The sequence below is a fragment of the Rosa chinensis genome, chromosome 1 (genome assembly GCF_002994745.2).
Source record: "Rosa chinensis cultivar Old Blush chromosome 1, RchiOBHm-V2, whole genome shotgun sequence".
Classification (NCBI taxonomy): Eukaryota; Viridiplantae; Streptophyta; class Magnoliopsida; order Rosales; family Rosaceae; genus Rosa; species Rosa chinensis.
This window is the reverse complement of record NC_037088.1, coordinates 39227723-39299811: the sequence shown is the minus strand read 5'-3', so window position 1 is coordinate 39299811 and position 72089 is coordinate 39227723. Positions and strand designations below refer to the sequence as shown.

The window sequence follows — 72089 nt, the reverse complement described above, 5'->3', positions numbered from 1 at the left end:
ACATCAATCCCCAGTGACATGCAATAGTCATCGAACGTTTTTGATGTAAACTCCGCAGCATTATCAAGTCAAATTGACTTAATAGGATGGTCAGGGTAGTGAGCCCGTAGATGGATAATCTGGGCGAGGAGTTTAGCATATGCAGCATTTCGAGTGGACAACAGCGCGACATGTGACTAGCGTGTCGACGCATCAACCAATACCATAAAGTATTTAAAAGGTCCGCATGATGGTTGAATTGGTCCACAGATATCCCCTTGGATTCTCTATAAGAACGGAATGACTATTTTAGGATCCTTTGCATAGGACGGTCTCGGTCCTAGTTTCCCGAAAGAACAGGCTTTGCAAAATGAGCGAGGGGCCTTAGAAGCAACCAATGAGGATTTTGATTGGGCCTGAGCGTTCGCAACGCTATTAGAAGCAAAATGTGTGACTACATCTCCCATTATGGCGTTAGAGCCATGGAAATTGGTGTGTGTGGCCTCATGGCCACTAGGAGGTACAACCATGGCGTCATGCTCATGGTTGGAGTCAATGGTGGCGTCACCACATGGGACTTGGGCGGCCCTATAGCCCCCCAAGACGGCTGCAGCGTCGAATGCTGCAATTGTTGCGGTCTTGCTAAGTCCAGGGATCAATTTTCAATCCTTGCTTCTTCTCACTCTGAAGAATGGATGTCCGTGTGAAATCTTTAGTATACGGAGCATCATATCATGACCAGGATGTCCTGGTCGATCATGCCAAAGCCAATATGTGTCAGAATCCAAGAGATTTTCTCTTATTGTATTAATGGATTCAATAGGTCGAATTGTAGTGACATAGAGTCCACTAGATTGACACATAAGGTTCTCTAAGATGTGCTTTCTTCCGCAATCATTAGAGGTAATGCAAAGGAACTCTCTTCCGTTCTCATTATGCATTTCCGCATGGAATCCGTTGGCTCTTATATCTTTAAAACTCAATAAGGTTCGATTTGTCTTAGGAGTGTAGAGAGCTTCAGTGACTTTAATCAAGGTGCCATTAGGCAATAGGAATTGGGCCATTCCATGTCCTTGAACTAAACCTGATGGCCCAGCCATCGTAGTCACAGAGGAATACGTAGGCAACATCTCTAAGAATAATTGCCTATGTCATAGAATGGTGTGCGTAGTCGCACTATCTGCAAGACATTGAAGTTCATCCATTCCTAAAAGAAAAGCTCGTAATTAAAAAAAAAGGAGTCATAAAGAAAAGAACTCAACTTTTATTAATAAGCCAAACAGAATTACATCATCGTTTCTTTAACCAAAGGAAATCTAATCCAATGAACTAGCTAATGCAAAACAATGGTAGTCGTCTAACTCCTTTTGGTAATTCCAATGCAAATGTGACCAGGTGAGTAGAGAGATGTCGGTGGAGCAAAGCTCACTTAAGTACCACTTATCTCAAAACCTTCCTAGACATCACACTTACATTGAGTACACCTACTTTGAAGAAAGACTAATATCATTGGCATCTACTATAAAAATAATATGGCAATTGCCTACATCTCTTGGAAAATAAAAAGACTTAATCAAAATCGCCAGTTTCTGGGTCTTGATTCTTGAAGTCTTCCACCTTTAGATCGAGATCTCCATCTTGATCTTCTTGTTCCATGTAATTTGCCTCCCTTGCTTCACGATACATCTTGTATGCGTTTGCAACATTCTGGGATGCTCTACATGCCTTTGCCCAATGTCCAGTTGATCCACATCTGAGACAAGCATCATTATGGTCAGGTTCCCTTGATCGAGGCGCTTTGGAAGCGCGTTGAGGACGGTTGATACCCTTGGTGGCGTCACCACCATAACCGGAGGCTTGGCCTCTCTCTCTCTTCACACGCTTACCTCCACGGTTCCGTGCACGCCTATCTTGGCGATTTCCTTCCTCTTTAGGGCGAGAATATGGACCAGAACGTCTAGAATTATCCCTAATCTTAGGGTTTCGCTCCTTGCGTCCTCCCTTGGAGGCGCGACTATAATTAGACTCCGGATTTGATTTGGTTCCCACGGGTCTCGAGTTATAGTTCTTCACAAGTATGTTGTCATACTTTTCAGCTACGTTCATGGCTCCAATTAACTCATAAAATCTTGTGATGCGTCCAACATTAACATCAATCTGATAGTTTTTGGCTATCATTAATGCAGAGACGGGGAAGGTGGAGAGAGTCTTCTCGATCAACATCGTATCAGTGATTTTCTGTCCACAGAATTCCATCAAAGACATGATACAAAGTGCTTCTGAATTGTAGTCAAGTACAGACTTGAAATCACAGAAGCAGAGGCTATGCCATCTCACTTCTAAGTCTGGAAGCAGGGAATCACGGACGTTGCCAAAACGCTGCTCGAGTTCTATCCATAGTTTTCTTGGGTCTTCCTTATTGAGGTACTCATTCTGGAGCACGTCATTCATGTGCCTTGTCATGAGAATGATGGCTTTTGCTTCATTAGCCTCTCTCGTAGCTCTATTTGCTTCAAAAGCAGCAGCTTGTTGAGGAGTAAGCACGTCCTGACTTGGCTCATGGATCGTACTCAGGATCCCATCAGCCTTAAGATGTTGGCGCACATCACGGACCCACTTGTGGTATCCTGCGCCTGTTGTCTCTAGTTGAGCGAAGCTCAACTTGTTCAGGTTACTCATCCTGAAAAACAACAAGAAAGTAAGGTTAGTTTCGGAGCGAAAAAGGCTACCACGAAAAACTAACAAATTTCTGAGTGTAGTCGCTTCTAAGAAATTAGGGATTTTCTGAGCGTAGTCGCTTCCAAGGAAATCAGATTCCAAGAGGGGTTTGGATTAGATCGAAACAATGATGTATGTGGTCGATCGTTTTTCTTCTCAACAAACTCTAAGTTTGGAGGACTCTACCAGCTCCAAGTTTGGAGTGAGCACGAACCCCCACAGTTCGGCTTTTGGTCTCCCCTATGAAGAAGAAAAGGGGGGTGGAAGAAGGGATGTTAGAAGTCCCCGAGAAAAGAAGAAGAAATTGAAAAACTTCAAAAACGGGAACTTTTAGAAAAGTTTACCTTGAAAATTGGCCGGAAAATTTGACCGGAAAAGTTACTGTAGATGGCCAGAAAAGTGGTGGCCGGAGCTAGGCAGAACGGTGCAGGGCAGTTGCGGAGGCTTGCGGGGGCTACTGCAAGGCTGCTGCAGGGGTGCTCGGCAGGTGTGGGCGAGTGCTTGCAGGGGCTGTGCATAGGTGTCGACAGGTGTGCGGAAGGCTGTCGGCAGGTGTGCGGAAGGCTGTCGACAGGTGCGCAGGGCTCTCGGCAGATGTGCAGAAGGCTGTCGGCCGGTGCGCAGGGCTCTCGACAGGTGCACGCAGGGCTTTCGGCAGCTTCTCGGCAGGTGTCGCAGATGCTTCGGCAGACGCTCGGCAGCTGCTCGATAGATCTCGGCAGGAGCTCGGCAGATCTGCGGAGGGCAGGCACAGGGCTCGGCAGGGGCAGTGGCCGGTTCAGGTCGATTTTGGCCGGTTTCGGTGGATCCGCCACCGGTTCTGGGCTCCTTGGGATTAGGGCTTCGATGTGTGGGGTGGTGGTTGTCGGATTTTGAGATTTACGAAATGAGGGTTTTTAGGGTTAGAGTCTCGTGCTGATAACGTGTTTTAGGGAATCAAAAACTGAGAGAAATTCGCTGTGTATTCTCATTGATAATAGAGGCCTCTTTATATAGAGGATTACAATGCATAGAATCTCAATCATACAAGGAAAGTAATCGTACATTAATTAGGAATCTAGATCCTTCTAATTGAACCCTATTACCACTAGGTCAAGTAACCTAGAGTTTGGGCTAAACACAAATTAGGTTTTCCTTGAACACAATTAAGATATTAACAATATATCCTTGATTTTAATTTTGATATATTTTAAATTTCTAATATTTTTCTAAAATTTCTGAGTGCCCATTTGAGATCAACTTCTAGCTTCGCCACTGCATATTTTTATAAGTGCTCTAGGGATATGAGGTACGAGTGATTTAGGTACCACCTTTAGGCATCAACAAAATTTGTAATATTCATTGAAAATAATAAATTGAGGGTGTGGCTATTGCCATAGACTTCAAATTTATTTCGTTCTCTAGGGAAAATCCGGTATGGTGGCTCCGATAATATGTGGGTGCTACGGTGATTTTCTAGAAGACATCAATGGGGGATTTGTAATCTTAAATTAGGAACATATAAATGAGTGATTTTGCTACGAACTCTTTTGACAGACGGTGACTGTTTTCATCCCCTGTGCTTCACTACAGAGGGTGGAGGTTAAATGGATACTGAGAGTTTGCTTCAGAATATGATTAGAGCAGTAGTGCGACGTGGTCATGGCTGTGTTTGGCCGCAAATGGATTGCCTATTACCGCTAAAACTTTGTTGAGGTTAGGCGATTATGTGATGTGGATGGCGGTGACAAAGACTCCGGGAAGAGATTGGCTGAAGATTTAGCCTATGCTTAGTGCTTCCTAAATGGACTCTCACCAATTGCTTACTATTTTTTTTTTTTTTTAAATTACATAGTTTCCTATGAAGTAACCAAACATGGATTAGTAATGTACTTAATCGTTTAAGAATAAGTAAAGTTCAGTATCTTCCCAAATAAAATACGTAGATATTTAAACGCATCACCTATGTTATTCATCTTCTCTCCCTATTAGAAATGTTTTCTCTCTTATATAACGCACAACACATGAATCATTCCATTAATCTTATCCATAGGCGCCCCCTCATTCGTAAGGTCTTTGAAAAAGTTAAATATGTTCATTGGGCTTAGCTATTACTAATTTACAAATAATTGTTTATGTGATCATAGTGCCTATTTACCGTGGGCTGGCCTTGGGCCAAAGTCGACGACTTTATGAGGGTTTTTTCGGTCATTTTCTCTCATTCTTAATGGTTACAGATGAGGTTGGTAGAATTATGGTCCCTCAAATTTTCCTATAAAACTAAGGATAGATAGCATTTCCAATTTAACAAAAATTCATATTAATAAGAAATAAGAATCCAATGAATTCACATCGGTAAACTTTATAAAAAAATCATGTTACAGCTTTGGTTTTGTTAATAGAGTCTTACCAGCCACACATTGCATGTTATCTTATCAATTACTCTTTTATAATTACCATTATTGTGAAATTCTCATTTATTCACAAGAAATTGGACAACAAAGTTTCCATTAAAGATTGGATATGTTTTAATTGATAACCCCCTCACCAACTTGCCTATCTTGGCTTTAACCCTTTGTATATATACCAGGTGGTGTCAAGGAAAGTAAATCATCATAGATTCATTCTTTTCATTTTATTTGGTGAGGTCTATCCATGGCCAGAAAGAAAGTGAGAATGGCCTACATCACCAACAATTCAGCCAAGAAAACTACATTCAAGAAAAGGAAAAAGGGTATGATGAAGAAGTTGAGCGAATTGAGCACTCTCTGTGGAGTGATGCATGTGCTGTTATTTACAGCCCATTTGATTCTCAACCTAAGGTTTGGCCTTCTCCATCTAGAGTAAAAAATGTTCTTGAGAAATTCAAGAACATGCCTATGATAGAGAAGAGCCAAAAGATGTTGAACCAAGAAAGCTTTCTGAAGGGGATGATATCTAAAACGAATGAGCAATTGAAGAAAGCAAGAAAGCAAAATCATGAGAAGGAATTGAGACATACCATGTTCCAAAGTCTCACTACAGGAATTCCCCAATTTCAGAATCTGAATCTGATGGATATGGGTGATCTTGAGCAGCTTATCAACCAAAAATTAAATGAGATTGATGGCAGAATAGAGAATCTCGGTGAGGAGGTGATCGAAAATGAATCTAAAATGTCCAAGTTGCACAATAATGCATGCGAAGGAATCCATGGTATGTGAACATGGTGAACCCAAACCACACCATAATATGGGATGTGATGCAGATGAAGTTCTCCCATTTGAGGATCCTCATCATAATGATGTTGTCCCCTAAGAAATTAAAGTGGTGTTAGTTTCCTCCTTGGCGATTTCTCTTCAAATCACAGTGTCATTTCTAGCTCTTACTTGAGTTTATGTAATAAATCATTAATAAAAGTATTAAATAGAACATTGGAAATTTCTTCATCTTCAATGTTATGATTGATATTCAAATAAAAAATTTCCTTTAAATATTGTAGGATTCAAAACACACACACACACACACAATATGGATTAAATTTTTAGGTCACCACCCTAAACTTTACACCAAAAATCATGTCAATCCCTAATATTTGAATTTCATCAGCAACACCCATATGCTTATAAATTTGATCACTCTAGTCAATTCCTTCAATTTTGACCATTAAGTGTTGAAGTGGCTCAAATATAACCCACATTTTTTAAGACGTTGTGATGACTTGAAATGACAATTTGGATCAAGTTGACAAACGAGGTGGTTTGGCCTGGCTTTATTTTGAGCTCTAGTTGTCATTATTCAACCCCGAGTCATCATGTCATAAAAACAGGTGACTCCTAATCGAGCCACTCAGTATTTAACGCTCAAAATTGATGAATTGGACTAGACTGATCAAATTGATAAGCATAAGGGTGTCACTGATGAAATTAAAACATTAGGGATTGACACGATTTTCTGTATAAAGTTCAAGGTTAAAAATTTAATTTGGTCATTTTAAGGAATCGCTTATTAGACCAACTTTTCAGTCACATATTGAGATCTTAACTGTTCAGTTTTAGGTACCTATGAGTAGATCATTTCTACAAATTTTCAGTCAAATTGATGATCGTTAAGGTACCAAACTAGATCAAATCAATAGACAAGCTAAATCTGTCAAACCTGAATCGTTCATGTTCCTAATTGTAAATCACGATTATGAACTGTAATACCCAAGATTTTCGAGTTATTTTTTTTAGTATTCTATGTGCTAGTGCATGTGCCCACTTCAGAATAAGGAAAACACTTACTCCATTAGTCCTCCTCATAATTTTCTCCTCAGTGGAGAAAAAAAAAATATCAGCTTTATAGCAGACTATGGAAGCTTAAGCTTTACTAAGTGCTGAACCTTCAAAAAAAAAAAAAAAAAAAAAAAAAAAAACGTTTCTTTTCTTAGACCTTAGAATCCTTTGAGCTACTGTTATTAATGTGTGTTTTTACTACTCATGGTTTTTGAAGGGACTAACAGTTCCCGCGTTCATCCTTCAGTATTCGAGGTAATGTTTCTAGTATAGCGGCATCTTTTGCATGTCGATTCAAAAATTTGGAACTCAAATATTTTAGTATTTGAGTTCTATTGCTTCTCTAATTAGTTTTTTTTTTTTTTTTTTTTTCTTTCTTAGACTTTGGTGGGGCTGCTATTATAGCAAGAATCTCACCATGCATTTTAGTTTTTAAACTCTACATACAAACTGTATGATAAAAAGTTCCCAACTAGCTTAAGCTCAATATTAGGGAGTTTCTTAGGATTTGTCTTTGGTTTATTGAGACTTAATGAGTTATCTTTGTTTTAGATAAGCAAAAGGAGGGGATCAATTTGGAGCAAGCTACTGAGCCCCGTGATACTACAAAAACCATCTAATAAACTTGAGGTAGCAGGTGAAAATTGGTTTCAAGCTACTGGTTTTTTGTTTCACTTAAAAAGGAAATTTGATAAAATGGTTTGTTAAACTCAACCAACAGCCTTCTTTGTTTTGAATGCATTGATTACTCAATTGATATTACATGTTTTATCTGTTTTGATACCGAGGAAAGAGAGGCTGTTTTGTTTAAGATCCTTGATGGCAGTGCTTACCTTGCTTTTCTGTCCAATGAAATTTCTGCATGCTATGTTTTCTGATTTCAAACTTACATGCAATAGCTTCATTGCTTCTTTGAACTTGAAAATCGAAAGCTAGTAAAATTTGATTTAAGAAAATGGAAGTGGTGAGTATGTAGCTTGGATGATGATTGTGAAAGCTTTGGCACAATGACCCCTGAGCTTTGAATTGTTATGGGCATAATGACCCAAATTCCTTGGGGAAGCCCATTGTGAGGGTGTAAATGCGATGAGTTATTATTTTATGATAAGGTATGCTACACACCTTTTCAATTGTTGACTTTTACAATATGACTTTTCTTTTGATTTGAAAAGTAAGAGAGCTGTTTCTAAATAAAGGCTTGTTTCTGCTATTGTCTAAGAAACTCTTTCATACCTTACGACAATGTTTTATAGTTTTCGGCTATTTAATGTATATGTGGTTTGAGAGTTTGCTGACCCTTTTTCATATTCAAACTGAGCTGCTGTTGAGACCGTTTCAAGAATGCTATGACAGATATCTTAGACGAATGAAGTTTCACATTTCTTTTTAAAGAAGGGGCATCATTTATGCTCATCCCTTCTCCCCTCAAATTTCAGGTGGTCGTTAGTTGTTTTGTTTGAAGTTGGAATTGCTTTACTTACCATTAGACTTTTGTTGAAAGATCAAGACATTTTGGTGAGTTGTAGGCTAATTTATAAAAGATGATTAGTTGTATTTTGCAGTAGATAACTTAACATGTTAGTCATTTTGAAGTATGCATCTAACCAGATTGCAGCTCATTTAGTTTAGCTACTTACTTGGGATTGTTTGAACCTATATTTGGCAAGGCCCACGTAGCAGATAGGTAGGCCAGGCCTGCAAGGCCTAATGAAGGACAGCAACCAATTAGCCGCGGCAAATTAAATATTTATGGGCTAATTACTGTTTAGTACCCTGTGGTTTTAGTCCAACATCAATTCAGTCCCTCGACTTTCAATTTCATCAAAAACACCCCTGCAATATCATTTTCTCGTCCAATAGGTCCCTCCGTCGGGATTCCGTCAATTTCAGCCGTTAACTGCTGACGTGGCAGTCCAACTCAGCAAAAGTGGGACCCACATGAAAGTCAAATACCGAAAATGACCCTAGCCAATCAGATATGGAAAAATCCAAAATAAACCCCAAATTTTGAGATTAGGGAGATTCGAACCCAGATCACAATGCATGCAAAGCGAAGTCCCAACCACCATGCCACTTACACAACATTGATATATGTCAAACAACATAATATATATATCTATATACCCAACCAGATATGGAAATATCCAAAATAAACCCCAAATTTTGGGGTTAGGGAGATTCGAACCCAGACCACCATGCATGCAAAGCCAAGCCCCAACCACCATGCCACTTGCATGACTTTAATATATATCAAACAACATAATATATATATATATATATATATATATCTGTATACCCAACAAAATCTGGGAAAATCAAAATAAATCCCAAATTTTGGGGTTAGTGAGATTCGAACCCAGACCACTATGCATGCAAAGCAAAGCCTCAACCACCAGGCCACTTACACGACATTACATAATTAATATATATATATATATATATTATGTTGACATATACAGATATATATATTATGTTGTTTAACATATATCAATGTCGTGTAAGTGGCATGGTGGTTGGGGCTTTGCTATGCATGCATTGTGGTCTGGGTTTGATTCTCACTAACCCAAAAATTTGGGGTTTATTTTGATTTTCCCAAATTTTGTTGGGTGTATGTGTGTATATATATATATTATGTTGTTTGACATATATCAATGTCGTGCAAGTGGCATGGTGGTTGAGGCTTTGCTTTGCATGCATAGTGGTCTGGGTTCAAATCTCACTAACCCCAAAATTTGGGGTTTATTTTGATTTTCCCAGATTTTGTTGGGTATATATATATATTATATTGTTCGATATTTATTAATGTCGTGCAAGTGGCATGGTGGTTGGGGTTTTGCTTTGCATGCATTGTGGTGTGGGTTTGAATCTCTCTAACCTCAAAATTTGGGGTTTATTTTGGATTTTTGCATATCTGATTGGCCAGGGTCATTTTCGGTATTTGACTTTCATGTGGGTCCCACTTTTGCTGAGTTGGACTGCCACGTCAGCAGTTAACGGCTGAAATTGACGGAATCCCGACGGAGGGACCTATTGGACGAGAAAATGATATTGCAGGGGTGTTTTTGATGAAATTGAAAGTCGAGGGACTGAATTGATGTTGGACTAAAACCATAGGGTACTAAACAGTAATTAGCCCAATATTTATTGTCAGATTGATGACCAAAAATAACGTGTGCAGAGAGCCGTTATTAAATCGCAAGAGATCAAATCAATCACAAGGCTTGATGAATGACCGCAGACCCACACATCATAATGAATGACCGCGGCTAAGGTTGATTGTCAGGAGAAACGTTACCGAAGTTTGGGGCAATTAACTTGAATGAGCATCAGGAGGTGTTATTACCAATCATCAGTTACAAGACCTAATTGATTGCTCATGATAGAATCAGGAGGTGTTATTACCAATCATCAGTTACAAGACCTAATTGATTGCTCATGATAGAATCAATAATTGATAATGATATCACAAACATGAATACTGTTCTATTTGTAATCAATGTGATCTTAGCTGTAAAGGTTGAGATTGTTTCTTTTCCTTTTTCCAGTAGTTTAGCTTCACTATAAAAAGGACCATAGGATTCATTGTTAGAGGTCCTCGACCAAATGCTCTACGCGATTACTCAAATTTTATCTCAATACATTTCAATATTTCTACAACACTTATCAATCTCTACGTGTTTATCTTATCGCTTTCTTTACTGGTATTTATCTTTCATGCACTTTACTTTGTAGCTCTTTACATTCAAATAGTTTATCTTCCTGCACTTTATTTGCTGCACCTTTACGTTCCTGCACTTTCTTTACCTGCACTTTCGTTTATGCTATTTATTTGTTGTTATTTACTTTACGTCATTTACTTTATACAAAATCACAAAAAGAATTATTATCACTTCACTTTCACCTTAATCACCGAGTTACACAGCACGAAGACTGCGGCTAGTTAAGGCCGATCCGTGCTAAAGTCCTTGCATTCAAGGCAGAGAGAACTTTGCGGCCGAGATTGATCATTCCTCGGCCCACAATCAACTAATAAGAAGTCAGATCAGCACGAGATCTACAATCTATAACAAAATCTCGCTTGGCCTACCGGCAGCGAGTTGGCACGCCCGCTCACACTTTACCACTCCAAAAGGACACGTGTAAGCCAAAGAATCCCTCGGCCCAGTGACACGTGGCCGAGACAATTTTTGAGCGAACATCTTTTGGCACGCCCAGTGGGACCACACTCGGTGAATGTTACCTGATCCCTACGCCAAGTCTCGTGGGAATCGTTGTTACAGGTGTAGGCAACAAGGCCACACCTCTTCTTTTTGTCCAAACAGATCAGCTACTTCTAGAGATCTTATTGTGCCCATGTCAAGTATCCCAATGACATTAGTTCAACCATCGGCTTCGACATCAAGTGGGATCTCTACGAGTGGAGTCATGGCACATCCTGCATCATCAGTCGCTACGATCGCCACGGTAGTGTCAGCCTCTACTACAGTGAGTCATCCATCTTTCAGTCAACAGCCGCAGTCACATATCGTCCAAACCTCAGGGACAACAAATTGAGTTGATTTTACAACTACAACTGGTACTTGACCGTATGATCCTGTAACTTATCCATGGGGCCTGCCACCTGGGTATACCCCTCCTTATGAGTCAGTAGGTGTACCAGCAGCTACAGCCAGTACCGGATCGTTCCCTTGGGGCTTCTCTCCTGGCTATAATCCGTTATATGAGCCGCTTAATGAGTCTGCAAGTGTTGGTACAGGACAGACTCTGTGGCCATCAGGATTTAATCCATTGTATGAACTGGCACTTACAAGTGCACTAGCAACCACTGCGGCAGATGTATCTTGTCAGAGCCTTAACAATGATCTTGACAACGTTGAAGATGGCATTGGTCGGCTGGGTCGAAGTTTTGAAAATTGTTTCACTCGGCTCGACCGCAATCTTGAAAATAGTTTTGGGCAACTCAACCGCAGCATGGGAGTCCAGTCTGATATGATGAATGCGTGGCTACGTTGGTTTCAGACTGGAATTGGAACACAAGTGCCGCATAGCAATTAGAATGAAGGCAATAGAAATTGGTCTTTTGAGCAAGGTCAAATCAGTCAAACACAACAAATACCACATCCAACTGGACAGGCTGCACCATTGCCGATGAGACCAGCCGCGACTGTTCATTCTCTAAGTCAACAACAACATTCTTTCTTAGAGCCGCGACAGCAGTCAGTTCATCAAGTGTCAACTCAACAAGTTTTTCCTAATGGACACTTAGGGCAAAATACAAGCAACCAGAATCATGTACACCAGATTCCACGGCCTCAGAACCACCTGGCTCATCAAACCCTGAACCAAAATAATGTTGTGAGACATGTTCATCAGCATGTATATGCGCAACAACAAACTACTAGTCTGCAGCCCTGGCTGAACCAAGCGGCAAATCAAGCATATGGCCAACAAGTTCCCCTGCATCATAATCCACATGGAGCATGGAATACAATGGCAGCCTATCCAAAACCAGCAACAACCAATGCAGCCATGGCATGGTGATCATAATAGACCCGTTCTCTTTAATGAAGTTCAGAATCTGGTGGAGGGCATTGTCACACCCCTGATTTTTAACACGATAAAAATCGATATATAATCCCATACTTATATATGCGCGATCGTTCAGCCATCAATATAAAATACTTGGAAACTTTTTCCTTTTTAACCCAAATACACATTGATGCCCTGAACCCACAATAATAACATATACTCGCCCTCCACAGAGTTATGTAATACAACAGCTTATGAATTAAATTGCCACAACAAAATAAAACGTAAATGCTCCTCAGAACTCACTACAACGGAAGTCTTTATAACGGTAAAGTCACATAAATGGCTTCCTACCGTTAAGCTGCAAGCACGCTACCTCAGCATCAGCCACGATTATCCTAACCTGCAGAAATAACCCCTACACCGTTTGAATGGTGTACCGGTGCCACACAACAAACCCGGTAAGCTTTTGTAAGCCCATATGAGTAACTCAAAACAACTCACACCAAATCACGGGATAAAAGCCCGCACAACTCACGCCAAACACGAGGAAAACCTTTCGACTCGAGAATAAGGAAAACACACCCTGTTTTCCCAAAACAACACATTCTTTTCCCAAAAGAAAACAATTCAAATCACCCCGTGACGGAATCATATTAATTGAAACTCTGACAATTAAATATGATACACAAGTCCTTCCCGGACATTTAAAAGAAAGAATCCCCGAAACTCCCTTTTAAAAACATGTACTCATGAGCATCAGATAGCTCTCCGCTACCCCTCATGATGTACCAACAACAACTCAGTCCAACCTGGACAAAACAACACATCAGTCCAACTTGGACAAACAACACATCGGTCCAACCTGGACAACAACACATCAACACACACCTCAATCATATCTATCGTTAACCTAACAAATAGAATATGATTCACAAGTCCTCCCAGGACATTTAAAAGAAAGAATCCCCGAAACTCTCTTTTAAAACACGTACTCATGAGCATCAGATAGCTCCCCGCTACCCCCCATGATATACCAACAACAAATCAGAGCGCTAACTGATCGTATCCACTCACCCGGTCAAAGGCGTGAAGTCCCGATTGTCAGACAGATCATCACTCAGATCACCACACGGATCACTCCCAGCAACCCCGAATCCTCAGACCTTCCCAGGTCGTCAGATCAAAACATTAAACAACCCACACAGGTCTTGACACTTCCCAAACCATAGGAATTCCCAATTCCTAACACATTGTCTCCCGAAAGTTAAGCCTCAAGTAATGGAATCAAACCCATCAATCCCTATTACATAAATCACCCATCAACCCACAAGGATATACATAACAATCATCACAAAGATTCACCACGAAGCCACTAATACATGAATATATATGTATATATATATACCCCATAATATATATATACACACAGTCATCCACTCAGAAATGCCACTAATACATGAATATATATATGTATATATATATACCCCATAATATATATATATATACACACATAGTCATCCACTCAGAAATGCCACTAATACCAACTATAGTCATAGTTAATCCCATAACTCCAAGACAATATGGTAATTTGGCTCATAACAAATATCGTGAGATTTACTCACCAAACAATAAAGGAAATCCGTTCATAAATGAACCTCGTGATATTAGTCACCTCGAAACTCCCGCTGCGTCTTCAATACAGAATAAGGCATCCACGCCACAAAACAACCGTCCAAGGATACCTCGTCAAGTACCTAATCACATACGGTTTCAACTTAGCAACACAAACGATTTAAGTCCAAAACCCCTGTTTTGAACTAAAATCCCCAAAGTGGCACCAATCGAGGCAAAACCACATCCGAGACCTCCCAAAGTCTCCGGAATACGTCCACGATCGATATGACCAAACCACAAGTCGATCGGACGCTCGAATCCTCACGGATTGAATAAATCCACCGGTAAGAAACCGTAAAAATCATAACAAATCCATTCGAACTCCAAAATTTGCATATTATATATCGAAACGCTCGTATCAACGAGTAGAACATATATAATACCAAAAACAGTTCCCTACATGGCCGGAAAGTCACCAGAACGCTGCCACAGGCGGTGGCGCACCGCCGCCGGCCAAAACTCAATATTTCACAAAACTCCCAACATCAAAGTTCTTCATCTAAGCATGCTTGTGAATTTTCATAACTAGCTCGAAGTCAGAAAACAAGCATAAAGGATCGAAAACTACCTCACAAGTCGTGGTCACTGTTCAATCCGAGTTGAACTAACTTCCACGAAAATCGGTCCAAACAACCACCACAGATCGATCAAGGAGGCTGCTCTGAGCTCAACCAAGGAAGCATGAAGCCACGAAGTCGCCGGAGCTGCATTTTCCCACCGGGTCCTAATACACCAGACTCCGCTGCCTTGTACCGCCATCACAGCCGCGAATCGCTGCTAGAGGACACCACAGAGAAGACAGGACGGAGGAGACGAGCTGATCTAGAAAGTTTCGTCGCCGGAGACGGCTGCAGTTTGTCGGAAAAGCCGGGTCTGGTTGGCCGGGTCCGGTTCGGGTCAGTCGGATATTTTCGTTTCTGAAGGTACAGCTGAGAGAGAAGAGAGAGGAAGTGAGTTTCCGGAAAAGGAAACCAAATGAAAATAGTAAGTTTCCCACTCGGGAAACTTCTATTTATACCAAAATGGAAACTTCTTCCAATGGCCATAACTTCCCCATACAAACTCCGATTTTTGCGTTCCACATGTCCACGAACTCGTATCGACGCGCTCTACGGCTTTCATGAAGGAAGTTTTCAAAGAATCCCAACGAATAAAAAGTCAACCCTTGCAACCCCCCTAAATGGCGCTTCGTGAATAATTATTTGCCTGAAACACTTCCGCTCCATCCACGAGCCACGAAATCGTTCGATACCCACAATTTAAGTTCCAGAAAAACCTTGGAAAATAATTACGAATTTCTGGGGCATCACAGGCATGGTGGGTGATTTGCGCCAGCGGGTAGATAGACCTACTTATACGAAGCCACCTCATATCGACCAAGTTCCCTTACCGCATCGATACCGTGTTCCCGCTTTCCATTTATTTTCTGGGGATGCTTGTCAGTCTACGGTTGAACACATCGGGTGGTTTATTTCACAGTGTGGTGAGGCAAATAGTGAAGAAAACCGCATACAATTGTTCCTCAATTCTCTTACCGGTCCAGCCTTTTCATGATTCGTGAACCTACCACCCAATTCTATCCAAAATTGGAGGGATCTTGAGCGAGCATTCCGTGACCGATTCCACAAGGCAGAGCAGAACATACCGGTAGCTGAGTTGGCTAAATCATTTCAGACGGCTAATGAGACTGCTCAAGAGTATATAGGGAGATTTAAACTCCTAAGAGTCAGATGCAAAGCGCAGTTACCAGAATCTGAGTTTGTAGAGATGGCATTGGCAGGACTTGGCTTCGAGTTTAGGAAAAAGTTCGAAGGTCTGACATTTAGAGATCTTTATGAACTTGAATCCAGAGTCATAAGATACGATGCAATTTTGAGAGAGGAAGTGCAGAAAAGGCTTGCTTCAAAAGGCACATACTACACTACTCAAGCCGTTGGCGCGGCCCATATTGAAGAGTGGAGTAGCGACGAAGATATGGCCGAAATTAATTCGGCCGAGCTTACTGTGAAACGACATTTTGTATGCAAGGCTTTAGAGAAAACGGAGTCAGTTGCGCGTTCTCTACATGACACTTATAAGTCTCCACCACGCACGTATTCGTTTGGCATTCGCAAGGCTGATTTGATCTTTGATCAACTTTTAGCAGCAAAGTTAATTAAATTATCTGCTGGACATGTTTGACCATCTGTTCAACAAATGAAAGGAAGAATGTTTTGTAAGTTTCATAATTCCTAGAAACATTCGACTAATAACTGTGTTATCTTTCTTGATGTTGTGCAGGACTTAATCGTTCAAGGAAAGCTCAAGTTCCCTGACAAGTCAAGTTCTACAATGAAGGTGGATAGCGACCCTTTCCCGGCTGCCAAAGTGAATATGATTAGTGTTGGGATTCCCATGGCAGCCGACATGAGTACAAAGTAGAAAGACCTCTCTATGGCTGAAGGAGTGATGGTAGGTTCAATCAAGCTTTCTCCTTCTAAGTTAACAACTGCTCAAGTCCCAGTGGCCGCAGTGCTATGTGGAAGGTGCCAGAAGGAGGTTGGTCTTGATAAAATTCTGCAACCAAAGACTCATGACAGCGACAGAGTCAGGGAGAAGGGTAAGCTGCTTGATCAAGGGGTTTCTCAAAAGTCTCAGTCACAAGTGCAAGGCGGTCAGAGAATATCTTCGGCCACAGAACCAAGTTATTGTAAAAGGCGTAGAGAAGAGCCCGCTAAGAGAGAGAGACCAGTAGCCGCAAAGATTGAGCCCAAGCCTGTCCGTAGAAGGCTTTATTATGATAACCCTCCTTATAATAGTAACAAGAAGGAAAGTTCTCTAATAAAGCATGGTCAGACTAATCGAGAAAAAGGAAAATCTCCTGAGGTGTATGACCGTACTAGCCTCACTAGTTGGGCCAGCAAGAATTCTACTCCGAATAATGGAGGCACCCGGGAATATGATGAAAGGAGGCCACGGACATACAAGCCTCCGGTCACCCATGACAATAGATGGTACGGCAGAGTATCTAGAGATCACCGCATTGAGCCTTTATCCAAAACCCAGAACCGTCGGCAGCAACGAGAGCTTGCCATGGCCTGAAGGTTGGCGTTGGCAAGAAAAGATCAAGAGATACAAAAGAAACTTGAGGACAAAGGCAACATACAAAGTTTTCATGGATGCCGAGAGAGAGAAAATCAACAAAAGCCACATGGTAGTCGTCATCAAACAAGGAGATTTGATTCAGGATCCACTTCTATGTCAACGAAAACCCCAAGGCCACTTGCAGAGGATGAGAAGAAAGGAACCCATTATGTTCCTGCTACTGAGAAAGCTCCAGCAACTACATCTGACAAGCTACCCCTTGGAGTCAAGGAGAACTCTCAAGTTGGGAAGTTGAAAGTTGAAGTCCTGAGAAACAAGCTACCTCCTTTTCCCACAAAGGGTTGGACTACCATGAAGGACTACCACAAGACATATTCGACGTTAGCTTTGTACGGGCCGACGTGGGAAGAACTAGATACTCTGAAAGCGTTAACAGAAAACCCAGGTCTTGAGCCTCTAATGGTGCAAAGTACATCAAGTGCAGGTTTGAAGATTTTGTATCAGGCACAAATAGATGGTGTGGAGTTGGTAGCTAACACTGTGGATTTACCAGTATCCCAACGAGATCTAAAGTATCTAAAGGAGTACCATAGAATGTACTCGGTTATCAGTACATATAGGGTAACTCCACAAGAGAGGAAGCTGCTATTGAAGATGGAAGAACGCATTCGCCAATGAGAACTTGAGTACGCCGCGGAGCTGGGAAAAGGAGATTCTGATTTTGAGTTGGAAGAAAAACTAGCGAACATGGACATAGACTGCAATGAAACTCATCAGCAAACCAGTTCCCTTATGTGCGATAGAAAAGTCAACCAAGTATAGGCTGATGGAAAATTCCATATTGAAGATGAGCAGCCAATGATTGAGGTAGAAGAAGAGCCAGAGTTTGAGAAGCCAACTGATGTTAGCTTTGAATAAGACTTCATTATCTGTGATGAAGGCCTCACTGGCTGCGGCGGAAGCTTCAATAGCCGCAACCATGGTGAAGACCTCACCGGCCACTATGAAGGAGGTGAGATGGATAAAGGAGTTGTAGCGTCATCATCGCTGAATCAGGTAATGACATTGTCAGCTGATAGAGGAGAGGCCGCAGTAAGCATGGTTTATGTTCTTCCCATGGATTTTTTAGCGCAGCCTGACCAGCCATAGTCAATGGAAGGGGATGTTGAGGATACAGTTTTACCAAAAGTTCTTATTGAAGAGCAATCTCATGCTCAGTTCTCCAAACCAACTCAGGACATGGTCAAGCACATCAGACCATTGTATATCACCGCATGTTTTGAAGGATATCCAGTGTCTAAAGTCCTAGTTGATGGTGGTGCTGCGGTTAATGTTATTCCGATGATCGTAGTTTCAAAGTTGAAGAAGGGAGAGAAAGATATTCTACCTGCTGATCTGGCGGTGTATGATTTTTCTGGTAGCAAAAAGAAGACTATGGGAGTGATTCCGCTAGAGATTAAGGTTGGGAGCAAAAGCATCATTACTGGCTTCTATGTGATTAATGCTGATACCACCTACAATGCTATATTGGGCCGCGATTGGATCCACAAACATATGTGCATTCCATCCACTCTTCATCAAATGCTTATATTCTGCAATGAAGATGAGATTGAGATCGTGAAGGTTGATGATAAGCCGTTCAAGGCCACGGCTAATGTCGTAGAGGCTGCATACTATGATGAACAGGTTGGCCCATCTGAGATCTGGAGGGAAGAACACACGGGCAAAATTACTGGTGTTACCATGCGTAGGATGATTTCACTTGGCGCCGAGACTGTTTTGGAAGACTCGGAGTGTCCTGCCTTGGCTAAGCTTTTTGATTCATTCCTTAATGAGTGACACCAGAAAAGAAGATGAGATGATGGCCGCAGTTGAGAATTCCATGAGCAATCTGCTGGCCTATTGGCACGAGAGGGCCGCCCACTTGGGTGCGGCCATTAACTTAATAGAGTTTTTGTCTGAAGGTAGACATGAAGATGAGATTCAAATGGAACAGCTCGGCCCTGCTCCAGCCGAGTTAGAAGATACTCCAGTAGAGGTAGAAGATCCTAGAGAAGAAATCAATCTTGGTACTCTTGAAAATCCAAAGCCGCTCTTCATAAGCAAGCTGCTTTCCAGTGAGTTTAAGGAAGAGCTAGTAGCTTTACTTAGGGAATATAAAGATTGTTTTGCTTGGGATTATCATGAAATGACCGGAGCGTTGTAGAACATAAACTACCTTTGTATAATGATTGTAAACCACATAAACAGCCACCGCGGCGATTTTCCGCCGAGGTGCAGCTAGAAATAAAAATGAGATAGAATGATTGCTTTATGCTGGCTTTGTTCGTACTGCTAGGTATGTGGAATGGATATCTAATGTTGTGCCAGTTAAAAAGAAGAATGGCAAAATTAGAGTGTGCATTGACTTTCGAAATCTGAATGCGGCTACTCCTAAGGATGAATATCCCATGCCCATGGCCGATCTTCTTGTAGATGGAGCAGCACGCCATGAAATTTTATCTTTCATGGATGGCCATGCTGGGTACAATCAAATCTTTATAGCTAAAGAAGATGTGCACAAGACAACTTTCAGATGCCCCGGTGCACTTGGAACATATGAATGGGTTGTTATGCCATTCAGCCTTAAAAATGCTAGGGCTACATACCAACGGGCCATGAACATGATCTTCCATGATCTTATTGGCCGGACAGTAGAAGTATACATAGATGATGTCGTCGTCAAGTCTGGCAAGAAAATGAACCACATTGCTGATTTACGACAAGCATTCGAGAAGATGCGAGCTCATAAACTCAAAATGAACCCACAAAAATGTATTTTTTGGGTTTTAGCTGGAAATTTCTTAGGTTTTCTGGTGCATAAATTGGGGATTGAGGTGGACAAGAATAAAGCAAAATCTATCATTAGTGCACCACCTCCGACATATAAGAAGGAGTTACAATCTTTTTTGGGCAAAGTTAATTTTTTGAGACGGTTTATAGCAAATTCAGCAGGAAAGATCCAACCATTTTCACCTCTGTTACGGTTAAGGAATAAGGAACGATTTGTTTGGAACGAGGGGCACCAGCGCGCATCGGACATCATTAAGCACTACCTTGCAAACCCACCAGTGTTGGTACCTTCAGGTCGAGGCCGGCTGCTCAAGTTATACTTAGCCGCGGTTGAAAATTCAATTGGTAGATTCTTAGCCCAAGATAACGATCAAGGGAAGGAACGAGCTGTATACTACCTGAGTCGAATTCTGATGCCTGTAGAGGAAAGGTACACCCCTGTTGAAAAGTTGTGTTTAGCATTGTATTTTTCAGCCATAAAGCTACGACATTACATGTTGCCGTCAGTAGTCCAGATTATATCAAAGACAAATTTGATTAAATATATGCTTACTCGGCCAATCATCCACGGCCGTATTGGCAAATGGACTATGGCTCTTTCAGAATTTACGTTTAAATACGTGGCACAAAAATCAGTTAAGGGACAAGCATTGGCCGACTTTTTAGCTCACCATCCGTTCACAGAAATAGAACTAACGGAAGACGTTGAAATTGGAACCGTTGACATAAAGCCTATGCAAAACAACTTTTGGACAATGCATTTTGATGGTTCCAGTACAGAGACTTCAGCCGGAGCTGGAGTTATGATTGAATCTCCTGAAGGAGAAGTGTTCCAATTTGCCTTTCAACTGGATTTTTCTTGTACTAATAATCAAGCTGAATATGAGGCCTTGATCATTGGAATGGAGATGCTACAAGAGATGGGAGCTCGTCGTGTTCTCATACTTGGGGACTCACAGTTGGTTATTAATCAGCTAGTTAAGGAATTCAAATGTACAAGTTGGTCCTTGTTACCGTATTATGCATTCGCAGATCAGCTGGTCGAGGCTTTTGATAGGATTTCTTTCGTCCATATACCGCGAAAGGACAACTCTGATGCCAACGAAATGGCACAACTCGCTTCTGGTATGAAGTTGGGAAAACTGAGACAAGTCGAACTGTTAAGGTTCTGAGGAGAACGATGCCTGCCTTGCAAGATCGTGGCGTACCCGTGGAAATTTTTGTAATTACTGTGGATCCATCCGATTGGAGATATCCCATAATTCGGTTTCATGACAATCCTAAAGGTACACATGATCGTAAGATCAAATATTTAGCCGCTAACTTCATACTCTACAAGGATCAGATGTATCGCAAAAGTGGTGATGACTTGATTTTATTGTGCATCGGGGGACAAGATGCTCTTAAAGTTATGCATAAAGTTCATCAGGGTATTTGTAAAGCTCATCAAGCAGGGATAAAAATGCGTTGGTTAATTCATAGACATGGTTACTATTGGCCGACTATAATGAAGGATTGCATTGAATTTTCTCGTGGTTGCAAACAATGTCAAATCCATGGTTCACGTCAACGAGTACCGGCTGATTTATTGCATCCTATTGTTAAACCATGGCTGTTCCGTAGTTGGGCCATGGATATAATTGGAAAAATTCATCCCTCATCATCCAAGCAACATGTGTGGATCCTTGTTGCAACAGATTTCTTCACAAAATGGGTTAAGGCTAAGCCGTACACTTCTATCTCAAGTGAAACAGTGATTACCTTCATTAAACAAGAGATTGTACATCGGTTTGGAGTCCCAGAAACAATTATTGCGGATCGTGGATCCGTCTTTATCTCTGATGCTGTGCATAGTGCTGCTAAGGATTTGGGAATACAAATGATTCATTCTACCCCCTACTACCCCAAAGCAAATGGCCAGGCAGAAGCTTCTAATAAGGTGGTGATTAACGTATTAAAGCGAATGATAACAGATAAGCTGCGTGATTGGCATAATATTTTGCCTGAGACATTATGGGCCCTTCGAACCTCCAAGCGGTCAGCAACTGGTACAACACCATTTACTTTGACATATGGCCATGATGCCATGCTTCCAGTTGAAACGAAAATCAAAGCCCTACGAGTACCAGAACAAAATAGTCTAACTACCAGTGACTATACTCAAGCAATGCTACAAGAATTGGAAGAACTGGACCAAGCTAGATTGGATGCCTACAACAGGATTGAAGCTCAAAAACGTGCAATGGCAAGGGCTTATGACATACGGGTTCGAGGCAAGACCTTCACTCAGGATGACTTGGTTTGAAAGTCGGTCCTCCCTGAGGCCGCAAAAGATCCAAAATACGGAAAATGGTCACCCAAGTGGGAAGGACCATTCGCAGTGGATCGAATCCTTGGCAATGGAGCGTATCAACTTCGGGACCTTGATGGCGAGCTCCATTACATGCCTATCAATGGCCAGCACTTGAAGAAGTATTATCCTATTGCATGGGAGATGTCAGAACCTTAGTAACAAGTTAAGTGATTCGACTTGATGCTTGGACAATCAATAGTCGACTCACTTAGGGGGGCTTCATCTCATGAATTCAATGAATAACCGTAGCCGGCAAAGGACCACATTTGAATAATTGTTTGGTGGGTACGTGAACGGCTAGCCGGTATCACGAGTACCGCGGTTGTTGAAGAGCCGCACTTGAACGGACGCGGTTAATAAAGGTCCATGGTTAACTAATTGTATACTGGGCATATAGAACGTATAAGTTATAATCCTCAACTCTTTGGGTGGTATCGGCGAGTTTTTCTAGCTTTTGGCAGTAACTAACGGTTGAATAGCCACGGCTATCAAATGATCGCGGCTAGCAAAGGACCGCGGCTAAATGTCAATAATTTAATGAATCGTGGTTAAATGGCCTTGAAGGAGTAAGCTTGAAATCAATGGTTGAATAGCCACAGTTATCAAATCAATGGTTGAATAGCCGCGACTATCAAATGATCGCGGCTAGCAAAGGACCGCAGTTGAATGTCCATAATTGAAAGCAAAGTTTGCATGACCAAGTGTAATGCTCAACAACTAGGGGCAATTGTGACTAAGAGGCATGAATCAAGAGTTTATTGAATGTTGCTCAAAACACAGGAGTCTAAAGAGCTTATTGAATGTTGTAAAAAAAAAATAATAAAAAAAAAAGAAGAAAGCAAGGGAAGTCTCCTAGTACAGCTACCAAAACGTCAAATCAAACTGAAGCAGCATTCGATCAAGGCAAGATCCTCTCCCACACAGCCCAGTCAACGTCATTCTTCATTGCTTCATCAAGATCATGCTTGATTTCTAAAAAGGCTTGGGTGTCCCTACCATGTATGGAAAACAACTTGAGCTCTTCATGATGTTCTTTATATTCTTGGTTTATAATGTTTGAAGCCGTGGACATGTGCTCCCGGATCACATTCACTCGACTCTCTAGCTCAGCTAACTCTTGCGCATCTTTGTTGAACTCATCACGGAGTTGGGTGAGTTTCGCGGCCCTTGAAGATTGACGCTCCACAATAGGTCCATATTTCTTTTCTAGAGCGCGGCCAGTGTCCCATTTTTCCAAAGCATGTGTATAGGCAATTACACTGACATCAGTAACTTTGAGATGATCTTCAATTTGTTGCATGCGGTCGGGACTAAAATGATTGACCGAAATCAAGAATTTTGTTTCTTGTTTGAAGCGGTCATAAAGATTGTTATCAACCACGGCCAAAAGGGGTTTGCGGCAATATGCAGTTACAAACTCGGCCGCTGTCTTCTCCCGATCATTGCCAATCTGTTTTGGTGTCATCTTTGTTGGCATAGCAAGCTCGTCCAAGAAGGCTAAGGCCTCTGCAGACAGCAAAGGTGCAGAAGAAGTTGCCTGAAGACAGCAAAGGTGCAAAAGAGAAAGGTGTGTTAGCATGATGAGCTCAACCATGATGGACAGCGATATTAAAAAAAAAATTTAAAAAAAAAATTCGCATGCGACTTACTTGATTAAAAGTATTTTGTTGAATGGCTGTCGTTTCTCTCTGAACACTTAATGCCTCTCTCGTATGTTGCACCTCCATGTATGCCTACATAATTGAAGAGTCAGCAAGCAGGACAACAAGTAGATACCGCGGCTAAATAAGGGCAGTGATGAAATGATAAAAGAGAGAATATTTTCTCTACCAACAAATAAATGTGTACCTCATGATCGTCAGGGAAAGAATGAACTGATTCGTCGATTAAAGTGTGGTCCTCACCATTAGGAAAAGTTTCAGCCTGCTCATCATCAATAATTAATTCAATAGTATGGCCGCTGTTGTTATCCGAGCCCGCAAGAGAATATTCTTCAGAAAATGATGAACTCTGTTGTGCTAAAATTGGAATTTCCTTGCGACCATCAGTAGTAGTCCGCTTTCTTTTCCGCCCATCTTGGATTTTCAAGATATCACCAACTTCTTGGACAATCCGCTGTGTGAACAGTTCCCTTAAATCTGGGTCAATGAATTTCTTTGAGTAATCTGACCACAATTGATGAAAAGAGGTGTAGCCGTGCAACTCGTTTGGTAAGGTTCCATCTTGAAACGGCTGAGACGTTCTTGGTAACGTCTTGAGACTAAGTCACACAAACCCTGCGTACTGAGCTTTTGATGCTATGAACAAAGATGATTCAATGAGTTGTTTAAAAGAACAGGACAACTCTGAAGAAATCCAAACTGACGAGAAAAATAATTTGGAAGATAGACTTGTACCCCTGGCTTAGAATAACGGCTGAGTGTTAGGCCGTAGTGCAAATCTCTTGAGATTAAGAAGCTACCCCAGGTTCCTTTCCATTCATCATCGGACAAGTATTGATCTGATTCTTCATTGTTTGCGAGAAAGGCTACTTTCCATTTTGTGTAGCAAACATGAAAGTTTTTGAAATGTTTGAGGGTGTAGAACATGGTAAAACACTTCTCCACTGACATATGAGATGCTGTTGTTGCCATAAGATGCCGCCCATACGACATCTTATAGTCAAATTCGGGTGCGGCTGTTGACATTTGAGGAAAATAGGCCCGCAACCAGTGTTGGAACATCCAGAGTGGCCCACCAGTGTTGGGATCCATGTCATTAGTCACAATTTTGTGCAGACACCTGTACAAGTATGAAAGGACAAATGGGCCAAGAGCTAACTGGATGCCCGAAGCTAATGCCTCGGCTAGTATTGTAAAATCAAGAGAACATTGTCGTGCTTTGCAGCAGAACACATACTTGCATAGCCAATAATACAGAAACGCTACATGCTCGTTCTCCTTGACTGGTTCTCTGCCTGGCAAAGCATAGTGCTTGTACAAGGTGCTATAGTTGCGTGACCTTTTGGACTTATTCGTAGCTTGAGCTTGTGCATCTTTATCCTTGAATTTTGGAGCTTGCAGGCTATCTCTAAAAGCAGTTGACAGATTGTGATTCGCATTGATTTCAACTCCAACAGGCCGCAGACCAAAAATAGTGCACATATCCATAATTGTAGGACTCATAGGACCCAGCGGCAAGTTCATGGTGTTCGTGGCTGATGACAAAAAACATAAAGCCGCTGCTAGTATGGGTTTCTCAATGACTATGTCTTGCTCAGTGAGCTTAATAGCATCATAAATGCCAAGTTTCTGCCAAGCGTCAGCATAGAAAAACTCCATTCTTGGCACCCATGCTTTGCATTCTTCTGTGAGGGTCGGCCAACCTTCAGGCCTGGAACAAGCCCAGGAAGACCAATCATGTTGGACAAAGTGGCTAGAGTGATCTGATTGATATTTGTAAAGGACTCTTGTGATGATTGGAGGTGTACCAACAGGAAAGTGAAGGCCTAAGTAAAGGCTTGGTGGAGTTTGCCCTGCCAATTTGTGAATCTCTCCACCTCGTATTTTTTCAAGTACAGAAGACAAAGCTTTGTCGTATTTTTCTGAGAATTCCATGGCTTCTTCTTCAAAAAGGCTTCCCATTGTGTGCAGACGATTTGCAAGTCTTAGGATGGATGTTTGTTTTTGAGCATAAACGGTGTCTAGGGCTGTGTATTTATAAGGGTCATCATTGATTGAATCCCTGTCAAATAAGGCTTGACAAGATTTTCAATAGCCGCAGGGGATCTAAAGATATTGGGAGAGAAAGAAAATTATATTCAAAAAGGAAATTGAATATGTTTTATTTAAAATATATTCGATGTTGTCTCCTCATCAAATATGGACTTTAAATGTTTATTGGCTCCAGAGAATCATGAAAATAATGGGAAGAAAGAAAGTAGTATCCAAAAAGGAAAGGAAGTGCAGCTATTACCGTGATTTTCTTAAAAATTGGAGTGCCCAGTTTTTATGAAGATATCGACTGAGGTATCCCAAATACATGACAGCCAAGGATTTTATGATTACATTGGCAGCCATGATTCCGTTCAATACATGGCAGCCATGTTTTTCATATTATAACATGATTCTTTGATTTATTACAAGCATGATCTTTGCAATTAATTGGCAGCCAATGTGCCATGGTTAATTGGGACATGGCAGCCATGTTCTTTATAATTGATAGCAAACATGATTCTTTGAGTCATTGAAACCATGATGTTCGTAATTAATTGGTAGCCAAGGTGCCATAGTTAATTGGGAAACCAAGATTCAATTGCATAATTGGCAGCCATGATTATTTTTTAGGTAACCATGATCATCATAATCAATTGGCACCCTTGATTCCTTTAGTTAATTGGCAGGCATGACTTTAATAATTAAATAGGGGTCTGTGATGTTATTGACTAATTAGCAGCCAAATATATGATCTTGTGATTTTAATCAATGGAAAATATTGGTTGATCAATGTGAGCTACATGGCTGACGAGTGGGTAAGTCCCAAATTCGGCATACTGCCACACTTGAATGGTTGAATAGCCGCACTTGAACGGTTGAATAGCCGCGGCATAACGAAGAGCCTCGGTGAGTGACTGCTACGTGACGAATGTCACCAACGCTTATAATGCGTGATCCTTGCCAAGAGATTTTTCTAGAAACAATCTTTTAATCCCTTAACCACTCGGCATCTATGCCGAAGCTCAAGGGACTAGGGGGGCTCTGTTTGAACCTATATTTGGCAAGGCCCACGTAGTAGATAGGAGGGCCAGGCCAGCAAGGCCTAATGAAGGACTGCGACCAATTAGCCGTGGTAAATTAAATATTTATTGTCAAATTGATGACCAAAAATAACGTGTGCAGAGAGCCGTTATTAAATCGGAAGAGATCAAATCAATCACAAGGCTTAATGAATGACCGCGGACCCATACATCATAATGAATGACCGCGGCTAATTAACCGCGGCACATCAAAGAGGTTGATTGTCAGGAGAAACGTTACCGAAGTTTGGGGCAATTAACTTGAATGAGCATTAGGAGATGTTATTACCAATAATCAGTTACAAGACCTAATTGATTTCTCATGATAGAATCAGGAGGTGTTATTACCAATCATCAGTTACAAGACCTAATTGATTGCTCATGATAGAATCAATAATTGATAACGATATCACAAACATGAATACTGTTCTATTTGTAATCAATGCGATCTTAGCTGTAAAGGTTGAGATTGTTTCTTTTCCTTTTTTCAGTAGTTTAGCTTCACTATAAAAAGGACCATAGGATTCATTGTTAGAGGTCCTCGACCAAACGCTCTACGCGATTACTCAAATTTTATCTCAATACATTTCAATATTTCTACAACACTTATCAATCTCTAAGTGTTTATCTTATCACTTTCTTTACTGGTATTTATCTTTCATGCACTTTACTTTGTAGCTCTTTACATTCAAACAGTTTATCTTCCTGCACCTTTATGTTCCTGCACTTTCTTTACCTGCACTTTCGTTTATGCTATTTATTTGTTGTTATTTACTTTACGTCATTTACTTTATACAAAATCACAAAAAGAATTATTATCACTTCACTTCACTTTCACTTTAATCACCGAGTTACACAGCACGAAGACTGCGGCTTGTTAAGGCCGATCCGTGCTAAAGTCCTTGCATTCAAGGCAGAGAGAACTTCGCGGCCGAGATTGATCCTTCCTCGGCCTACAATCAACTGATAAGAAGTCATATCAGCACAAGATCTACAATCTATAACAAAACCTCGCCTGGCCTATCGGCAGCGAGTTGGCACCCCCGCTCACACGTCACCACTCCAGAAGGACACGTGTAAGCCAAAGAATCCCTCGGCCCAGTGACACGTGGCCGAGACAATTTTTGAGCGAACAGGGATATATATGAATAGCCAAATGGGGTTGTAATGTTGATTGTATTCTCTTTGTATTCCCATGTATACTCTCTATTGTTCAGTTGCTATTCATTTGGCTTGTAAGCTTGTCTTTTGTTGTGCCTCTTATTTATAATATCAAATGCATTTTTGTTAGAAATTTTGTTAGTTTGCAGCCTGTTTTTCCCTTTCATTGCTTGAGTCCTCTACAAGGTTTGTTCTCTTATGAATCTCTATTGTATCAAAGTATACCCTTCAAGGTTTGTCACAAAATAATTTTTACCAAAACAAACCAACTTCAAAATTAAAACTTCATATTGAGGTTAAAAACAGCTTTGCTTAATTTATGAGAAAGTTGTTAATCTGTTAACTTTGAGATTTGTGTTACTCTATTTAGTGATCTCCATATGTCCTGAAATTTTGACATGTTTCTGTTCTATTAGTTAACAAAGGATCTGGAAAGTTTCATCATATTTCGATGTATAGTGAATCTTTGGTGATTTTTTTTCTAAGTCTGGTATGCTTTTGGCAAAGTTCCAGAATTTTTATTGTATTTTCTGATTTTCTGCTGAGATTTGAACATCTATTTGAATCATTTAACTTCTGGTTTTTCTATGTAATGAACTAGACATTTTGATGGTTGTTTGAAAATTGTTGTCTTGTCAACTGGACTGAAAAATGAATTGTTGGTTAATTTTCCAAGTTGTCAATGTTGCTGTAATTTTTTTTTACCTCACAGTTCAGTCAGTTTGTGTTCTACCTTTGCCGTACTTCCCAAACTTCGAATTGCATGAAAATTTAGTATGTTTTTCTTTGATATGTTTACTTTGACTCGATCTGGTGGAAAATTTCAAGTTCATTGCTGCACAAATGAAGTTTTACTAAATCTCCAAATTTAAGTTGTTCATGCCTTAACTTTCCAGTCAACATGTCTCCCTTCGGTCATAATTCTGTTGAATCAATTTTCAGTTCTTTCACCTACAGTTTTCGAGTTCAGATAATATATTATGTGCTTGATTAACATACAGTTTTCATTTATTTTAATGTTACTTACTTTTCTCTCTTTATAACAAATTCCATTCCAAAGTAGTACTTCAAATTATACGGCCAAGATTGTGTCAATCTTGGTCGTTTTTCCAATTCCTCTTGCTTAAGAACCCTATAAGTCATATCTCTAGTTTGGGGTGTGACAATACTAGTACTAGGACGACCATTACCTCCGCTACTACCGTTCGAGAACGCCACCATCACTATGACTTTGTGTTTTTCTATGTTATATAGCCATTTGCAACCAAATGGCGACGAATAGAAATTTACCAATTAAAATCAGATTTTTTCCCATGCCACGATAGCTCACTTCATAGGCATTTACTGTAGTGCCCTGGAAATTCGAATTTATTTTTCGAGGATTTTCCGGAATCTAATTTATGGTTATTGGATGGTTTCGTGGCTCGTGGACGGAGCGGGAGTGTTTCGGACGAATTTTATTTCGAAAAATGTGGATTTGGGGGGGGGTGTTCAAGGTTGACTTTTGATACGTTGAGATTCTCCAAAAACTTCATTCACGAAAGTTGTAGAGCTCATCGATACGAGTTCGTGGACATGAGGTACGCGTCAGTCGGAGTTTGTATGAGGAAGTTATGGCTTTCGAAAAAAGGTTCCATTTTGGTATAAATTGGAATTTTCCAAAAATCATTTCATAATTTCATATTTCCTTTTCCGAAAAGCCTTCTTCTCTCTCTTCTCTCTCGACTGATACCTTCGGTATCTAAGAAAACCAACTGACCCAACCCGGACCTGGCAGACTCGACCCGGCTTTTCCCGCGGTCTCCGGCTGTGAAAATTTCCTGATCAGCTCGTCTTCGCCGTGCGCTCCTCCCTCTGGCATCCTCTAGCGGTGATTCTCACTGTGTACGGCGTTGGAAGAAGGCAAAAATTTGTGTATTCAGACCCGATCGGCTCTCCGATCTCTGACGTCGGCGAAACTTCAAACCAGGCTTGGGGAGCTCGCAGCAGCCTCCTTAGTCGATCCTTGGTGATTGTTTGGATCGATTCACGTGAAACTTGGTTCAACTCGGATTCAACAGTAATTCACGGCTTGCGAGGTAGCTTTCAACCCTTTATGCTTAGTTTCTAACTTCGTGCTAGTTGTGAAAATTGATGAGCATGCTGAGATGAACATCTTGGATGTTGGAAGTTATGTGAAATATTGAGTTTTAGCAGGCAGAGTTGTGCCACCACCTGTGGTGGCATTTTGGCGGTGTTCCGGCCATGTAAGAGACTGTTTCTGGTATTATATATCTTTTACTCGTCGATACGAGTGTTTCGATATATAATACGTAATTTTTGGAGTTCGTATGAATTTGTTATGATTTTTACAGTTTCGGACCGTTCGATCCGTGAGAATTTGAGCATCCAATCGACTTGTCGTTTTGACATATTGATCGTAGAAGTATTCCGGAGACATTGGGTGGTTTCGGATGTGGTTTCGCCTATATTGGCATCACTTTGGGGATTTTAGTTCAAAATAGGGGTTTCGAACTTAAATCGTTTGTGAATCGTTACTAAGTTGTGACTGTATGTGATTAGGTTCTTGACGAAGTATTCTTGGACGGTCAGTTTGTGATTGTGCTACTTTGTTCCGTACTGAAGACGCAGAGGGAATTTCGAGGTGAGTAAAATCTCACGATATTTGTTATGAGCAAGATTACCATATTGTCTTGGAGTTATTTGGTTAACTATGACTATAGTTGGTATTAGTGGCATTCTTGAGTGAATGACTACGTATATATATATATATATATATATATATTTACGTGAAATATATATGTATTGGTGAAATGGTTGCGATATTTGCCATGCAAAGCTTGTGGAGGAATATTTGTGTAATGAATCGTTGAAATCAGTGTGATGAATCTTTGTGATGTTTGCCATGCAAAGCTTGTGTAGGAATATTTGTGTAATGAATCGTTGAAATCAGTGTGATGAATCTTTGTGATGTTTGCCATGCAAAGCTTGTGTAGGAATATTTGTGTAATGAATCATTGAATTCAGTGTGATGAATCTTTGTGATGTTTTCCATGCAAAGCTTGTGTAGGAATATTTGTGTAATGAATCATTGAAATCAGTGTGATGAATCTTTGAAATGATTGCTATCTGTGTGATGACCGGCGAAATCTGTGTGATGGCTCGCTGGACAATGGCTATCGTTGTGATGACCGGCAAAATCTGTGTGATGATCAGCTAGACAATTGCTATCTATGTGATGACCCTCGGAATTTGTGTGATGATCAGTAGAATAATGGCTATCTGTGTGATGATCAGTGTGATGACTGCTTGGTAGCGGAGCTGAATTGTTTTTAAGTTAACAATGATCGAGAAGACTGCTGTGATGGTCTGGCTTACCTACGGACGTCAGAGTGTGGGGTTACGATGACTACTATGACTTGAATTGCTTGACTTAATGTGACCTTCTGAACTAAACTATATGCAGGGGTTACCGTGAATTGTTTTGCTTGTTTTGAATTGTGATTGTCTTGTTTTCTTCTTGATTTATTGATTGATGGTTTGATTGATCTTAGAAGCCATTGTGACGACGATTGTACTCTGTGGTGAGGATAGGAAGGTGATTCATAGATTTTCACCTTTGATGTCATGTTGATGACAAAGGCTCCTAGTGGGGAGGGAATGAGTGTGATTTGGAATTCACCGTAGTGCGTTAGAATGACATCAAACATTGCTTGAGGAAGTCTTGTTTGACTGAATTTGTGTAATGGGATGCTAGTTTGAGAATCTGAGCATGAGGCTTTAGTCACCAGTTGACTTACGTAGGCATGATATGGAAGGATATGAAATGGCTGTAGGTGTGAGATTTGTGCGTATCATGTTAGGTTGAGGTGACTTATGAATGCATTTATGCTTTGTAGTTTGAGTTTACTCATACGAGCTTTCACAAGCTTACCGGGTTTGTTATGTGGCAACCCGGTGCACTATTCAATGGTATAGGGGTTAATCCTGCAGGTTAAGGAAATTGTGGCTGAAGCTGAGGTTGCGTGCTTGCAGCATTACAGTAGGAAGCCAATTTTGTGACTGTTAATGCTCAAGCCCGGCGGTAGCCGGCTCCTTGTTTAACGCGGGTCCGGTGGGCGGACCGCTACTCCGAGGATTAGATGATTTCCGTTTGCTGCAACACGAGAGACAGGGCGTCAGAGGGAGACCGCGCTGGGCGGTCTTCACTTCTCCGATGCCTAAGTCAGTCACTGTATATGGGCAGTATAACAATAAATGAGTAGTAATTGCGTAATTAATGAGGAGAGAGGAGAGAACCTTTTATAGGTGAGGAAGAGGTTGATCTTCTTTTTGTATCCGATGTGGGACTGATGTGCTTCGATTCCCAGCGTCTGGAGCTTCTGATGCTGTCTTGACGCGGCGTGTGGCAGCGCGTCAGCCGTGATCTGGGGGCGGTCCAGGGTTCGAGCGGTAGCCCGCCTGGCCGTGCCTTCACAGGTTACCCCCTTGGTGGGAGTCGGAACCTCTGGCGGTACCCTGAGCATGGCTCATTATAGCTAATTATGCTCGTTCTGGCACATGTAGGTACAGTAACTTTACCGTTATTAAGACTTCTGCTTGTAGCAAGCTCTGAGGAGCATTTACTTATTATTTTGTTGTAGCAATTTAATTTGTAAACTCGTGTAATATATAACTTTGCGTAGCGAGTATATATTGACTTTTTGAGTTCAGGGCATCAGTACGCACTTGGTTTAAAAGAAAAAGTTTTCCAGGTATTTTGTATTGATGGCTGAACCATCATGCATGTATAATTATAAGATTATATATATCGATTTTTATTTATGTTAAAAATAGGGGCGTGATATTTACGACGGAGAAAAATTGAATCAAGAGAAAGAGAAATGACGCTTGATCTTCGGTGAGCAGAGGTTGAAATTTGGATAAGCAGTTTGGACAAAACAGCGGGGTGATTGGAATGAAACGACGTCAATCATATTTATGGCTGAAAGAAAAATACCTCTTTGATTGGGGTTATTTGATCGTCAGCGGCATTGCGGTAAATTTTTCAAAAAACGTAGATAACTGGTAATTTGGCATTAAAATCCGGAATCAAGCTTGCTCCATTTGATTTGAGCCCGAGCTTCATATTCTTATTTTTATGAAGGCTTAATAGCCAATTTGCTACCCTTGGCAGCTAGGCTTCACCTTGGTGTCAAACTGTCAATTTACAACCCTAGGTTTTATTTTAGCCAATTTACTACCCTAAATTTTCACAATTAGCCAAGTTGCTACCCTAAGTATTATTACTGCCAATTTGCTACTTTATGTTTTCAAAATTAACAAATTTGCTACCTTTTTGTCATATTAGTTTTTCAATTTGTTCGTCCAAACATGAATTAATTTTGAAAATATAAGGTAACAAATAGCTAATTTTGAATATTTAGGGAAGTAAATCAGTTAATCTTGAAAACTTAGAGTATCAAATTTGATGGAAGGGTAGCAAATTGGCTAAAATAAAATGTAGAGTAGCAAATTGACAATAAAGTGCAACCTAGGGTAGCAATTTGACAATTATGCCTTTTATGAAATTGTCAGTTGAGTTTGTTTTGTTTTTCCAACTTCTGTCTGTTGCTATTATGCATTTTTCCTATATATAATTTGCCCCAATCATTCTTATCCACAAGAAGGGAGGCATATGTCTGCCCAGTGGAACATTTCACTCACAAATTTGAATACGATAATTTAATATTTGTTGAAATGCTTTTTTTTTTTTATCACGTAGTTAGCTGTGAGTAACTCACACACCCATGTAGTGGTATCCCAGTGTCAGGACACCTGCACTGACATTGCGGCGAAAGCCAGACTAATCCACTGCATCGCAGACGCACGAACCCAAAGGGTCCCTCAAATCTGCTGGCCACGGAATGGAGCTGGAATTCAAACGCTAGACCTGAGGGTTCCAGACTAGGCCATTCAACTAACACACCACACCACGTGGTTAATATTTGTTGAAATGTTGATTAATTATTTTATAAAATATTCAAGATTGACAACTATTTTGCTAATCGATAATCTGTAAAGCCACGTAGCAACCTAATCGGTCCTAATTTTTTTTTTCTTACTTTTTTTACATTGGCCTACTAGCTTAGCCTATTGAGATATTGTATTTTTAGTGTATAAGACATATTAGCAAAACTGTGAAAAGGAAAGTAGATAAATTCTCCAAGTGGACCCAACATTCGTACCCTTGAGTTTTCAACTTTAATATATCTTTCCAAATTACAAATACAATCACGAAAACAAATATGCATTTTCTTTTTTTGTTAGATTTATTTCCAGGAAAGAGATTGGTGCTATATCATAAATGAAGGCATATGCAATGAAAAACTTCGCACAAATATTTTCTAAAACCAGAATTTAGACTTTGGATACATAATTAGATACAAAACTAACTAGATTCAGAATTAATTGAGATGCCTAATTTTGAAATATGAGAAATTCAATTAATAGAGAATCCACCTTTCAAAAAAAAAAAAAAAAAAGAGAATCCAAGGCAACATGTACTTTTGAATTTCATTTCAATTTTTTTTTTCTTTGAGAAGGTGAAAATTCTATTATTAACCAAACAAATTATAAGGCATTGGATCCATAGTTACGGGACCGTCAACATGAGTGACTTCCATGAGCCAAAAAGGCCCAACCCCTAACCAAATTTTACGCTCATACCTGTGAGCTACAATGAGTAACAACCAAACCTGTACCGATACAACCCAGCCACCAACATTAAGGTGAACTGTTTTCACCGTGTAAGGGTGATTCACCATCACGTTGATAACCAGAAAGCACTGACAAAAGACCAGACCAAGACACAACAGAACGACCATGCCACCATAACAATGGCATCGACACTACACAAAAACACCCAAACCCAAACCCTTGCTCACAAGAGGAGGGACTTATTTTCTCCAAGACAACAACAAAAAACAAACAAAGAAAACCTAAGCAACCGGAAACAAAAGACCATCAGAGAGACCCAAGAACAAAGGCCCGGCCCAAACACCACCTCCCCCAACAAAAAGCAAGCACAGCAGGCAACCATTCCCGCCGCCAGCAAGCCCCTTCGCCACCACGCCTCCGCCCCTCAACAATACGCCATCGTGCCGAATCCCTCTGCCGCTGCACCGCCTTGTCACGCCATAGCCAGCCCCTACACCAGGCAGACGGCCACAAAACGATCCAGACCAAAGCGGAGACAAATCCCTTTTGAGATCTCCTCTGCCTCGATCCGATCTGAATCACCACAGCCACAACCCATGCAGGATCGATAAGGCCAGAAAAAACCACCAGAAAGCCGAAGTCCGTCGCTGCTGCACCACTGCCTCCACCCCGGATCTAAGAAGGACATATCAAGATCGATCTGTGCCTCACCAAACCGGAGAAACATCCACCCTCCCTGGACCACACCCCCCCTGAAAGCGCACTACATCTCTGAATCATCAATCCTCTCCTGGGTAGGAACGCAGCGGTTGGAACGCCAGCCGTGTTTGGCCGGGAGAGAACACACACCGTCAGTTTTTTTTTTCTTTTTTCCTAGGCGCGTGAGGCGTGTTCTCCTTTTATTCGATGAATAGGTTAGGTTTTCAATTTTTTTTTTCTAATCTAATATGTTTATCTGAAAATGAAAAGAGTTACCATTACAATTTTAGTAACTTCAATAGTTACTAGAATTTTAAATGTGGGTCTTATTTTTCTCTTGCAATGAGAAAACTTGTCAATCTGTTTAGGTATTAAAATTGAGTTTCATAAAAATATTTAATGTAAATTTATCTTCATTAACATCATTTGTCTTAATTATCACATAATTAGTTTATCGGTACATGATAGTAGTTGATGTAAACTTCAAATTTAAGAAGCATGTGAAAAATGTAAAGTTACTTTTACAATAATGTAATAAGTGCTTGTCGTCACATTACTGAACAACCAAATAAATCACAACGACCTAATAACGTATTAACAAACATTATAGATTGAATTGGCATGCTATTAAATTATACATGTGGAAAGATTTTCGAAATCATAGTTCGATGCATGAAGTTTTCGTCCGTACGTAATATACGAACAAACACATGCACGTATGCGGTCTCTTTTAGGGTTTTGAGTAACACTTGACTTTGCAAATCTTTACTCACAAACTAATTGCAATTTGAAGAATTTTTTTGTTCTTGTAATTCCAGTTTAACATACTTTGTTGGTAGTAGAAATGTTTTAAGCAAATTTAGTAACAAACAACCCTAGGTAAAAAAATTAGAGGGGGGTAAAAACAGATGAAGGACAAAACCTTTTGCATTTTCTGATTAAAAAAAGAGAGACAATTTTAGGCAAACATGGAAAAAAGTTGGAAGGGTATTTTGGGCATACGGAGAAAAAAATACAACCAAGAAACCATGTTCACATTTTTCCAGATACAGAAACAAAATAACTGCCATATTCTACTTTGTCACTATGCACTCTCCCTCCTCCTTTCTCACGCTATAAATTCCAGTCGCTTCTACAACTCTGAGTCACTGATTAGTAAAGCACTCACTGCTTATCTCTGTGTTTTCTCAGGTTCTCAGTGACAGAAGAACTGAGAGAGAGAGAGAGAGAGAGAGCTAAAAACCACCAGGGCCGGCCCTGAGGGCTGCCGCCTAAGGCGACGGGCCTCCAACAGTTTATATATATATATATATATATATATATATATTTGTATTTGAATATTTATATATATTCTTTGCCACATTGTTGTTGGAGGCTGCCTTAGCACAGTCGCAAGTGTGTAAGTTGTGTAGTGTGGGGCGCGATGTGGCCCTCTAACCACCCAGGTTCGAATCCAATAGGTTTCGTTCTGCACCCTTTTCTTTTATTTCTTGGTTTCTTCTAGTATTAAACACTTTTCAATTTTTTTTCACTGCTACTAATGTCATTTCTAAATTAACTATTTAAGAATACAATATAAATATATATATATATATATATATTTTCTATTTATTTTTTTCATTTCTACTAGTGTTTTTGGATTGGGAAATTTTATTCACACATATCTAAATACTAAATACACATTCACTACTTAATACACCCACCCATTATATTTTTTGCTTTAATATTTTACTAAATATATCACCCCAAACTTCCCAAACTGCCATCAATTTCACAAAACATATCAATCTTTTTTTAGTTTATGAGAACTATTCTATAGTGTGAAAGTTTTCTAGACCTATATCAATTAATTTCATCTGAGTAGATTAAAGACATGGGCATTGACATTAATAATGTCAATTTGCAGTAGTTCATACTTCATAACTAGGTCAAGGAAAAAAAAAAAAAACTTGTGTTGTGAGCAGTTTACAGACGTGAACACTGAACAATCCAAATTAGAATAAGTTATCGATATTAACTTACTGCTTTCAAGAGTTTATCTTTGTATTGAACAACTAAAATTAAAAATCTAAATTTGTAATTTAAAGTTCAGTGAAAAATGAAGTACCAATACCTCAATTGAGGTTTCCAAAACTCCAATTTAAGAAACTATGTCAATTCCCTCTCAAATAATGAATGTTTGTTGATTAATTTTGTCAACCATTTCTAGGGTTCTATACTGCAAGCTTAGAAAAGAAGAAAATGTCAGTGAGTGAGATTATCCAATCTCAACAATATATATTCTCTACTTTTTATATAAATGTCTCTTTTGGTCATTTTATCTATCCATGAAATCTCATATTGAATGTAATAAAATAGGAATGTGTACTTAGTATATTAGGGTGTGCGAATAAAATTTCTCTTTTGGATTTAATTTATTTTAGAACAAAAAAATTCTTACAAATATTTGCCTCGGGCCTCTAAAAAGTAAGGACCGGCCCTGAAAACCACCAACCAACAATTGCACGGTGTTTCTGTTTCATTAGTCCTTTAATCCAACCCGTGTCCAAACCCCAAAATTCCAAACCCAAACCCGCTTCCATAGCCTCCTCCTCGTCTGTGTCACCTAATAAGTGGACTTCCCAAACCCCCAACCCTGACATATCGGGGTTGAAATGGACCAAGAAAAACTCACGTCACTCTCGCCAGTTGGGTAATGAACCCCAACTCCCCAACCATGACTCGGCAGCTGAGCTACCTGACCACAGCTCCTACACTGGGGAAAACCTCACTGACCAGAATGAAGTCTTGTCCGAACAGCCGCCATCCAAGAAACCAAATTTGAAGGTTTACATCCGGCTCAAGCTGGACAAAGACGACGCTCCTCAGGTGAAAAAAAAAAATAGAGGATCAAAAACCTAACTTTGATGATCCTGCTATTTCTGCTTTGGCTGCTTTAACTACTAGGAAAGGATTGGAGGAGAAGGGGAACAAAACATGGAATTTGAGGCTCAGGAAACTGGTGAAGAAGCCCAATGGAGAGGCTAGTGCCATGAACATCGGTGCACCGGTGGGGGAGCATAACGAAACCCCAGAGGTGGGTCGGTCCAGATTGGCTAGAGGTTGTCAAACGAAAAAAACCTAAGGAGCCGAGGATGGAGATATCTCTTACATTGACCAAAGAAGAGATTGAGGAGGATGTTTTACTCTTGATAGGGAAGAATCCGTCGCACCGGCCTAAGAGGAGGCCTAGGAGTCTGCAGAAGCAGCTGGATGTACTGTATCATATTCCAATTCAATTGTCGTTTGGCTATTCAATTTTATTTCTGTAATTTTTATTTTTATTTTGGTAAAGTTTTAGGTTTGCGTCATTAGGGTTTTGAGTTGTTTGGTATTTGATGTGGTTTTGATGGTTTTGTAGAATATAACTCCAGGGATGCATCTGGATATGCTGTCGGCAGAAGCCTACCAGGTTTAATGGTAAAATCTTACTAACATTTTAGGTCTGTTCTGAATATATTGGGGATTGCTAGGTTTCATTGAAGTTGTGTAAATTAAGAACACATATTAGTGCTGATGAGTTGCTGTTTGAATTGAACATTTTAGGCCTGTTCTGAATATATCCAGAATTTAATTATGCTGCTTGCAGGGTTAGATTGGATGTGCTGATGTTGAAAACTTGTGACTGCTCTGAAATTTAGAACATAGAAGAAGGTATAACAGTGCTGGATCTGGGAACATTCAAGGGAAACACAGATGTACCTCAATAAATTGTGGGAGGTTGTTGTATCATCTTAGCTATTATGAGTAGCAGCAGATGTTGATAGGGTTTATCAGGGATCAGTTACAAGTTTGATGAATAAATAAAAAATAATAAAATGATAATTTAGGCATTGTCTTTTCGCTTGAATTGAAAATGATTTAGCACAGCTTCTTGTGTCATGCTAATTTACAATATATTGTTTGCTATTACTCGAGGCAGCGAATTTAATCGTGCACCGTTTAACCGAAATGCCTACATTGTTGGAATTAATGCTTTCCTGACAATCTGGGAAGCTCAAGCAAAGTTCGCTGAAGTGAGTTCACTGCGAATCAATGTTCACTGAAGTGAGTTCACTGCGAATCAATGTTCGCTGAAGTGCTTTCGCAAGGTGAGTTCACTACGGGGAAAAGACAGAAGTAAGTGTTGGTATACATATACCTCCCAGGCACAAGTACTGGAAGCACAAGGCTCGTCTAGCCACCACAAAGGAAGGAAAGTGCTCCCAGCCAGGGGTCCCGATACCCCTTGGGGCGATATCGGGAACCCCAAATGTCCCACACTGAAGGAAATGAAACCAAGCTCCCACGAACCTACTACATTAAGGTCATCTCCAACAACTGAAAGAGGTAACTGTTTACTATCGCTTTCCATTATAATTATCTTATAACGATACTGACTTAGGCATCGGAGTGTTGAAGGCCGGCACACCTGGTCTTTCCTCTGACCTTTGTTTGTCTTACAGATAACCGAGACCGATAGAGATAGTAGCAGGTCGAGACACCCCGTGATTTAGCTGGACCGAACCCTTTCCAAGACAGCTAAAACAGTAAGTTCGCTGAGAAGTAGTGTTGGCGAATTACAGTTCGCTGAATAACTAAGTCTGTTTGCTGAAGGATTAAGTCTGTTCGCTGCATAAAACTTGCTGTGATGAAGACTTAGCTGCGGTGAAAGATATTTTACAGCCACTTGCATTACTGTTTGCTCCACTCAGATTAAGCTAGATATTTTGTAATTAAGGTACATTAAGCTAGTTTAATATGCTTTCATTCTAGATATTCTATAGGTTAATCTTGTAGAGATGGTTGATGTAAAAGTGAGATCATAAAGTAGTACAATTCTAAAACTCAAAGCACAATGTTTGCTGAGTTTTTGTTCATCTGTTCTAGCTTCATTTGCTACTGCAAATTAATCAAATCAACAAAGTTGTGGTTTTGATTATATTTTGTTCAAATTCAAAGTAGAAGTTATCAAAAATATCCAACATGGTATCAGAGCTCTGTTGATCAATATCAACTGGCCGAGACTATTGAATAAATAAAAAATCAAACACAAGTTACTGATCTAATATGGCTAGTTCAAGCAACTCATTAGAAATCAAAGTTCCAATCTTCAGTGGAAAGAACTTCGACTTCTGGATGATCAAGATGAGAACCATGTTCATCTCACATGAACTATGGAGTTATGTGGATGAAGGCTATACAGTTCCAGAAATTGAAAACATGTCCAATACTAAAAAATTGGAGCTGAAGACAAACATAAAGAAAGATGCAAAAGCTCTAGGCATACTGCAAAACTCAGTCTCAAATGAGATCTTTCCAAGAATATCAAATGAAGAAACAACAAAAGCAGCTTGGAATGTTTTGTTGCTTGAGTTCAAAGGCTCAGAAAAAGTTAGAGCTGTTAAACTTCAATCTTTGAGAAGAGATTTTGAGTATACTAGAATGAATGAAACTGAGCTGCTAAATGATTACAGTACTACATTGACTGATGTAGTAAACCAAATGAAAGCCAATGGTGGACATATTTCAGAGAAAAGAATAGTACAAAAGATCCTTATGAGTCTAAATAGAAAATATGATGCTATAATCTGTATTATAGAGGAGACTATTGATATGGAAACTCTTGGTGTTCAAGATGTGATGGGGACACTTAAGGCTTTTGATCAGAGGTTAATGAGTCATGATGAACCATCTGAAAAAGCTTTTCAAACACTGAGTCTTAGCTCAAATTAGAAGAATTATGAGCCATCTAGTCCTAATTCAAATCAGGGAAACCGGAAAATGAAGAAGAACTGGAAAAATAAAGGCAAGAAGTAGGAAGGCAAATCAGATCAGTTAGTGAAGAAAAATAATGAAGGAAGTAGCAATTCAAGTTATTCAAAGTGTTCTATTTGCTAAAAAATGCACAATGGTGAATGTTGGTTTAAAGGAAAACCAAAGTGTACAAATTGTCACAGGTTTGGTCATGTCAAGAAGGATTGTAACTACAAAGGAAATCAACAAGCAAACTCCATTGAAGAACAGTGTGATACCAACATGTTCTCTATCAGCCATGCTGCAACTGCACGAGTGAGAATGTGCATGTCACTTGTTAATAGTGCTTGCAGTAATCATATGACTGGGAATGCTAATCTTCTATATGATATTGACAACAACAGCATCACTAAAGTGAAGATGGGAAATGGAATGTTGGTTGACACAAAAGCCAAAGGAAGAATTGCAGTGGAAACCAAAAATGGAAAAATATTCAACAGGGATGTTATTCTCAAATTTGCTAAGTGTTGGTCAGCTGATTGAGCACTCATATCCTCTACACTTTGGTGACAACACTTGCAAGATCTTCAAGAGAGGGAGCAACAAGAAACTGATGGTAGAAGTTGAGATGAAGAGGAATATAAGTTTTTCTTTGACTCTCAAATATGCAACAGAGAGTGCAAGAAAAATGGAGCTATAGGATGATCCTTGGCTCTGGCATCAAAGACTTGGACATTTGAGTTTTCAAACTCTGAAGCAATTGCATCAAAATGAAATGGTGTAGGGATTGCCAAAAATCAAAGAAGTTACTGAAGTATGTGAAGGGTGTGCACTTGGAAAACAACACATTATAATCTCATTTCCAAAAGAGAGAGCATAAAGAGCCAAATTCTATTTGAGTTAGTTCATTCTGATGTTTGTGGTCCAATGAAGCCCATAACTGAAGCTGGAAATATATACTTTCTTACGTTCATTGATGATTATTCAAGAATGACTTAGGTTTCTTTCATGAGGCAGAAGTCTAATGTGTTCTTAGTATTCAAGAAGTTTCAAGCAATGGTTGAGAGATAATCAAATCTCAATATCAAAGTATTGAGAATAGACAGAGGAGGTGAACATACATCAAATGAGTTCGGGAATTTCTATGCAAACATCGGTTTGGAAAGACAACTCACAATAAGCTATACACCGCAGCAAAATGGGGTAGCAAAAAGAAATAATAGAACAATTGTGGAAATGGCAAAATCAATGTTGCATGACACGAAGATGCCTCAAGAATTTTGGGCCAAAGCTGTCAACACCGCAGCATATTTGATAAATAGCATCCAACAACAACTATGCAAGGAATGACACCAATTGAAGGCTGGAGTGGAAGAAAACCAAGTGTTAACCACTTGAGGGTGTTTGGTTCAATCTGCCATGCACATATTCTAAAGGAGCTGAGAAGGAACCTTGATGAATCAAGTGAAAAGTGTGACGTCCCGAACCCGAATTCACCGGTTTACTAGTCATTTGGACGGTAAACAACTTTTACTTTCACTTTTACTGTCATTTCAATGCTTTTAGGGGGCCCTAAAAGTTGACTTTTTGTTCGGGTCAAAATTTGAGAAAATTTCCTTCATGAAAGTTGTAGAGGACGTTAAACCGAGCACGTGCATATGTGGTACGTAAAAATCGGAGTTCGTATGCAAAAGTTATAAGCGAAATGGTAAAGTTACTGTTCATGATAAGTTTCTATAAATAGGACGAGTTACTGTGGTAAGTTTCCATTTTCGGAAACTTACCGAGCCCTCTCCTTTCTCTCTCTTCCTCTCCGACCTCGTCACCTTCTTCCGGCCATAACTCCTCCATCCGGCGACGGATTTTGACGTGTAAGATGTCGTTGGAAAGCTCTCTTCCTTCTCTTGATTTCTGGGTTCATTTCGTAGCTTAATATGAACTGTGGAAGGTGCAGAAACGAGAAGAAGATGACGGTCACTGTAGCATTTTTGAGGCAGCGTCGATATTTTCCGATTCCGACCACCTCCGGTCCCCATCTCGCCGTCGAAGGTTCGGTTTTCATCACTGATCATTTCCCCTATGGCCTTGTATCACGATTTGTTGTGTAGATGCCGAATCGACGAATTGAAATTCTAGGGTTCTTGAGGATTTCTGGGTTTTTGTTCATTGAATCGATTTCGGCCATTTTTAATTGTTATTTGGGAATGTTGTAGTTGAGAAGTTGAATCAGTGTGTTGAGAAGGTGCTACTGCCAAATTTTGGTGGCCATCGGAGATGGTGGCGGCGGCGCCGCCACTGTGGGCGGCGGTAGCGGCGGCTAGGGTAGTTTATAAATTTCAATTTTTAGCTAGTTAAATTCTATAATTATCATAGAGCTTATATATGAAGTTTGGTGAATTTTGGAGGAGTTTGGAATTGTTTGTGAATTTTCGAAGTTTGGAGTTTTGTGGTGGAATTATGGGAAATCCGGCCGTCGGATTTCCCTCATTTTCATTATGGAATATGTAAATTGAGGAATTAGAATTGTGGAAGAGATTTGGGTTGAATTTGAGAAGTATTGGAGATAGGGATTTTTGGATTTCGTTTAAGTTCGTAATTATTTTATCGGATTGCCGTTTACGGAAATATAATTGTGTACAGGGCAATGTCGCGAGCTACGGTTAGATGAAGGAACTCGTTTGCGTGGTTGCCAATAGTACTGTGAGTGGACATTTGTTTTTAAATTAATTCCGCATGCAGTATTATTATTATTTTCTTCCAATTGAGATTTAATTATGTTTTGAATATTTGAGATTTAGTTTATCGAGATTTATTTATGGATTACGAGATTAGTATTGAAATTCCTTCCCGAGGGCTTTTAGTAGATTTTTGAGATAGTCATTCATGAGTTATTGAGTTGGAAAATGATTTTCGGGAAGTGACTGATTCGGAAAAATATTATGAGAATTATTGTTTTCGAATATCAGTTTTTATGATGATATACGAGTGCGAGGGATTTAGCAAATATTTGAGCATGATTGATTTATCGAGATTTATTGGGTTTTGAATTCCGCACTTATCAGACTTGGGTTAGATGGAACTTTCTTTCCGAAAGCAATTATTGAATTATAGAGTATGTGATTATGCTTTCGAGGATTTATTGAGATATCGAGGATTGAGTTAGTGAGTTATTACTGAGTTATGCTTTCGGTGAATTATTATTGATTTATTGAGGTAATATCGAGTTTCTTTCCGAAAGCAAGTGATTGAAAGAGATTATGTTCAGTTCTTGAGGAGGCTATTCAGTTTATTAAGGAGGCCAGTTTTGGCGCATGCGTATCTTACCTAGTTGGCAGTCCCTTCTAGGTAATAGTCTGGTTGGCAGTCCCTTCCAGACTACAGCTCGGTTGGCAGTCCCATCCGATGCGTCACCTGGTTGGCAATCCCTTCCAGATGACATGAGGTAGCTAGTCGGCAGTCCCGTCTACTACCTGTGGTTAGTCGGCAGTCCCGTCTACTACATGTGGTTAGTCGGCAGTCCCGTCTATCCACCGCCTCCTATCCCGGTTGGCAGTCCCTTCCGATGCGTCATCTGGGTGGCAGTCCCTCCTAGATGGCATGAGATGACTAGACAGCAGTCCTTTCTAGTCATCAAACGAGCCTCATGAAAAGGATGTTTTTATAAGGATTGAGGATGCGATTTTAAGAGGTTTCAAGATGTTCTTGTTATGTGATTGAGATTTCAGTAAAGAGGATGATTAAGAGTGTTTTCAAGATTGTTACTGCATGCGAGGTTTTAGAGAATAACTTGGGAAAGCATTAAGTTTTACTTATTCATTTGAAATTACTTATTTTTCGTCCACTCACTCTAACGGATTTTAAATGTTTTCCCCTGGGCCCTTCGGTTTTAAATGCCCAGTTTGCAGGCCAGTTTAGCTTGAGGTCGAGCGTACTTGGGGTTGAGGCATAGCTATCATAGCTTCCGCATTATAAAAGTATTGGTCGTTTATCTTGTATTCTACTTTCTTGTACGCCTGAGAAATAGATTGCTCTGATATCTCTTGAGATTAATATTCTTAAGTTTCAGAATTGTTTTGTGATATGAGAGATGTTGTGATATAGGGAGCAGGGTGGCTCCAGGAGAATAAGGATGGATGATTTAGAAGTGTAATTGTTTTTCTACAGGTTTTAGGTTGTCCATTTTTAGGGGAAGTTCTGTCAAATTTTTGGTAGAATTTCTTCTAAGGTGGGCCCCGCAGGGCCTCTTCGGATTTCAGGGTGAAATCCGGGGCGGGTCCTGTCAGTTGGTATCAGAGCATTAGGTTGTTAGGTTCTGTAGACTCGTTTCTATTCTAGTTACCTTATATGCTTGATGTTACTCAGTACCTCCCGAGTGATGGCCCGACTGCAGCGGTTCCCCATCGTTTACTCTTCGGTGCTGAAGTATTCATCAAGTATGTAAGGTACGTGGTTAATGACTTTCATTCAGGTGCTATGCCTCGTATACGCCGACCTCATAGGGATTTCTCCGCGTATCAGATTAATTACGTGTCTTGCATCTTTTCCTGGTGATGGTGATGTTAGATTACTCTACAGGTTTGAGTTATGTTACGAAATGTGATCCGAGGGAATGTGGTGGTTATCTCTCCCTCGATGCCAACAAGTTTGTTGGGGCAAGGTTTAAGGTGCAAGACTGGAGTTCGATTTTGTGGTTGATTGTTAGAGTTGAGTGGACATAGCTTTGGGCTGTCTCTAGTTGCTATAAATTGCTTTGGAATCAGAATTTTTGATGGAAATGGAACTAGTAATATTAGTGGTTTTGATGTTGAACCCAGTTTCAGGATTTGTGGTACATAATGTGATATGTCATGTATGTGACATTTGTGATATCATTGATAGTTGTTGGAGATTACTTGGAAATCATGACTGGTTATCTTGGGCCTTTGACCTAACCATGATATTTGGATCTAGTTTTGTTTGGATTGGAAGAAATTGATTTTAGATACATTGACTTATAATTGATCCTTTTGAAGTTTTGGATCGTATTGAGTAAGGAGATAGACAGAATTTAAGTTTTTGATATAGTTTTATGTTTGAAACTTGAGTATTTAGTTGGACGCATAGAGCTTTACAATCGAGTTACGATCTTTGCCAGTATTTAATTGAGAAGATTAGAAACAACTTTTGTATATGAGATTGTGCCTATGCGTGTACTCAATTGGTTATCCGTTTTGGTTGAAATGGTTGTACCTAAAAATTGGAGAATAGTGGTAGTGATCTCGTTGGGTATTCATAATGGTGCAAGTGGAATTACTTGTGATACGGAGTATGATTCGAGTTATAAATTGTGGAGCCTTAAAGATTAATTGTGATAGATTCTTGGTGAAGTTTTTGCTAGACAGTTGGATTGTGATATTGTAAGAGTGGTTAGTGGAATAACTTTGAGGAAATAAGTTTCCTAGTTGGCTCCGGAAATACTTCTAATTAAGGTTTGACCAGAATTCTTGTTATATGTGGGTCAAACGTAATACGGTATGTCTGTGTAGTGGCGTATTTCAATGGTAATTAAATGGAGGAATTGGATCGCCAGGTGGTTGGATTAATTTCAGATCCAGGTACCGCTTTGTGTGAAATGAGATGTTGGACGGGTGTCTATTTTACATCAAGGTTGTTGTCCGAGGAAAGATTCTGTGAACGGTGTTTTATCATCTAGGAAAAAATTGGTTGTTGCTTGAGTTGAATACGTACATTAACAGATTGCTTTGAAGGAATTAAGTGAATTTTTCTACCTTGGTACCTTTACTGGTGGAATGGGTTAAACAGTTTGAAATTTAGTTTTCACTTTGATTGATCTTTCTACCGTATGGTGGCCCTTGATTGGAGAAGTATAGAAAGCTGTTGGTACGATTGATATTCGGTCACCATCACGGGTTTATAGGTATGATGACTTGGCAAAATGTTCGAGTTGAGTTTGGAAATTGTTTGTTTGGAGTTGGGTTTTATCAAGGGTTTCAATTGACTCTTGAAGTACTAAATTGTTGAGCGAGTATAGTTGAGTTGTGTTGTTGGATTTATGCTTAGCAAGATAAGGATTGAGAAATTTTGGTGCAATCTTAGTTAGCGCGGATTAGTTTTTGAAATTGTTGTTGTAGCTGGAATATTATTGAATAAGTGTTGTTAGAGGGTGGATCTTCAGCTACTTTATCCTCAGTTTAGTGATGACAGCGTCGCTTGGGGATACCGGCTTTGAGCCATGTCAGGAGAGTTCGCTATACTCAAGTACTTGCAAGTTTGACGTTGATTATTAGAAGATTATGGTGTGGAAACATAGAGAAGAAAGAATGGACTATCTTGCTAGCAGTCTGGTACAGAAATTTTGAACATAAACAGGTGTGTGAAATGTGTCGCCTTATGGCCAGCAGGGTATGTATCAAAGAAGTTTCTCTAGTTGACTTAGATGTCATCTCAAGGCTTTGATCAATGTTTTAGTCAGGTATCAAAGTAGCGCAATGAAAGTGTAGTGGCCCCATAACATGCATGATTAAGAACTTATAGGTTGGTTCGAGGCTACTCTTTGATATGCTTGACAACTATGGGATCTCTACGTGCACGACATTCGATCAGAAATTTAAGCACAAACAGACAAAAAGCAAGTGCGGTTTTGTGGTTGCTAAGGAAATTGGTTGTTTCAGACATGTGGGTTATCAGTGAGCATCTTGTGGTGTTTTATTAACTGTTGGACTTTACATAACCCGTGTATGAATTGAAATTGTTTTTAAGTGTGAGTAAATGTATTATCATGTTGTTGGTGAACAAAGTGGATCTTCACTGTACGAGTTATATGAAAAGGTATGAATGCTACTATTCAAACTGCATAGTTTGTGATATTGATACCATGAGTCATCTGAACTATTATTTGACCTAAATTTCTTGACGTCGAAGTTGTGTACTTGTGAGTATGTACTACTACATAGTTAGGTAAGACAAGGGTATCCAACTTGGAACATTGATACATTTGGGATTCTAAGTATATGTTTTGGTTGCATGTGTAATCGAGATTGTCGAGATTATCAGCTACTCCAGTCGTTGACTTAAAATTGCAAAGGGAAAACTTAATCCAAAGAAGATTTGATTTTCGTTATGCACTTTCAAGGTGTAGTTCGTTCAAGTAACCGACCTTGATTTAGCCTTGAGTCTTTATTCTGAGAATTTTAGTAGGTGTTTCTGCTCACATAGTTGAACAGTTTACAGATTGCTTCAAACATAATGCTTTGACGATGTTCTCCCTCAGTTGTTAAGGACTGTCAGTAATGAGTGGAAGTAAATCTATCTACTAAGACACTGAATTTAGTAAGAACACTGTGGGAATTATTCAGATAGCAATATTTGGCTAGATTTCAGCTAGAGAATTGTTTCTTATAAGGGTTGATCTCCATGTTCTAATTGGTCAAGTTTTGGATCAGTTTTGAAGGTAATTTCTACATGATTTGAGCAGACTTGCACATCTTTTCTGTGCCTTATCATCGCCACGGCCGTACGATTGATGTGCTGTTCATCTCGTGACTGTTTACTATGGATTGGCGTGTGCACCCATCTCTACTTCAACAGTATGGAATTTCGAGGACGAAATTTTTATAAGGTGGGGAGATTGTGACGTCCCGAACCCGAATTCACCGGTTTACTAGTCATTTGGACGGTAAACAACTTTTACTTTCACTTTTACTGTCATTTCAATGCTTTTAGGGGGCCCTAAAAGTTGAATTTTTGTTCGGGTCAAAATTTGAGAAAATTTCCTTCATGAAAGTTGTAGAGGACGTTAAACCGAGCACGTGCATATGTGGTACGTAAAAATCGGAGTTCGTATGCAAAAGTTATAAGCGAAATGGTAAAGTTACTGTTCATGATAAGTTTCTATAAATAGGACGAGTTACTGTGGTAAGTTTCCATTTTCGGAAACTTACCGAGCCCTCTCCTTTCTCTCTCCCCGACTCTCTCTTCCTCTCCGACCTCGTCACCTTCTTCCGGCCATAACTCCTCCATCCGGCGACGGATTTTGACGTGTAAGATGTCGTTGGAAAGCTCTCTTCCTTCTCTTGATTTCTGGGTTCGTTTCGTAGCTTAATATGAACTGTGGAAGGTGCAGCAACGAGAAGAAGATGACGGTCACTGTAGCATTTTTGAGGCAGCGTCGATATTTTCCGATTCCGACCACCTCCAGTCCCCATCTCGTCGTCGAAGGTTCGGTTTTCATCACTGATCATTTCCCCTATGGCCTTGTATCACGATTTGTTGTGTAGATGCCGAATCGACGAATTGAAATTCTAGGGTTCTTGAGGATTTCTGGGTTTTTGTTCATTGAATCGATTTCGGCCATTTTTAATTGTTATTTGGGAATGTTGTAGTTGAGAAGTTGAATCAGTGTGTTGAGAAGGTGCTACTGCCAAATTTTGGTGGCCATCGGAGATGGTGGCGGCGGCGCCGCCACTGTGGGCGGCGGTAGCGGCGGCTAGGGTAGTTTATAAATTTCAATTTTTAGCTAGTTAAATTCTATAATTATCATAGAGCTTATATATGAAGTTTGGTGAATTTTGGAGGAGTTTGGAATTGTTTGTGAATTTTCGAAGTTTGGAGTTTTGTGGTGGAATTATGGGAAATCCGGCCGTCGGATTTCCCTCGTTTTCATTATGGAATATGTAAATTGAGGAATTAGAATTGTGGAAGAGATTTGGGTTGAATTTGAGAAGTATTGGAGATAGGGATTTTTGGATTTCGTTTAAGTTCGTAATTATTTTATCGGATTGCCGTTTACGGAAATATAATTGTGTACAGGGCAATGTCGCGAGCTACGGTTAGATGAAGGAACTCGTTTGCGTGGTTGCCAATAGTACTGTGAGTGGACATTTGTTTTTAAATTAATTCCGCATGCAGTATTATTATTATTTTCTTCCAATTGAGATTTAATTATGTTTTGAATATTTGAGATTTAGTTTATCGAGATTTATTTATGGATTACGAGATTAGTATTGAAATTCCTTCCCGAGGGCTTTTAGTAGATTTTTGAGATAGTCATTCATGAGTTATTGAGTTGGGAAATGATTTTCGGGAAGTGACTGATTCGGAAAAATATTATGAGAATTATTGTTTTCGAATATCAGTTTTTATGATGATATACGAGTGCGAGGGATTTAGCAAATATTTGAGCATGATTGATTTATCGAGATTTATTGGGTTTTGAATTCCGCACTTATCAGACTTGGGTTAGATGGAACTTTCTTTCCGAAAGCAATTATTGAATTATAGAGTATGTGATTATGCTTTCGAGGATTTATTGAGATATCGAGGATTGAGTTAGTGAGTTATTACTGAGTTATGCTTTCGGTGAATTATTATTGATTTATTGAGGTAATATCGAGTTTCTTTCCGAAAGCAAGTGATTGAAAGAGATTATGTTCAGTTCTTGAGGAGGCTATTCAGTTTATTAAGGAGGCCAGTTTTGGCGCATGCGTATCTTACCTAGTTGGCAGTCCCTTCTAGGTAATAGTCTGGTTGGCAGTCCCTTCCAGACTACAGCTCGGTTGGCAGTCCCATCCGATGCGTCACCTGGTTGGCAGTCCCTTCCAGATGACATGAGGTAGCTAGTCGGCAGTCCCGTCTACTACCTGTGGTTAGTCGGCAGTCCCGTCTACTACATGTGGTTAGTCGGCAGTCCCGTCTATCCACCGCCTCCTATCCCGGTTGGCAGTCCCTTCCGATGCGTCATCTGGGTGGCAGTCCCTCCTAGATGGCATGAGATGACTAGACAGCAGTCCTTTCTAGTCATCAAACGAGCCTCATGAAAAGGATGTTTTTATAAGGATTGAGGATGCGATTTTAAGAGGTTTCAAGATGTTCTTGTTATGTGATTGAGATTTCAGTAAAGAGGATGATTAAGAGTGTTTTCAAGATTGTTACTGCATGCGAGGTTTTAGAGAATAACTTGGGAAAGCATTAAGTTTTACTTATTCATTTGAAATTACTTATTTTTCGTCCACTCACTCTAACGGATTTTAAATGTTTTCCCCTGGGCCCTTCGGTTTTAAATGCCCAGTTTGCAGGCCAGTTTAGCTTGAGGTCGAGCGTACTTGGGGTTGAGGCATAGCTATCATAGCTTCCGCATTATAAAAGTATTGGTCGTTTATCTTGTATTCTACTTTCTTGTACGCCTGAGAAATAGATTGCTCTGATATCTCTTGAGATTAATATTCTTAAGTTTCAGAATTGTTTTGTGATATGAGAGATGTTGTGATATAGGGAGCAGGGTGGCTCCAGGAGAATAAGGATGGATGATTTAGAAGTGTAATTGTTTTTCTACAGGTTTTGGGTTGTCCATTTTTAGGGGAAGTTCTGTCAAATTTTTGGTAGAATTTCTTCTAAGGTGGGCCCCGCAGGGCCTCTTCGGATTTCAGGGTGAAATCCGGGGCGGGTCCTGTCAAAAAGACTGCGTTCATGGGATACAGTTCACATACAAAGGGTTATAGGCTCTACAATTTGAAGGAAAAAAAAAAGATTATCTGCAAAGGTGTTCTCTTCAGTGAGAAATCATCTTGGGATTGGAATCAAGGTTCAGTCCTACAACAAGATGTGTAAGATAATATTGTTCAAAATGAACAAGAGGTTTCAGAACAGCTGGAACTTGATCCACTGCAACAGTCACTGCCTCACAGTCCTCAAGAACTTTCACCAGCACACCTTCGAATGCACAATCAAGTCCAAGCTCAACACCGATTAGGTTGAGAAGCTTGAATGATGTGTATGAAAGTTGCAATGCATACTTGTTCGAACCAAAGCATTTTGAAGAAGCTGTGAAAGAAGATGAATGGAGAATTGCGATGAAAGAAGAGGTAAATGTAATTATGAAAAACAATACATGGGAGCTGGTTAATAAACTAGATAACAAAGATGTTATTGGTTTAAAGTGGATTTACAAAACCAAGCTAAATGCTGATAGTTCTGTACATAGAAACAAAGCAAGATTGGTGGCAAAAGGGTACTCAGAGATATCTGGAGTCGATTTCGATGAAACTTTTGCACCAGTAGCAATGCATGAGACCATAAGAGGTCTGATTTTTATTGCCGCACAAAAAGGCTGGTTTCTACCCCAGTTAGACGTAAAGTCTGCATTTCTAAATGGAGCGTTAAAAGAAGAAATGTTTGTGGAACAACCACAAGGTTTCATCATCAAGGGTAAAGAGCAGAAAGTTTACAAACTGAAGAAGGCTCTTTATGGTTTGAAACAAGCCCTAAGGGCTTGGTATGGTGAGATTGATTCCTATTTCATAGAAAGTTCAAAGGGGTGAAAATGATCCTGCCCTTTAAACCAAAACTGAAGGGAAATCAAGCATTCTTATTATTTACTTATATGTTGATGATTTGGTATTTACTGGAAGTTGTGAAAAAATGATTTCAAATTTCAAGTCTGATATAATGATGAAATATGAAATGAGTGATTTGGGAATCATGCATTATTTTCTGGGAATTGAAATAGTTCAATCAATGGAGGGAATCTTCATTACACATAAAAAATATGTAAAGAAATTCTAGAGAAGTTCAAGATGTTTGGTTGCAAATCTGTTGCAACACCTCTAATTGTCAATGAAAAATTTCAAAAAGAAGATGGAAGTGGTAGTATAGATGAGAGTATATACAGAAGTTTAGTGGGAAGTTTGCTTTACTTGACAGCAGCAAGACCAGACCTTATGTATGCTACAAGCCTGTTGTCCAGATTTATGCAGAAGCCAACCACAGTACACTATGGAGCTGCAAAGAGGACCCTGAGATACATTCAAGGTACCATTGAATTCGGTATTATGTATGAGAAGAATGTGGAACCAAAACTCTTTGGTTTCTGTGATAGTAATTGGGGAGGCAGTGTAGATGACTTGGAAAGCACATCTGGATATACTTTCACTCTTGGAACTGGTGTATTCTCTTGGCCTTCAAAGAAGCAAAAATCAGTGGCCCTATCTACAGCTGAAGCTGAGTATGTGTTTGCATCTCTAGCTACTTTGCAAGCAATTTGGATCAGAAGAGTCATTGAAGATTTTGGTGAGAAACAAGGATCTGCAACAACCATTCTCTGCTACAACAAGTCTGCAATAGCCATGAGCAAGAATCCTGTGTACAACAGTAGGTCAAAATATATTGCCTTGAAGTTTCACTACATCAGGGATGTAGTTGAAGAAAATGAAGTGGATTTGGTCGACTGCAATACTGAAGACCAAGTTGCAGATATCTTCACCAAAGCTAATACCTTAGAGGCCTACTCAGAATGAAGAAGCAAAGCATTAAGAGGGAGTGTTGGAATTAATGCTTTCCTGACAATCTGGGAAGCTCCAGCAAAGTTTGCTAAAGTGAGTTCGCTGCGAATCAAAGTTCGCTGCGAATCAAAGTTCGCTGAAGTGCATTCGCGAGTTGAGTCCACTGCGGGGAAAAGACAGAAGTAAGTTCGTAGAGCTAGTGTTGGCGAATTACAGTTCGCTGAATAACTATCGATCTGTTTGCTGAAGGATTAAGTCCGTTGGATGCATAAAACTTGCTGCGATGAAGACTTAGTTGCGGTGAAAGATATTTTACAGCCACTTGCATTACTGTTTGCTCCACTAAGATTAAGCAAGATATTTTGTATCTAAAGTATTCTAAGCTAGTTTAATATGCTTTCATTATAGATATTTTATAGGTTAATCTTGTACCCTATATAAGGGAAGAGATGGTTGATGTAAAAGTGAGATAAGAGAGTAGAACAATTCTGAAACTCAAAGCACAACGTTTGCTGAGTTTTTGTTCATCTGTTTCATTTGCTACTGTAAATTAATCAAATCAACAAAATTGTGGTTTCAATTATATTTTGTTCAAATACAAACTAGAAGTTATCAAAAATATCTAACACACATGTTGTACTTTATAATTGAGCATGTTGTTTCGATTTACTTTCTCAACATAAATTTGTTGGATCATGAATGTTGTTTGCCCTGCTGATCGATATGGTAAATGTGTCACAAGCCTAACGAGTACACGCTTCTCTTGTGATTTTCTTTGCTATTACCGGTGTCCATGCACCATACGCACGTAATTGGGTGTTGATCAGTAGAAAGTATAGCCATTCGAAGAAAGAGGATTGCACATGGGGGAGGTGGGAGAAGGGGATTGATCTGGAAAGAGTTGGGTTGGAAGACAGAAAAATAATGGGTATATGCTAGATTAGTAATTGGAGAGGTCTAAACTCGACCTATGCAGATTTTTTCATCTACTTGTATCCAGATATATATTATTCACAGATAGAGAATAATCAGTGTTGAGATGAAAGAGAATTCGGGTGTTCAAATGATTGTGGAAGCTAGTGGTGTTAGCACTGTACTCTACCTTTTTGTTTGTAGTTCAGAGGTGTGTGATAACATGTATGCACTGTGCATAGTTTGACTTAACTAGACATGTCAAACTTTGAAGATATATGAACTTACATAATAAAAGATTGGTGGATACACCATGTACCGATCATTGTTTCTAATGGTGGGAGGTATAGCAACTAGAAGTGTGTGGTATACGCACACACACGCACACACACGCACAAATTAATAGCTAGGGAAATGTTTTGTTGAGTAGAAATTAGATCCCAGATGAAGGGGGTGTTGTTCCTGGAAGCTGGATTAGGACTTGGAATATACTTCTTTTGATTTCATATTTCATGAAGGATCTGCTCACAAAAGATCATTTACTACCATAGATGTTTTCTTGGAAATTTCCTACAGATACTTCTTTTCGTTTCATATTTAATTTTTACTAATACTGTTTTCTTCCACTTTGTCGATACTCTATACACACAAAGTGTCTTACCATATTAGTGAAATGTTTCTGGTTTTCTCTTTTGTTGATGGGTTGTTACTTTTTGTATTTTACTATTTTTTGAAGAACTCACAGGTAAGCTCCAGAAAGTGATGTTGAACTAGTTCGGCTTCGATGACAATTTCAATAGACTTAAGTGTGTGGAAGCTACTGAAATGATAGCTGAAATCAAGGATGTAGGGTTTTAGAGGAGAGAGAAATGAAGAGTAGAAAGCTAGAGGAAGAAGATGACAGTATTTCTCATTAAGATGTGAATGCTCAGATACACAAGGCTTATTACATTTGTTAAAGTTAGGGGAAATTACTGGGCGCGTCAACAATTCAGTCCCTAACATCCTAATTTTAACAAAGGGTTAAATACTTGTTACTCCTCAAACTTTTGTCTGAAAAACAGTTTAGTCCCTCGCCTTTCAAATTAAACTGGATAGTCCTTATTCTTTGCAAATCTCACACAACAGGTCCAAAACAGGTCTAAAATGACTATTCTACCACTACTAAAAAAAATTGCAATTGCTTCGCCTTTTTACTTCGGCAACAGTTACCGTCGCAATTGACACCCTATTGCTATGGAAAATGTTCCGTCGTGATTAAGTCTTATCATTTGCGACGGAAAATCTTTGCCGTAGTAGTTTTGTACTCAATTGCGACGCCTTTTGCTCTTGCCATCGCAAAACGTATTTGTATATGTACTTTACCCAAAAAAAAAACGACGGAAAGAAGCCGTGGCAATACATAAACGTCTCTTGGCGCTAACCCAAATATTTTTCCCTCTGTTTTTCCTTTTGTTTTTTTTTGACCAAATTGCCTACTAACAAAACTGCCCTAATTCTTTTTCCCTCTTTTTCCCCAAACATCACCTCTCTCAGAGACTCTCTCTCTCGCCCAAGCTTTGCAGATCCTCGAAACTGGTACCTACCGCCGACACCGACGAGCTCCTCCACTGACGTTGATGAGTTCCACGGACCGGAATCTACCATCGAGGTTGACGAGCTCTTCCTTTCCTTCACCAAATAAGCTGTAACAACAGCTCCTCCTTTACCCAGACACAACAGAACAATTTCTTAAGGTAAATTCCATTGTTCTTTCCATTTGTCTCTCGTTAATTCTAGGGGAATAATTGGTTGTATATGGCAGTTTAATTTTGATATGAAACTGATTGGGATTTCTTTCAAATTTGAGCACTAGTGGCCAATCCTCCTAGATGATCTTCATGTTTAGTAAATAGATGGATATCTTTCTCTTAGACATCGATACAATGACTAGTTTGAGGTAGAACTTGATTTGATTCTTTTTGGGTTGAGTTTGAATTTTAAATAAAGAGTTTAGCTTTTTTTATGGGTGATCTGATATTGTCAAGTTTTTATGGCTGAAGAACATTGCAAGTTATGGTTGTGGACTCTACACTCTGTACTGACCAGAGATTTGATGAAGACCCTTTTCATTTTAATCGGACTGCTTTCTGCTATAAACCTTTTAAATGAAGGTAGCTAGGATGCTTAAGTTGTTAATTAAGACTTGCATTTGATTGTGTTATCTAAGATGTGTATTTTCTATCAACTATTGGGCTGCAGTTTTCTCATATAGTTGTGGGTATTAAAGAAACAATTTTCTAGAGTTTCCATTCACTATAATTTTGATATAGTCACTTTGAAAGCCATGTTTTCAAAAGGCAACAAGTACTAAAAGTCAGTAACTTGTTTACAAACCAAGTAGCAGTTAAAAGGGGTTGACTGACAATCTTCGAGTCTTGCTACAATGCATTTATCTTAATTGTTCCAATTATAAGCTGGTCAACAGCGTATGAGGATCTACATACTTTCAACCAATGAGTGTTTCCCTGAGCCAATCCCTTTAACTGAGATGGTAGACTTTTTAGTTGATATTTGGCATGATGAAGGCCTATTCGATTAGGCAGTCCAGAAGAGATCAAAGTTGACCCTCTACAAACCTTGATTAAGGATGATAGTCTACATCCTTGTAGCTGATTAATGCCATGACGTGGCAATGCTTTGCCATGTAAGAACAAAAGTAAATAATTATAGTTCCCCTTGTTAAACAGACTCAATCTCCTCCTTCAATCACTCCCAGAATCTCCTCCATTGATTAGTTTGTCTAAATAATTTGTCTACTGCTGATTTACCGTTCCCTTGCATCAGTTTTGATCCTGTTGTTAATGTAATACTTGTAACTGTCAAATACTCACAGCTATATAATACATAGAATGTAATAGCTTAATTCAATCAAGGGAATATTAATTTCTACATGGTATCTCCTCCTTCAATCACTCCCAGAATCTCCTCCATTGATTAGTTTGTCTAAATAATTTGTCTACTGCTGATTTACCGTTCCCTAGGATTATGTATCAGTTTTGATCCTGTTGTTAATGTAATACTTGTAACTGTCAAATACTCACAGCTATATAATACATAGAATGTAATAGCTTAATTCAATCAAGGGAATATCAATTTCTACATCCCTAATTCTTTGGATGATAAATCAAGATACTGTTAAATGTTGCCAATATTGTGGGAAAAAAGTGAATACACTTCAGGTCAGAATGATGATTTATGAATAACTTCCCAGACAAATTAGTTATGTTTCTTACTATCATCGGATTTGAGGTCCTACTTAGGACCATGTAGTTCTACTTTTACTTCTTTTTATGAACTGCAACCCTTAATAATGGTAGGAATTTGAGGTAATCAAGTAAGGATACAACAATAGCTCTTTGTCTCTAAAAAAAAAAAATTGTAGACTTTAGCTGAGATCATTTAAGCAATAGCTTCAACTCTCAAGGATTACTATCAACAATCAAATTCTCCTCATTTGGTCTTTAACTGGACAGAAAGTATATAGAAGCTAGGGAGAGAAGGCAAGAAAGTTGAAAGAAATAAACAAAAATATTTGTTGTTGCATGCTCGTGTGCTAACTTCCCTAAGTTAGAAAGATAAGTTCCTTAATAATTTATGACCAGCAAGCATTATTACTTTGAGTTGTGATCACTTAAAAGCAAACTGATGTCATAGATCTTGGTCAAAAGTGGGGTTACATGTACATATTTGGAAAACTGGAGAGGTTTAATGACAACATGAAGTATATTTGGATAGTTGTCTATAGGGATAAATACAAATCATCAGGGATAATTCGTTCAACAGAAAATGAGGTTATTTTTCTTTAATTTTAAATACTGCACTATTACAACAGAAAGCAGTCTGATTAAATAAACTGCTTGACTACACTTCATGAGCTTAAGGTCTGGCTTGACTCCTATAAAAGGAGGCTGTGGCTTTCCTGCCATATGAAACGTAAAGTTTGTCCAGTAATTGATGGTGGAAATTTAGTTTCAATGGTGTACATTTTTTTTCACTTCTTTTGTTGTACTTGACATTCAATTCTTATGGTTCAATGTTGACAGGCACACAGCAGCAGGGTCTCTAGTTTGAAATCGGTTTCTTTTTCCATTATTGGGAAGTGCTTCCCATCTCGAGGACTTCAAGACCTGGACGCTTTCAAGTTTCCTATTCGGTAAGTTATTTCATTGTAATACTATTGTGACTCGAGTTTTTGGTTTGTTTACCCCAACAATCTCATAGATAAATTTTTACATTCTTGGATTTTAATCAATAGGTCCAGTTTAATTGTGTGGCATTGGATGAGAAGTTTTCAGTGTTAGTTTCCTTTAAGTGCAAACTTTGATTAGAGACTTGGAACATCAATTTTTGTGCAGCCTTATGTTTATGATTTATGCCTCTTTTCAGAGAGGTTCTATAGTGAAATACAATATCCTTTGTATACCAGAACCATGTGATAGGTTTCTTGTTTAAGGAGGCAAGGTCCCAACTCTATTAGATGTAGATTTGGTACATTAGTGTAACGGTTCATGATCATTGAAACCCCTATCTTTGCATTGTTGTATATGGAACTTTGCATTCTTTTAAGGTACTAATTCTATTGAATGTAGGCATATAACATTACATCATGCATTATACATGATTAGTCCTCTGATGTGCAAACTCTTTCTAAGAGTAAGATACATTGATTTCTAGTTTGATGTATTATAATCTGACATAGGACTAGTTGATTCATGCTTACTCGACCACATTATATCCCAATCATTATTTTAAGCTCTGTGGGATCTATAATTATGTCAATTTAATTCTAATGATAAGCAACACTCATATTTTATTTTCTGTAGCAGAGAACACCATCTATTAGTTGAAAAGGCAACTCATCAGCAAGTCAGTAGTGAAGAATCTGGAGTTAATTTTGGCAATCCAAATCCAAGAGCTTGATATTAGCAGGTTAGTACTTCATCCCCATTTTTATATTTATGCTGATTTCATTTATTATGAAGAAGTACTATGCTTGTTTGTGGCAATGTAATATGGCTATGTTTTTTTTATTTTTTTTATTGATGTATATATATTAGTTTTTTACAGTTGACACTTGTTTATCTTAAATAAAAAGACATTATATCATTTACATAAAATATAACTTGCACAAGACATACATATTTTGATGTAGCTTAATGAAACCAAGACAAACTTCTAAATAATGGAAAACTTCATTAACACAAGTATGTAGCTTTGATAAACCTTTAACTTTTGACATACATAATCTTGACTCAATGTTTTGTTTAATTGATCTAGAAAACTTGCATTTCACAATGGATAAGAGTTGGATTAACATAGGGAACAGATGGTCAAAGAGGGTTATTGATGGTTATGAAGAATTTCTGAAGTTTGCATACACTAATAGGAAGGAAAGTGAATTGATAACTTGTCCATGTAGAAAATGTTGCAACCGACCCATTTATTTGCCTAAAGAAACTGTCCGAAAACAACTCAAAGATAATGGCTTCTTGAGAAAGTATACGAATTGGATTAACCACGGAGAGCCTCCAATTGCTACTAACCATGCCAACTCTGAAATTGAAACTGAAGTTGATTTAAATGTCCAAGATGATATGTTTGAAATGCTGCATGAAGCTATGGGCATTCCAAACATGGGTGAAACTGATGATCCTCCATCAGATGATCCCCAAGTTGGGCCAAACCAAACTACTGCTCATTTTTTAAAGCTGTTGGAAGGTGCACAACTTCCACTATATCCGGGTTGTACACGCTTTACTGCCTTATCATTCATTGTTCGAATGATGCATAATAAAGTGTTGCATGGGTGGTCAGATAAATCATTCACGGGTTTACTCAAGAACTTGGCTAGTGCTTTCCCGGAGGCTGTGTTACTTCCCAAGTCCTACTATGAGGCTAGAAAGATAACAAAAGATTTAGGTTTCACCTATCAAACTTGGGATGCATGTAGGAACAACTGCATGTTGTTCCGAAATGATGACATAAACCTTGATGAATGTAAAGTATGCAAGAAGTCTAGATGGGAAGACAAAAAAGACTCTACAGCTGATGTTGGAACTAGAAAATCTAAAAGAAAAGCAGTAAAACAAGTTAGATACTTTCCTTTGAAGCCAAGGCTGAAAAGGCTGTTTATGTCATCAAAAACAGCAAAACTGATGAGATGGCATGCAGAAGAGAGAGAAAATGATGGTGTTTTTAGGCATCCTGCTGACTCTATGGCTTGGAAAGACTTTGATGTTAAGAATTCTGACTTTTCAAATGAGATTCGAAATGTGAGGCTTGGGTTAGCCTCTGATGGTTTCAACCCATTTAGGACAATGAATATAGTTCATAGCACTTGGCCGGTGATTGTGTTTCCCTATAACTTACCTCCTTCATTGTGCATGAAGCAGCCTTTTCTTTTTTTGTCACTGCTTATTGATGGTCCTAAAGGACCAGGTGACAAGATTGATGTTTATATGCAACCATTGATAGAAGAGTTGTTGGAATTATGGGAGAAAGGTGTAGAAACATGGGATGCATCAAGCAATGAAATGTTTACATTGCATGCTTCCTTGTTGTGGACCATTAATGATTTCCCAGCTTATGCAAATCTGTCCAAGTGGAGTATGAAAGGTCAATATGCTTGTCCATGTTACAACTCAGAAACTGACTCTTGTTGGTTGAGTAATGGTAAGAAGCATTCTTATGGGGGTCATCGTCGGTGGCTGCCTAGTGGCCATAGGTTTCGAAAGGATGGAAAGAATTTTAATGCTAAACTTGAATTTAGAGCAAAACCTAACACATTGTCTGGAGTTGATTTGTTGAGACAAATAGAGTCTGAAGGTATTGTCACCGAATACAAAAGGGAGGATCTCCTAACAAGGAAAAGAAAACCAGCAGCTGTAGAAGTAGATGCTCATGGAAAAAAAAAAACGAAAACCACATAATTGGAAGAAAAAAAGTATCTTCTTTGAGTTGCCTTATTGGAAGCACAATATGATACGTCACAATCTTGATGTAATGCATATAGAAAAGAATGTTTGTGACAATGTATTGTGGACCATATTAGGAGATGCAAAAAGTAAGGACAGCTTGAATGCTCGACGGGATCTTGAAGAAATGAACATTAAAAATCATTTGCATTTGAAGATTGATGAATCTGGTAAACCTAAGGCACCTGATGCAGAGTTTGAGATGAAAAACAATGGCAAAGACTTATTTCTAAATGCAATTCATAAGTATAGAGCACCGGATAGGCATGCCTCTAACATTTCTAGACGTGTGCGTTTGCAAGATAGAACCATGGGAGGTTTAAAGAGCCATGATTGTCACATTCTTGTTCAAGAGTTGATCACATTAGCTATAAGAAAATCCTTGCCCAAAAATGTGGTTGAAGTATTGATTGATTTGGGCAGATTTTTTAAGCAATTGTGCTCAAAAACGAACTGTGCAGCAGACTTGGAAAAAGCACAAGAGGGAATTGTGTTAACAATTTGTAAGTTGGAAAAAATATTTCCACCCTCATTCTTCGATGTAATGGAGCATTTACCTATTCATTTGGCGGAGGAAGCACTTATTGGTGGTGCTGTTCAGTTTCGATGGATGTACCCAATTGAGAGGTACCTCTTTACTTTGAAAGAATATGTGCGTAACCGAGCTCATCCAGAAGCTTCAATTGCCGAAGGCTACTTGATGGCAGAGTGTATGCATTTCTGTTCTCTTTATCTAAATGATGTGGAAACTAAGTCAAATCGACCAAAGAGGAACAAAGATGGTGATGGGGAGAAACATGGGATTAAGTTCAAGCTCACAAACATTGAATGGGTACAGGCTCATAGATGGATCTTATTCCATACGGATGTTGTCACACCTTACTTAAGGTATGTGGTCCAACTAACTTAACAACAAAATATAATTACATTATATCCCTTTGCTTTGAAACATTGTTTCCATATGCTTATATCTGATTCTAACTTGTTAGTTTCTAACTTAACAGAAAACATATCGCTGTACTTAGAAGCCAGAACCCTCGTGCTGATGATCATCAAATTCAACGTATCCATTTTGACAACTTCCATACATGGTTTGTCGATCATGTATGTTAAATGTTTTCTTAAATAGTTATGAGTTCAGACTTGCATTTTTATGCAAAATTATTAATTAGTATTGTTGGTGAAACAGGTCAAAAACTTTGAAAACATAAGTACTGCAGTTGTGCCTTTAGAAATCAGTGTATTAGGAAAAGGACCTAGTGATCAAGCAGTGAAGTTTAATTCATATAAAGTGAATGGATATAACTTTCGTGTTAAAAAACTTGATGATCTAAAGGAAACACAGAATAGTGGTGTAACTTTGAAGGCAGGTACCATGAGTGTTGCTAGTCGGAATGACAAGCATCCTCGTGTTGATCCATTGGCTTACTATGGACAATTGATTGATATTGTCAAAATCAGTTACTCTGAAGATTTAAAATTTGACTTGTTTAAGTGTGATTGGATTGATACTGCATTAGGGACAAAACAAGACTGTTTTGAGTACACTTCGGTCAACTTTAATCATTTGTTGTACAAACATGATCGAGTGGGCAATGAACCTTTCATTTTGGCATCCTAAGCACATCAAGTTTATTATGTTCCTGATCCATTAGAGAAAGATTGGTTAACTGTTGTCATATCCCCTGCAGTAGAGTTATGTGATGCTGATTGTTACCCTGAAGCTGACCCCTATATGTTGCTGGAAGTTGATGAGAATTCAGCAGCTTTGGATGATACAGAAATGGTCGAATGAGATCATTCCTGGTTTCTTTTCTTTTGTGTAAATGAATGGAAAACAATATCACTTTTGATGTAATATAATATCCACTAATTAATATTAACATGGTTTATTTATACATTTTTTGCTCATTAATTATCAGAATGATAGGTGGTACTTTATGTTCTATAGCTAGTTTATATCACTTTATGTTTATGGTTTGTTTCATGTCTAAATACAGGTTACCATGAAGAGAACAAGACAAGCAGGTCGACCTCGTACTATGTCTCAACTGTTGGAAGAAACTTCATCACGTTCTGGAAGCACAGGTCGCAGCGCAAATGAATCTGCACAGCTGCCTCCTCCAGTACCAGCAGGTACACCCATGTATACTTGTTAAATTAACCAAGAAATTATTGTACTGCCTCCTCATAACATTATTTCATGTTAATGTGATATATGAGTAGTGGAAGAGCAAGTCAATACGCCAACAAGTAAAGTCACACGAGGATAGAGCAAAGGTATTCCAGAATGGAATACAGGTGTGAAAGTACATGTTCAATTTAATGGAATAAATTTTCAGCCGGTGGGGGAAAGGGCAGGTCAGCTTAAGTCACAATTGGGTCAGATAGTACGAAATGGCCATAGGGTTCCACTAAATATTCTTGAGTGGAAGAAAGTTGGTAATGATGTGAAGGAAGAAATTTGGGAAGAGGTTAAGGTATGTGAAAATCAATACTACTACTTGTTACATGTGTGAATTTCCTTTATGGCACTAATGTTATGTTAATTGTAGAAAAACTTGGTGGAAGTCCCTGAAGGTTATAAATCAGTATGCTTGGAAAATTGTAACTTGCTTTGGAAGGACCATAAGAGCAAAACAAAATTGTTTCACTATGTGCCCAACAAGGACGATCCTGAACTTAGTTCTAAAAATCCTCCGCATATTGTTGCAGAACAATGGTCTGAGCTTGTTGCATATTGGAGTAGTGAGGATGCAAAGGTAAAATACACAACTTGGTACATATGTATAGTGAGCTTCACAAGTTACTTTAATACCTTGAATTTGAAAACCTTGCAGGTGATAGCAGAAAGAAACTCAATTAATCGGGAGCTGCGTGGGCCATGTCACAAGACCGGTCGAAAACATTTTGCCCATGTGCGATATGAGGTACTAATTTCAGATGTTTGGATCATTGTTTCTTCAATTTCATACATTGCTTTCTCTAATTGAAACATGACTATAATTTTATTCAACAGATGGAAAAAGCTGGAGAATCAGTTGATAAGTTTAGTGTCTGGAAGAGAACATGTGACTTCAATGATCAACTTGTGCAAGAGTTCATTGTAAACCACAGTTTTTTAGGCTTATATATATATCAGATTCATTTGTGATTATTATTAATTTTAGTTTGTCAATTCAGTTACTTTTATTCAAATGTAATGCAGAAATCATATGAGGAGAAACTTAGAAAGGAGTCGGAGGAGGATCAGAACTTGACAAGTGTTAAAGACCGAATTTTCCACTCTTTGATGGGAGATGATAGTCATGGGTATTGTCATACTTTTGGAGCTGGTGTGCCTCGTAGTCTAGTATATCCAAAGGAGTCAAATATATCTCAAAGCACAGATGATCTCGTACAAAAAATCACTGAACAAGTGCGTCAAGAGTTTCAAGTGCAGCTTCAGCAACTACATGCTCGAATTGATTTTCTGCAGAATAAGGACACTAGCACAGAATCTCCTAGACAGGTTGAGTACAAACTTTATATGCAAATATGTGGTTTATAACTTGGACTTTTGTCAATTGTATTAATACTCACACTAACTTAAGTTTATTTTGTGTATATATATGTATTATATATTACCTAGGTTGCATCAGCAACTAGTGGGCATGAAATTTTGAGGGAGTCTATAGGAGATGAAGTAACTCCGAATGCAAATAGTGACCAGCCATCATTGGAACATGATTCTCCAGTAATATCCCCTTCACAAAATGGATCTAAAAGGGTAATTCGTATAAATTTAGGCAGCAACAATCTTCTTATATTAATTGTTTATATTGCTCTTACATATTGTATTTCTAGTTGATGCTTGACATTTTCATGACCATGAGTTATAATTGGCTTGCTTGCAAATGGTTGTTGCTTAAGGCTAGTTATCGAGGTCTATACTTATGATTTTTTATGTCCTTTCACATGGAAATTGGTGTGGCTTTGTTGATATATAGATGCTCAAGTGGTTTTGTTGTCTATTTGGGTAATGATGAAGCAGCTATATTTTCTGTGATTCCATCCGCCATGTAACTAAACTTTGTAATGCATATTGATAGGTGTTGCTTTTCTTTTTCATTCATGAAAGACTTTTCATTGTTTTGGTTATGATAGATTATTGGTAATAGCCCCTGATTTGTGTTATACTACTTGCTAAAGATGACATTCAGTTGAGATGATCTTTCAATATATATGAGGGTTAGTTGTCTTGAACAAAATTTTTACTGGAAATTAGTATTTATTGTACTATTATTACTTCCCTGCTGAATAGTTTGCTGCGAAATTGTCAGAAAATATAAGAATTCAACTGCCCTTTTGATGTCGTCTTCAAATTTGGACTTTTTTCATGTCTTATTTGTACCTAGGGAAGTTGGAACTTCATGTTTCTATGCTTTGTTCATGTATTGATGCATATTGTGTATAGTAAGCAAAAGTTTATTGTATGAATTTAGTCGAACCCTGTTCAATTTTCTAGGCCTTTTAGCTGGTAAAGAACTGTTGAGTTTGTAAATGGGAAAGCGGTTAAATTTCTACTTTAGATATTCGTAGTCCTATCGCTGATTCAACTTCTATGTGGTATGTCCGTCGGGTTAGAGGTTGTCCATACTTCTAGTGTAGAAAAATCCGTTATGGCTAATCCACTTATCAATGCCGAAGCTTAGCTTGCTGAATTTACATGATGAATATAATTAGAATATTGTTTGTAAAGTTTTAGCTACCCACTGCAAGAAGAAGAATTTTGTGGGCATGAATATGATATATAGACAGGCACACAAAACCACACAATTGTGCTACAATGTCTGTTACTATTGATTGAGGTTCATCAATGCCTTATGTTTTAGGTTTTGTTTGTATAGACATCATCATGAAAGAATATGTGCAATTTGTTGTCTATCTAGCCTACTGGACATTAAGCTAACATTGGTTTTTTTGTATTGTTTACAGGTTCTCATGGCAAAAAGAGCAAAGCAAATGAAAGCAAGTGCAAAGCTCACAAAATGAAAAAGTAAAATGATGCACTTGTGATTGGTGTTTTAGTTTAAGAGTGCTTATAATATTGTTCAATACTTGAAAATGACAACACATTTATTTTCATTTTAGTATTTGTATTTGGATATGGTAGGATGAATCAATTGATATGTTTAAGTATACTTCTCATGAATTAATGTTAATTTCCTATTTGATTTAATATATGTAGATTTTTAATGGCTTAGTTATTATTATTATTTATTTGTTTAATTTTGTGGAAATGGGCTAAATAATAATAATAAAAAAATTAGCGTTTGCGATGGCGATACCAGCGTCGCAAATGGTATAAAATTATATAGTTTTATCTATTTGTTAAAAAAAATTTAATATAAAAATTATAAATATATTTGCGACGGCAACCTAACCGTAGCAACAAATTTGGCGGCAAAGTTTGGCGGTTATTTTGAAAATATACACATTGCGACGGCATCATTGCCGTCGCAAATACCTCCACATGGACTACCCTGATGCGGATTTTGCGACGGAAGCCTGCGTAGCAAATTGCCGTCGCAAAACAATAACTGAAGCGACGGCAGGTCAATACCGTCGCAATTACCTTTTGCGACGGCATTTTACCATTGCAAATGGATCTTGTGACGCCACCTATTGCAACGCTAACATTGCCGTCGCAAAAGGCTCAATTTGCCGTCGCGAAAAGTATTTGCCGTCTCAAAAGCTCAATTTGCCGTCGCAAAATAGGCGTCGCAAAAGCAATTGTTTTTAGTAGTGTACCCCCAAGATCATTTTTTTTTCTCTCTTTTTTTAATTTCTCCCTCTCTCTTTTTATTTATTTTTTCTGCTTTTCTCTCTCTCCCTCTCCATAGATCGATCTTCTCCTCCTCAGTCTTCACTACTCTCTATAATTTTTCATCTTCATCTTCTTCTTCAACTCTTCAGAAACCACCACTAAATGGGTTTTCGTCTTCCTCTATCAGAATGCAACTCCGGCGCAGGCAGAGTGCTGTACTCGAAGCCCGTCCGCTTCAAGCAACCCTCCACTCCGTTTCTTGCCGGACGATGAGGTTGTCGGAGACGCCGGCGGGTTCTTGGGGCTCCAGAGCGTGGAGGACCCGGGTTCGAGTTCCTGGTCGAGCTTCTGGTGGTGGACCTCGTGAATTTCTGGATCGAATTGGTAAATTGGTAACCCTTCATCCTTCTAAAATCTCAACCCGAAGCCTCCAATTCTGATCGGCAAGGCCCAGCCTAGATTCCTAACCCGAAGACGATTTTGGTGACCGGCAACAGAGGAAGAGGATCCACATCGCCGGAAGATGATTTTGGTGGTCGGATCCACATCGTCAGGGTAACGTCATCGTTTAGGATTGGAGAGCCCAGATGTCATTTGGGATGGTTGGTCTATTCCCTCTGGTGCTCAACCTAGGACCTCCGGCGCTCAACCTCTGGTGCTTGACCCAGCTCTCCGGCGCTCGACTCAGGCCAGTGGCAGAGGAGAATGATAAACTGGGTGCCCAGAGCTTTTCTCTGGGTGCCCAAAGCAATTATTTTCTTTCTTCTTCTTTTTTCTATTTTGGTAAAATGGGATCAGAGTTGGGTGGAGATGGTGGAATTGGTCTCTGAGGTTTGGTTGAGTTAGGCAGAGTGGTGTGACGAGGCTGTGGGCGGAGGAGACTGCCGAAGTGGGCAGAGGAGATGTTGAGGTCGAGGGAGAGATCTCCTCTGGTCCAATGGCGTTAGGAAGTTGGTCTTGGCCTTGTTGATGTGGAGAGACCTAGCAACGCCGCCGTAGATGAGAGCTGCCTCCTCCGGAGGGAGATGGAGAGAGAGAGAGAGAGGGAGGGAGAGAGTTAAGCAGAAAACATAAAATAAAATAAAAAAAGAGAGAAAAATAAAAATATATATAGAAAAGGAAGTGAGGCGTATAAATGTCATTTTGGACCTGTTGTGTAAGATTTGCAAAGAATAAGGACTATCCAGTTTAATTTGAAAGGCAAGGGACTAAACTGTTTTTCAAGCAAAAGTTTGAGGAGTAACAAGTATTTAACCCTTTAACAAACAACTCTCCAGACATTCAAATCTCACACAATTTGGTCCAAAATGACCATTTTACCCCTCACTTTCCTTTTTTTTTTTTTTTTTTCAATTCTTCTCTTTTTTCTTCTTTTGTTATTTTTTCTGCTTCTCTCTCTCTCTCTCTCTCTCTCTCTCTCTCTCTCTCTCTCTCTCTCTCTCTCTCTCTCTCTCTCTCAACAACCACACCAGAACCTTCATTGAACCAACAATGGCGTCTTCTTCTTCTTCTTCTTCCTACTGCACCCACTGGCATGCCATACTCTACTCCACCATGGCCGTCATCCTCGCCGCCATCATAGTCTCCATGACTCTTCCTCCATAATCTTCAACAATCCCTTATCTGCAACCAAATGAAACCAATCTAAAAAACAATCCGACTATCAATCACTATGAAGCCCTAGAATTATCGTTCTGAAATTCAATTTCATGATGAATATCATCAACAACCCTTGCCAAAAAGAAAAAAGGAAAAAAAAATAATCAAGTTTCGAGTTTTGACCTCACAGGCAAACAACAAACTAGGACCTCGAGTTCCGGCCGGAGATCCTTAAGCTCAGACGTGGCCGGAGAACGGTGAATCAATCTCAGCAGAAGCTCAGGTTTCGGCGACGGGTGCGCGACGTCGGCTGGTGTAACGACTTCGGGGTTTGGCTGATTGATGGTTGCTGAGTCGAGTGACGGTGATGGTGAGGCGAGATGGAGGCCTGAAAGCAGAGAAAGGTAATGGAGGTGGCGTCGTGGGCTGGAGGACCTCACGTGGAGGCTGCCGATCTTGTTTTGGCAGCGAGGAGCTTGGGCTTGGATCAGATTTCCATCTTGATTTGGTTGATAGTGATGGCGACGTGAGGTGGTGGCTGGATGTGGTGTTTCCAGCGGTAAAAGAGGAAAGAGGAGAGAAGAGAGGTCGGGAAGAGAGAGATAAAATAGTGCGGCCAAAGGGAAAGAAAGAGGAAAAAAAATGAGGCACCGCTACCGGCTCCGTCGCTGAGGCACCAGGCGAGGTCGAAGAGGTAGGGTCCGGCGAGGGCGGTGTCCTGAGGGAAGATGAAGATGACGTGGGAGAGGCTGCGGTGGGTTACTGCTGAGCCGAGACTGAGAGAGAGAGAGAAACAGAAAAAATAACCAAAAAAGGAAAAAAGAGAAGAATTAAAATAAAAAAATAAAAAAAAAGGAGAGAAAGTGAGGGGTAAAATGGTCATTTTTGACCAAATTGTTGAAATTCGAATGTCTCAGGAGTTACTTGTTGAAATTAAAATGTCAGAGACTAAACTGTCTACTCGCCCAAAGTACAGGGTGTGAATAGTAATTTGCCCTTAAAGTTAATACTTAGTTCTTCTTAACCTTATGCTAGTTAGTTTAAATCAAGTTAGCTAAGTTGTTTCTTAACCTTATGTGGTGTTAGCTCAATGATTAGAGCACCCACTACCTAAGATCAAGGTCCTGAATTAGAGTCACCATGGGGGTAGGAGTGAAATCCTTTGATCCTCTTTATGAAAAAGAAAAAAAAAAGAAAAAGTTAACTAAGTTGTTGTAAAACTTTAATGTACTTTGACTTTTGTGTCTAGAGGGTATACAGCTTTGCTAGCGCAAGAAGGGATGAATCTGATCAAAAATATCAAAATAGAAGACTGAGCATCAGAGTACTATAGCCACTTTCTAAACAAAATCATCTTCTTCTTGTATCCTTGCTATTATACCATCACTTGTGTATCAAATATATATTGGTGTATGTGTGTGATTAAGTGCAGGAGGTAAAGATCATCAAGCTGATGTAAGAAGCTGATCAAGACAACATACCTGCAGATTGGAGTTGTGAAAAGCAGTTGCATAATAAGGCAGCAAGCTTGGATCAAAGGAGGTGAGTAATATCTCAACCCCAACATCTAGTATCAGAGCTTAGTCTAATCAAGGCTAATCTGGGTGTTGTGATTTTTGAAAAGAGGGGAAATTCAATTTGAAACCCTATATCAAAAATTAATCAAATTTCTTGAAGAATCAACCATGGTAAGTTCAAGCTCAAGTGGTGATCTTCGAACTCCAATATTTTGTTGGAGAAAATTTTGATTTCTAGAGAATCAAGATGAGGACAATCCTCAAATCCTATGATCTTTGGTGTCTAGTCGAAGATGGTCTCGATACTCCGGCAAATACAGAAGGTTTGACAGAAGCTCAGAAGATGGAGCTGAAATCAAACATGAAGAAGGATGCTAAAGCTCTTGCAATAATCCAAGGAGCAGTCTTAGATGAAATCTTAACCAGAATCTCAAATGAGGAGACTTCAAAATATGCGTGGGATATTCTAGACGAAGAGTACAGAGGTACTACTGAGGTTAGAGCTGTGAAACTTCAATCTTTATGTAGAGATTTTAAATATACTAGAATGAAAGATGGTGAATCTCTTGAAGATTATCTCACTAGGCTAACAGATATAGTGAACCAAATGAAAACTTATGGAGAAACTCTAGATGATAAGATAGTAGTTTAGAAAATACTTATTAGCTTATCGGAGAAGTTCGATTCCATAGTTTATGTTATTGATATGATAAAAGATATTGAAACCTTAAAGGTTCAAAAAGTCATTGGTTCTCTAAAATCCTATGATCAAAGGTTGAATAAGCGTGCTGAAAGTGCAATGGAGAGTGCCTTTCAAACACTTACCCTTAGTTCAAAGAACTTTGATCAATCTAGTTCCTCTTAAGGAAAAAGCAATGTGCCTAAGAAGAATTGGAAAGGCCAAAACAAGAAATGGGAAAAGAAGAGCAGCAATGAAGAAAAGGGTAGTTTAAGTTATAGTGCTATGGTGAAATGCAAAATTTGTGGAAAGTTTCATATTGGTGTTTGTTGGTTTAAAGGAAAACCAAAATGTCAAAACTGTAATAAGTTTAGACATGTTCAAAAAGATTGTAATCTGAACAAGAATCAAGCGCACTTCACCGAAGAGCAAGACAATGATGGCAACATATTCTTTGCTTGTCAACGAGCAACTATACCGAAAAATGAAAATGTTTGGTTTGTTGATAGTGGCCTGCAGTAACCATATGACAGCAAATCAGTCCATTCTTGTGGATATTGACATAGTTGTGATCACCAGAGTAATGATGAGCAATGGTGATCTAGTACAAGCAAGAGGAAGAGGAACACTTGTTGTTGAAACAAAGAAAGGAAGAAGATTCATAAGAGAAGTGTTGTTGGTTCCAGAATTGGATCAAAACCTTCTAAGTGTTGGGCAACTTCAAGAGAGTGGTTACTCGATACTTTTTTATGATAATTTGTGCACAA

The 72089-nt window shown here is 39.3% G+C and overlaps 1 protein-coding gene and 1 pseudogene across 1 annotated transcript; both read left to right on the top strand.

The window, feature by feature from the left end:
- Window positions 1–5331: 5331 nt before the first annotated feature.
- Window positions 5332–5920, top strand: LOC112184930 (annotated as a pseudogene).
- Window positions 5921–40828: 34908 nt separating this feature from the next.
- Window positions 40829–42058, top strand: LOC112166566. The gene is made up of 2 exons (XM_024303444.1): window positions 40829–41430; window positions 41719–42058. The coding sequence occupies exons 1-2, from the start codon at window positions 40829–40831 to the stop codon at window positions 42056–42058; spliced, it is 942 nt and encodes a 313-aa protein (XP_024159212.1).
- The last annotated feature ends 30031 nt before the right edge of the window (window positions 42059–72089 follow it).

Coding starts and splice junctions, on each gene's coding strand:
- LOC112166566 (XM_024303444.1), top strand. CDS start 40,829: ATGGCTAGTTCAAGCAACTCATTAGAAATCAAAGTTCCAATCTTCAGT. Junction 41,431..41,718: donor CTTAAGGCTTTTGATCAGAG/GTTAATGAGTCA, acceptor AAATTGTCACAG/GTTTGGTCATGTCAAGAAGG.